Genomic DNA, 72,089 nt, shown 5'->3' with positions numbered 1-72,089 from the left:
TGGAAACCCCATGTACTCTATTTTAAGTATGGATTGCATTACAAGTCCACTATTTTAGTTGAGATTATACCTTTTATTACTCGTCGGCAGCCGTCCGTCTCGAGAGACGATGGTGTAGCTTCTTAAGAGTCTATCTGCACCGCCGAGAATGGCTGTGCAGTCCGACTCGGGAGTGACACGGTATCTGTCTCCTCCCGTGTTGAATCGACATATTGCAATGACGCTGGAGTGTCCTCTCCAGTGAAACTGAAGCTACAGAGCCTGGGCAGGGTGATATGGAGGGTCTGCTGTTGCCCATGAAGCAGACCCCCCCTCTCTTCGCAGCTGAAGGGTCCAAGGGAAAGACGGAGTCAATACAGCTTGGCTTCAGGTGCGCCGCAGGAGTTGCCGGTGTTGACTACAACGTCAAACCGCCTTAGGGACTCTGGCTCCGGATTTTCTGTTGGGGTTTACTCCCTTAGCCTTTCCCCTGAAGAGGTATGCCACAAGGCAGTGGAGGTTTTTTGGAATCAGAGTTTTCCTTCTTTTATTACTAGGGAATGGAAAAACACTTTACTTATCTTTCAATTAGATTCGCAATAAAGAACTTTCTTTTCCCAAAAGTTTTTACATGAATAATATTTTATTATGTTTTTTAAGGTCCTATCTATACTCTGATATTTTGATATCAAGGTTAACTTGAATGCTTTTGTAAAAATATTGCCTTATAAGGTGAATATGAATCCACACTACTAAATAATAAAGCCAAAATAAATTTCTTAATATGAATAGGTTTAATTCATCAATAAGGAAAAAAATTAAACTAACATAAAATACAATGTTTGTAAACATAATTTAAAGCAAAATAAGGTAATGTTTACTCAAATAATGATTTTTAAAATGGATCAACTGAATACTATTGCAAAACATATAGAAAGTTTCTGAAGTTTCCAAGGGAATGTCAAATTATTGATGATTACTAAATTAATTTGTCTCATTTATGCCTGGACTTGAATTGTTCAATTAAGTAATTTGAATGAATGAGCCAGCATCTGTTCAATAGTGAGGTATTGAAGGTTAAACATGATGCTTAGAGGAGTGGCTTTCCTTGACATCATTTCCAATATCTATTGAAAATGTAGCTTTGTTTAAGTACTAGAAGCTGTTTTCTGAAATCAATGGACTAAGTGATGAAACTGTCACAAGATTTAAAGAATACATAATCATATCAAAATTAATTATTCTATTCTAACGACTTTTCCCGATCAACTTCTCCCCCAGTAAGTGCATTTTAGGGTCATGGAAGAAAAATAGTTCACATATGCATATTTGCATTGATTAATTTGACTCATACTACGTGAGGAGAAAAGTTAAGAGAAAATATCATTATAATTTGGGCATACTGGTAATACATAACAATTAGAACAAATGCAACAGCAGAACTAAAACAAAACAATCAATTAAAAGTGTCTAAATAGAGATACATTCTTTGAAAATATTAGTATTCTGGTCTGTAAAACTCTACAAAATCTCCATAAGACACTATTTCTCTCAAATAATTTCACTCTGTTACCTCTCCTCAAAGGGTATTTGCATTTAAGTACTCTCTATAGTTATATAAGAATGTTTTCATCTTGTAATCATCATGAGGGGATATATTGTTGACTCTCTAAAATTGAGTTGTATAGAAAAATAGCTTAATGATTTAGAAGAGTTTTTAATAAAAATTTGGGCAACATAAATTGTCTGTAACGGGTGTAAGGGGAGCTTCCATGACTTACTTATTCTTATTAGATCTCACATATAAGAATGAATAAAATCTCCATAATACTTTCAATATCAACATATTACAAGACAAAAATATTTTTGTTAAATATAAATTATATGACTATATTCTCAACCCTCCATTCCATTTAGAAAACCCAACAGAGATGTAGATTACTATAAATTGCATAATACAATAATTTTTCAATATTGACAAAAAGCAATGTTTGGACAACTCATACTGGTATGAAGTAACCAGAATTGACCCTGATTACAATGGAAAAATGTATAAGCTATTCAATTATACTACCCAATATTAAGTCAACCCATATCACTTATAGAATTTTTCTGGGAAATGACATTTTACAAAATAAGTGAGTGTGATGTTTGCTGACATGGAAGGAGTTAAAAAAGAGGAACAGTATCCTACAGCTGTAGTCAATTCATTCTGAGCTTTACACTTTGGTTTCAGGTAACCTTATTCATGAGATACAATCATCTATTCAAGGGATTTAAGTTTATTTCCTGGGTCGCTACAGGAATAGCTATAATTCAGGGGGAAAATCATCCAACCATGTTTTTTCTAATACATTTGTATGTATTAGGCAAATATATTTAAAAGAAGAAATACACACACATACACGGAGAAAAAAAACAGTACATACTATATAGTGATTAAACTTCCTTCTTGAGTATAATACAATAGTATCATTGAGACAATGCTTTATAAATACAAATTCTTAATTTAAAATGTAAGCATTACACAAACATTTGAGTTTAACACTAATTGCAGTATATGTCCCATGTTATTATTAAGTATTCCTCAGAATCCTTTGTGTTTTTCATTTATTTTATTTTTTTGTTGTTCAATTACAGTTGTCCCAATTTCCCACAATGCTTTATAAATACAAATTCTTAATTTAAAATGTAAGCATTACACAAACATTTGAGTTTAACACTAATTGCAGTATATGTCCCATGTTATTATTAAGTATTCCTCAGAATCCTTTGTGTTTTTCATTTATTTTATTTTTTTGTTGTTCAATTACAGTTGTCCCAATTTCCCCCCATTGCTCTACCTTGTGCTGCCCCCCTGATCCCACAGTCAATCCCCAACCTGTTGTTCATGTCCATGGGTCTTTTATATTTGTTCCTTGACTAGACTCTTCCCCTCTTTCCCCTGTTACATCCTCTCCCCTCTCTCCTCTGGTCACTGTCAGTTTGTTCCTTATTTCAAAATCCTTTGTAGTTCCTATCCACTTGTGCTTGTGAATATGAACTTATTTACTGAAAGTCATTCTTCCTTGAGAATAGTTTATCAGCTTTACAGTTACTGAAAAAGAATAAGTTTCTCTTAGTATACCTGAGATAGTTGGACTCAAAAAGAATCATTTGCATAAGCTAAACTTACATAAGGCTGATGAATTTCCCAGAATATCAACTTCCTGAACTTAAATGAGAAACAGAACTATCAAAAAGACTGGATAATTCACACACTTCATATGGGCTGAGGTAGTAATATCATAGTTTGTTTTCAGTATTCCCCAGGTATAATATATGATACCCTGTTCGTATTCTAAACTGTAATACAGGTCATTTAGTATATTTTCCTAAATTTTTGTTGATAACATATATTTGGGATTTTAATGTCAATTTGGAGATACAATTTAAAAATGAATTACATATAACTAACTAGGCAAATGGATATTAAATTATAAATGTAAAATTTTATTTGCTTCTTTGGAAATGAATATAGATGTGGGTATTAAAATGACTCATGGACATGGACAACGGGGAGGGATATGATTGTGGGAGAAGGGGTGGACTGGATGGGGGGGAGCAATGAGGGAAAAATAGGACAACTGTAATTGAAGAACCAAAAAATAAAAGAAGAAAAAAAAAGACATGTCGTCGTCGTCGGCAGCCGTCCGTCTCGAGAGACGATGGTGTAGCTTCTTCAGAGTCTATCTGCACCGCCAAGAATGGCTGTGCAGTCCGACTCGGGAGTGACATGGTATCTGTCTCCTCCTGTGTTGAATCGACATCTTGCGATGACGCTGAAGCTACAGAGCCTGGGCAGGGTAATATGGAGGGTCTGCTGTTGCCCATGCAGCAGACCCCCCCTCTCTTCGCAGCTGAAGGGTCCAAGGGAAAGACGGAGTCAATACAGCTTGGCTTCAGGTGCACCGCAGGAGTTGCCGGTGTTGACTACAACGTCAAACCGCCTTAGGGACTCCGGCTCCGGATTTTCTGTCGGGGTTTACTCCCTTAGCCTTTCCCCTGAAGAGGTATGCCGCAAGGCAGCGGAGGTTTTTTGGAGTCAGAGTTTTCCTTCTCTGATGTACCCTGACTGGAAGATCGAACCAGCGACACTTAGCTCGCAGGCCGACGCTCAATCCACTGAGCTAAACCAGCCAGGGCAAAAAAAAAAAAAAAAAAAAAAAAAAAAAAAAAAAAAAAAAAAGACATGTAATTGTGTCATTTCTCTGATTACATATCACTTAAAACTATCTTTCAACTTGCACATTTTCTCATAATTTAAAAACACAGCATTCATCAGATTTTTAAAATACAGGTAAGCTGTAGACTAGTCATTAATAAGGTGTTGTACTACATCCACCCATATACACATAAATATTCATTATTCAATAAATACCGAGAACTACCAGGTATTGGACATAATTACTGACATTGAGTTTCAATTTTGAATAAAACAAAATCTGTATTTTCAAGTAGTTTCATTACATTGGAAAAATAAACAACACACACGTAAGTATATAAAATAACTTGGCATATAAATTTTATGTGTCTTTCTCTTTATAAAGAAAATAACGTGGGATAGGGTACTAAAGAAAGACCAAACTGTGAAAGGGGTTATGGTTTTCAAACAGAATAGTCAAGAAAGGTATCTCTACTAAGGTGACATTTAATAGAGTCAAGAAAGTGGACATGTTAGACATACAGCTCTAGAGGAAAGACATGAAAAGAATGGTAATGAATGGTCTTCAATAATAGAAAAACATGTCATTAAAAGTTGTATAATAAGTTATTTGACAATTTTGTTACATAAAAATATAGATATATAAAGTGCCTCTATTTTACCAATAAAAAAGAATGCTATATTAATATTTGAAAAATTCACTCATGATTATTTCCTCAAACTAGATTATGAGAATTAAAATGTGAAATTTCATGTTACTCCAAACAATTTACATGTCCATAATCATTGTCTGACTCTTCATTTCACTGAATTTTAGCCGGTTCTGGTCATTAGTGAATGCTTTTTTTTTTTTTTTTCTGCTTTAAATAGCTGCTAATATGAAAGGAAAAAGATAAAAAATTCTACATTTTTTCTGATTACTAATAATGTTAATCAGTTTATTGTTATCTGTTTTGAAAGTTTCGGAGTTGTCATTTATATAGTAAAAATTATCTTTTATGTTTTTATAATTTACAATTAATTTTTTCTCTGACATAAGTATTAAATATTTGGGTTTTATTCTTCATGTATGATTGTATTTCATTTTTCCTTGGATGTATTCTAAGATAACCTTTTCACATTCTTAAATCAAGTAAGTATTTTCTTATATTTTTCCCTGACTTTAAGATAATTCATGTAGACTAGCATATTTATAATTTTCCTCAGTGGGGACAAGGAGGTTAGTGTTTATTTTCTTAAACATGTCTACTTTTTCTAATACCTGTTTTAGAATTATTCATTTTTTCCTCATTGTTGCACTATGCTTTCCTTCTCATATACTAATTTTCTGTGTATGCTGATTAAGATTTTCTCCTGAACCAATCTCTAGCCAGGCTAGAGATCCTTTCCTTGACCAGGCCCCAACTTTGGCCTATAAGGGCAAATAAAACACTAACATAGTTTCTAATAGCTCAAGCCTGCATCCCTAACATCCTAAACCTCTAGTGGTAGATTGCTATTACCTAATGCCTATAGTGGGACCCAGGGGAAGGAGGTGCGTGTCAGGGGGGAGAGTGAGTGCAACTCCCCTTGCGTCTGTCTGGGAGGCTCAGCGTCATTCTAGCCTGCATATGGGCTTTAGCAAATCATTACGTTTTTTTAGCTCACACTTCCTTTCCTTTGTGTATCTTATATATGCTTCTATATTATCTTTCAATATTAGAGCTTCTGTCAAAATTTCTGATTTTAATATTAATTCCTTTCTATTAGCAATTTTGAGCTTTTTGTCTATAGGTTTAAAGGCGTTTTTCCCTAAATTTTACTAGTTTTCTCTCTATTGTTCAATTTAGTTCATTATTCTCCAGTATTCATGTCCATTTCATATAATTACATATATCTATATTCTTGAGTTATAAGTTTAGAATATTTTCTGCACTGCTGCCTCTGTTTTTTTTTTTTTTATATTATAGTTTAATGCTCTTTGCTCATCTCATCATGTAGCCAGAAATTTTTTTTGTCATTTCTTTATCTTTTTAATTATTTCATTTTCACATCTATTTATTCCAAGGCATTAGCCTTTGTGCATATTTGTGTCCCTTGTGCTTTAGTCTTACTGAGAAATTTTTCTTTTATTTTCAATTTTTTCTTTAGAAATATTATCTCATTTATGAATATGTTAGCCTTACTTTACGTTGATCTTCCATTTTTTATAACTTCTGTAATTTATTTTGGTCTGTTCAGAATATCAGCTCAAAGTATTCATCTACATTGAGGGTAATTTTAACCGTATGCTTACACTTTAAAAAGGATATCATATTAAAACCATGTTTTTAATGTGATTCAATCATGATTCTTTCTTTAGTATACAGTATTCCCTCACTTATCGCGGGTATTACATTCCAGACCCCCCCCGTGAAGTAGGAACCTTACATTTATTCTACACTCTTAAACCTACGTAACTTTAGCAACATACGTATACAGTACCGCAAAATCCTGTGATATAGCAAAAAATCCGCAATAAATAATTAAATATAATATTATTTTTTAAATACCACGATACAGTGAGGCCATGATAAGTGAACCGCGATATAGTGAGGGACTACTGTATTTAACGGTGAACTTAATGTTTCTGAACCTTTAGTGAAAAGGGTAAATCAGAATTGCTTTTCTAGCTTCCTGACTTTAATGCTCCATTTTCCAACGTCATGACAAAGGGGTAAAAATAATGTACACTTGTATTTTCTGAGATGGCATTTTCCGTTGCTGTTACCCTGCTTTCATCTAGACCCTTTGGCTTTGATTCGTTTGTTGCTGACCAGCTCAGTGTGGATTTCTAGACATTCAAAATGACTTCTTACTAGAAAGATACTTTGATTTGTTACTTTTGAGAATTAACAGGGCAGATCTGATTCAGCTACTGGAGACTCCACATCAGACTGTTTACAATTACATGTGTGGTGTGGTTGGCAAAAGCATCTACTAGTTTCCATTACTGTTTTCTAAGTGGCCCATTACAGTTTCCAGTAAACCTCTACTGGATATTTTCAAAATTTCCTGTTTCCAAGTCTATAAGATGCTATGCCTCTCAGTTCCATTTCCTAATTTTGTTACCTAATTTTCTTGTACATATCTATGCTTGTGGTTTTGCTATTGAAAAACATAATCAAATTACTGATTTACCCCCCAAAAAGATAAAAACTGTGTAATATAACAGATCAAACCAGAAAGCCCAATATTTAACAAATACCTTCTAAAAATAAGAAATAAAAATTATTCAAAACCCCACAGATGTTCCTGCATACCAAGTGAAAATATATTATATGGAAATATAATATAAACTTCCAAAGGTATGGAGTTCTGTTTGGTATCCAATTTCTCTGGATCACTACTATATGCTAGAAAAGTGACAATATAATAAGCAACCAAAATCAATCAACAGCAAGGGTCCAATATGTCAATTTCACACATACAAAATCTAAAAATATATCTACATCATAAATTCTTTCTAAGGAAACCATTAAGAAATAAACTTCACAAAAAGGATGGTCTAGACCAATAATTCTGTTAAGCATTAATTCAACTCAGAAAGTTCTTTGTCAAGAGCTATGCCACAGGCTTTGATGAGTTAGTTCAGTTAGGATATAAAATAGATGAGACCTGAGGGTAACTATTCTGGGGTGGGGGAGATTGTTGTATTTGAGTGTATGAAATACATACTAATAATTTGAAATGCATAGAAAACAAGGAATTATGAACTTCTTATATACCAATGAGCTCAGCAATGATAAAATATTTTCATTATTATAAAATGTATTTACCACTTATTTTTAAAAATATTATTATGTAAATATACTAGAGGATGAAGGAAGAAAAGGAACTGTAGTACTGTGGTTGAGCTAATTCATGATCTAACATTATAGGAATACAATAACTGCCCCAAATGGCAGTCGCAGATGAGGTACATAAACACATTTTTAAGAACCACATGATCAACACTAGAGTAAATATCTAGAGGAACAAGATTATGGATGGGTATGGAAGAAAGAAGGAAGTGTTCATTATATGCCTTTTAACATCATTTAACTTTTATATACATATATATTACTTTAATTAAAATAATTGTTTAAAATAAAACCAAATTATGTAAGATAAAGAACTTAAAACTATGGGATAGATATAAAGTAGACTCAAATAGACATAATAACTTATTATAATATGGGAGAAAAAGACTAGGTGATTCTCTGATTATTGATTGATATAATGATGATGATATGAATAGCAACATTACTATGAAAATGACTGTCATCTGTTCATTCTAGGGAAGCCTGTGTTGAGTTAAACTTTGGATGTTATCATTAATTAATAAGCAAATATACTACATAGGTAAAGATATTCATTGTAGTATCCCAGGAACAAGAACAGTAGTGTCAGCTAATATATCTATTAACAGAAATAAAAAGTTTTCAAATGACCAATATTTATATTGATTTATAATATCAAAAACCTTAGATAGTAATAGATATAACACTTTTTAAGATGTTCATGCCTTCTATTTTCTTTTGGTGCTTAAAGAAATCCAAACCTTTAATATTTACTTTGCCAATAAATTTCAATATCTTAACCCAGATTTTTTATTTTTTACTCAAAGGATTTTAGAACTGATTTACTTGTATCTTTTATTAAATCATACCTATAATTACTGTATAAAATTATATTGGTACTCCTTAAACTACGTTGAATGCTTTCTGATTTTCTTGGCATTAGATTTAATATAAATGTTTCAGTTTGATTAGAACCCTATTTGCCTTTGGAAATATCCATATCTTTTTGCTGCTCACAATAATTAAAATTAATAAGATCTTTTCTTTTCATGGTCTTGAGATTTAATATAAAATATGCTGGAGGCTTGGGATGTTCTATGATGGAAACACTCCTTTATTATAATTTTTCCCTTTGAAAAATGAAATATATTTTTAGGAACGGCTCAAACTTTCAATTAATAAACTGTGCAATATAAACCTTATTCAGTACTGATGTCAATCATGGGCTGAAATTTTGAGATCCTTAGGCAAATATTATAGAATAAAATTTTTTACATGTTGATAATTTATATATCAATGTAACACATTAAAATATACTATATAAAATGTAAACTCTTATTTATTTGAATTTTACTGCTTCAATGGATTTTTGGAATTAGAAACCCTCATTAGAAAATATGCAATTTAGGCTACTGAAACATTTCAAACCTAATGCTAATTCTTTAATGTAACTGAAGAGACTTTGGTGTTATGGAAATAACATAATATTGATTTTAGAAAAATTAAGCCCATGCAAGGAAATGCATAACTTAACCAACCACAAAATCTTTACATATTATTATATCAAGTAGTATAAAAAATATGCAGATCTCACCTTGGTGTACCTCTAGCTAGTCATTCCTTATCACTAGAAAACTAAAGAAACACTTATAAATTACATACTGTTTGTCTTCTATCCCAATTCTTATTGCAGACTGTTTTTGTTTATTGTATAGCTATAACGTTTACTCCCCAAACCAACTTTTCCTATTTTTCTATTTAGCTTACTTCAGAATTATCTATGATATATGGGAGAAATTAACAAATCTAGAGTATTAATTTGTTCAAGACTTGTCAATGAGAATAATATTAAAATATTTCTGAAGTTATTGTATCTCTAATTGTTCAGATTTACGATTAGAAAGGCCTTGAATTTCAGAATTTTAAATAGAAAAAATAGTCTTTACCTCATTGTAGAGAAATCTTTTCCTTTCAAAATGTCTGCTGTATGAACTAAACTCATTCAGGCACATTATGTCAATGCTAAAATTAATAAGTGATACTTTCTGAGAGTTTCATAAATATTGAGCAATGGTATTAGCCTTTTCACATCTCACCTTTAACCTCTGAGTTAAGGGCTATTTTTTAACCTATTTTACAGATGGGAAAAATTAGATATAGAGAGATTAAGTGACTGACACACGTCCCTCGGACCCATGTCATTGGCTTTAAAGCCTGCCCAAATGATCGTTATGCCATATGGTACCTCTAAATAAAACCTTACAATTAAGGACATTTTGTATCAGGCTTCCCTAAAGTTTTGGTTGTCACATTTGGAAATGTCATCTCAGTACCATGACCTCTCCTGCTCCATGGGTCCTGTCCTCTGTTCTGCTGCAACCATTTACTAGATGCATACGCTAGAAGTAGCTTTAAACATAACTCCACCATCTTCACTGCAACCACTCCACTCTCCAACCAGCACCTCCTGAGTTTATGTCTCACTCCTGCTAGTATTCTTACTCCAAAAAGTATTTGACCTTCTGGGACTAAAAATATGATCATTTTGCCACCTTTTCATTATTTCTTATCTGATTCATATCACGGCCTCCCTTCCTTCCAAGATGAAATCCCACAGTGCTTGCTAAAGTCCTCCCGCTATGTATGTCCTCAACTCCTTTGGCACTGTCTACCTGGAAAACCTCAAAACATCCTAATTCCCACCCTCCTCCTACTTTGCACCTGAACATTGGATAAGGTGCCAGAACTGAGGTAACAAATCCAAAACCCAACACTAAATAGAAAAACAAACAAACAAACAAACAAAAAACACTTGCAAACATGCCATCTACCCTCACTGTATATTTATAAACACTTCAAATTGTCCTAAGTGCTGCTCAGTAACCATTCTACATTTTCCAAGCCCACTAATTCACATGAATGTTTCACACCTTTTCATCTATGTAAAAACTTCACATCTTTTCACTTTCAACTGTTAGCCTTGTTAACTTTGCAAGTCCATTCTCAAGTACTACCTCTGCCCTTCCATTACACCTGTGCCTTCTCTGTCATTACTGCCCTATAAAGTATATTCACTTTTGCAATAAAACTATCTTTTCCTACATACTGAAAAATCTCTCTACAGAGTCTATATATGCATACTTTTTCTCATCTTAATTCTTTTCTCTGGACTCAACAGTCTTCTAGCAACTACATCATTTTTTCTGCTTTCTTTCCAATTGCTCTCCTGCCACTCTTGCATTAACTATTTGAGTAAGACTTTTAACCCACAACTTCACTGAAACCAGTTCTGTCAAGGTTACCAATGATCTGATCATTATTAAATCTAATTGCCTATTCTCAATCTTTATCTTACTTGGTGAGCAGCAATGAACACAATTGATTACTGATTTTGTTTTCATTTAGCAAAGGGATATTCTACTCTAATTTTATTCCTTCTCCATTAATTATTCCCCTTGCTGCCTTTTGCTCGTTCCTTCTTATCTCCTTGATCTTTAAGTGTTAGAATTCCCTAGGGCTCAAGTTTCAGATCTCTTGTCATTTCTGACTTCACTCAGTTCACTCTGGTAATGATGTCTAGTCGTAGGGCTTTAAAAATCATTTACACACAGATGTCACCCTAATGTAGGTCTCCAGCTGTACCTCTCCTCTACTTTTGTTGCATATATACAAAGTTTTCAATATCTCCATTTGTATATTTAATTGGCCTCTTACATGTAACATACCAAAATCCAAATGCTCATTCTTTTTATCTAAACCTACTCTTTCGGTCTTTTCCTTCTCAGTCTTTTCAGTGGGGTAGGCAAAAAATGTTGACATCTCTCTGGACTGTTTCTACAACCAATCTTTCAAAATAAATCTGCTTTTTAAATATGTCTATAATGTAACATTATTGGACTTCCATTGCTTCTGCAAAATGTGCTCTCACTGCCATTATATCCCCTCCATCTATTCTTAGTACTACAGTTTTTAAATATTTTTTAAATATAAGAAGCATATTAAACTACTCAATATCCTCTAATAAGTTTTCATACAGTCATAATAAAAGATAAATACAGTGAGACATGATGTTCTACATAAACAAGACATTGGCTATTTGTCAGATATTAATTACTACATTCTCTCCTTGGCACACTTCCCTTTTTAAACTTCCTTACAACCAAAGATATGGTTAGATGTTCCTGTCACAGGGACTTTACACTTGCTATTATCTCAGCTTTCTTTTTATATCCATGATCATTTATTGCCTCATCTTTTCTAGGTTTCTACCTAAATGTCAGCAAACTCTTAAAGCCTTTAGTACTACCCATATGCTTCCTTATTTATTTTGTTTTATTTCTTCACAGGATTCATCACCATCTAACATAACATATATTTTAATTTTGATTAGTTCACTTACTATCAGTCAGCCTCATAAGGATGTACACTGTAAAGATGAGAAATTTTGAAAGTTTTTCATTGTTTTATCTCCACCTCTAGAAAAATGCGGTCAAAATATAGAAAGGCTCAATACATAATTAATTAATTAGAACAAAATATGAAACAATACAGTATGATAAGTGCATATTTCACCCATATGACAAACAAACAAACAATGAGTACTAGGGAATCATGCATAGATGATGTAGAATAAAGAGTAACAAAAGATGGGGTGACTTGAATATATTCACCATATCCCTCACTCGTCCCTCCCACACACAACCTTGGTAGCCACTTAAAAAAAAAGAAGGGCAGTGAGAGAGGGTTAAAACAAAAGACACAGACTTTATAACCGAATCTCAGAAGTGACATTATTTTTGCAGTATTATATTTGCTGAATATCCATCATTAGGGGCAAACACCAGCAAGTGGAAATCATTGGGGAGGATTTTGGAGGCTGCCTACCATACCATTAGTAGATCCTTTCTTAGTCTCTGACCCACCTCTTCGGTCAACTGGTACTTAATTGGTTTTAAGCAGGTGCCTTAAAGCATAATATATTGTTTATTACTTAAGTTTTTAAACCCATTGGTTTAAAATAAATAAATTCAATATTCAACATTTAATAGAAAGTGTAATCTCTTGATATTAAGATTTAAAGTAATAATATAAACTGCATATACCTTGGACATTTCTGATCTATAAAAAGTTTCATGGTAGACTGTATTCCTTAGAGATAAATACCTGTCAGTTAACCTATAATTGCATATTTTTTCCCTCAAATCAAGAGAAGGGGTTCAGAATAGTCCTCCCTAATATGTTTCACTTTAGCCTGTGAATTATTTTGAACTGAAGACAACAGAGATCTTACATGCTCATGAAATCTTTTGCCTCTCCCTTGAAGAATTTAATTTAGAGGCCTTGCCCATAATAACAGTTTTCAGTGGTAATAACTTTTTATAACCTAGGGCAGGGTAAGTATCTAATTGCTGAATATTTGTTCTTCTTATCATGGTACCAATGATCTTTCTCTCCTCTGAATCTCCAAGGTAACTAACCTCACTCATCCTTAACTCATAATGTCATATATACCTTATTTCCCGTCTTTGAACTTCTCATGCATGTAGGATCTCTGATTCACATATGTGGGGTTCTCATCTGTATATATTAAATTTGGTTACTTTTTCTTGTTAATCTGTCTCATGTCAATTTGATTATTAGACCAGCCTAATAATTCTAGAAGAACCTAGAAGGGTAGAGGACAGTATCTTCCACCCCACATAAGTTATTTAAGCTGTCTTAAGTTACAAAAGTTGAAGCGATTTCTATGAACCCATTGTTATGAGGTCTGTGACATCTGAATCAGAATTCCTTTTGTTTTAATAGCTCTGTTTTTCCATCATAATTTAAGTATAAAGTCCCTCCATGTAAAGTGTAATTACTTGGGGAAAAAAAACTGAAGAAATTATATAAATTATCCGTAGACACACAACAGATAATTCAGAGAGAGTGTTTTGCGGCAATCTGAATTCTGAGACTAGAGTGATTATTTAAAAATTGAAAGGATTGATACACAGATATCTATAGTAATTCTACTGGTGAATTAAAAATAAAAACTGATGCCTAATTCAGCTGAGTGGTATTCTCACTGCTAATACTATTCTTGGGGAATTATTAATTACTCCCAGGACTCCAAGTAATATTATCTCCTTTTGACTCATCCCTTCTAAGCACAGTGCCCTTGTATTCAGTTTCCTATCAAATATCACTACATGGGAAACTCACAAATCCTTCAAAGGCTAAGCATCAAAAGTTTCAAAATCCTTCAGTAGGTTATTAAACTGTATTTAGAAAACAAAATTCCCTAACTCTTAGAATGACCTAGAAGGCTCTGGCAATCTCTCCATTCACATTTTACCACGGTTGTCATTGTTTCTTTATATAATACGCACACACTGACCTTTGTTTCTGTTTCCCATAGTCACTTAGGTATCTCACAAGGGCAATTATAATTATCTTGAGCAAAGAGTGAACAAATAATTTGTACCTTACATAAAGGCAGATGCTACAGAGTGACTGCCTCATTGTAATGGGAATCTTAATTATATGGTACAACGATTTTCAACCTTTTTTTTTTATCTCATGACACACATAAAAGAATTACTAAAATTATGTGGTATACCAAAGATATATTATAGTTTTTGCTGATCTGGCATTAAAAAAATAGATATAATTTTGATTCATTCCCACCAACCATCTACTGTTGTGCTGGCTGTTGTCACTTTTTAATTTGACAATTTAAGGAAAAAGATATCAGTGCCCCTGACTAAATAGTCAGGTGTTGCATTTTTTTAAAATCCTTGTGGCACAATAATGTGCCATGGCACACCAGTTGAAAGTCATTGATAGAGTATATAGTTATAAATTAAAAGGGGATTGTAAGCACATACATATGAATACAGATACACACATATAGGTATATATACATGTGTGTGTATATATGTACAAGTGTGTGTGTATAAAAAATCAAGCTTAATTAGAGAAAGAAGCTTTCTTGTATCCTAAAAACATCAACTACTATTTGAAGGATATAGAAAAGTGTTTTTCACTTTTTTGAGATAAGTATAGAAAATCCTCTTAAAAATTTTAAGATTTATGATGATTATTTTCCTATGAAAGTTGCATCTGCTAAGGACTTCCGGCCAAGATGGAGGCTTAGACGGACACGCTAGGTCTCCCTCTACAACTAGAGAGGAATACAACTACTTCAAAACAAAGGATAACTAGAAATTCCAGAAAATAAAACTACACGGAAGCCCAACATATGAAGTTATAAACCAGCGGTGCCATTTGGGCAGGTAAGAGTTAAAGAGGGCAGTGCTGTTTGCGGTCGCACCTGAGACAGCGGCGGGGCGGCAAAAAAATCCCGGCTGCGGTCAAGCCCCTGGCGGTGCGCGACCCCAGCGCTGGGGAGAGCGGCCACCGCATCGCCTTGAACAGTGAGGCCCAGGGGGGCGGGAGGACGGATCCCGGTCTCCTAGCTGAATAACTGTGTGAATCCATCTTGGACCCCCGCCCCCAAAGAAAGCACCACAGGGCTGCGAAATAGGTCGTGGACAGGCAGGCGCCAGTCGCTGATTTGTGACGCGTACACAGGCACTGCCCCGGACAGCCGGCCCAAGAAAGCAAAACGCATCTGTCAAAATGAGGCAGACAAATATAGAAGTCCCGGTGGCACAGCTCACCAGGCAACAGATAGAGAACCTGACAGATGAACAGATAAGAAACCTGTCAGAGGCTCAGTTCTGGGCCATTGTTATCAGGTGGCTTACAGAATTCACAAAAGAGCAGGAAAAAGATAAGAAAGAAGCGAAAAACATTCATAACGAAAGGAACAAAACCACATACGAGACAGATGGTGAGGAAAAAAAATCCAGAGTTCATTTCAACAAACTGGAATATGGAGAAGGAACAAGCAGTCAACCAATGCAGAGAGAGGAAATGGGAAGCAACAATGAGAGGATCAGAAACCTCTGGGACAGCTATAAAAGGCCCAACATAAGAATCATTGGTTTGCCAGAGAGTGAGGAAGATGAACTAGAACTTGAAAAATTGAGTGAAAATATAATAAAGGAGAACTTCCCAGACTTGGGGAAGGGAATAGACTTGCAGGTCCAGGAAGCAAGGAGAGTTCCCAAGAGACTGGACCCAGGGAGAACCACTCCAAGACACATTATAATCAAAATGTCAAAAATTAAAGATAAAGAGAGAATCTTAAAAGCAGCAAGAGAGAAGAAAAGAATTATGTACAAAGGGGTCCCAATTAGACTATCAGCTGACTTCTCAAGGGAGACCCTACAGGCAAGAAGGGACTGGCAAGAAATATTCAAAGTAATGAAAATCCAAAACCTACAACCACGAATACTCTATCCAGCGAAATTGTCATTCAGAATAGAAGGACAGAGAAAGTGTTTCCAGGACAAAATAAAACTGAAAGAGTTTATTAGATCCAAACCACTGTTATATGAGAAGTTAAAGGGACTGGTTTAAAAAACAGAAGCTAGGGAGATGAAACAAAGGCAAACGAAACAGGCAACGAGAGTGGAAAAGGAACTGTGGGTACGGGAAGCATATTGGGGGGAGGTCAACAGGGAGGGTGAGTGGGGAGAGGGAGGGAGATGATATAGGAATTGGGGATCATGGTAGGAGGGAATGGAATAGACGGAGAGAGGTTGGGAGGAACTGTATGCACAACTAATGGACATAATCTAAAAGGGGGGGACAACTGGAGGGAGGGGGGCCACCGGGTGGAGGGGAGCAGAGGGAAGGGAAATTGGCACAAATGTAATATTTTAATCAATAAAACACATTAAATCTGAAAAAAAAAAAAAAAGAAAGTTGCATCTGCTAATTGGCATTGGATACTTCACAATCCAGCTGTCACTTAATTATAAAATCCGAAAATATTTTGGGAGGTTTTACTCTGAATTGAAAACTCCACATAAAAATAAATAAAATTGGTATTATCTTTAAATCCTAAAGCCTGCAGTTCCATTTCTTACTCGGTTTCATATACAACAGGGTCTGAAATAAGAATAAAAAGCAGTGTAAGTAACAGATGAACAAGGGGCAAAATAACTTCTTTGAGGGAGAATAATAATCCTAAAGATTGAAGTGAATAAACAAAGTTTATAATGTTTACTTTCCCATATGGTGCTCACTATCTTCACTTAAGCATACGTAACTCTTGAATCTGGCAAGTGAAACAAATGCTAACAAATGCTCTAGTATACTTAAAAATAAACCATATATATTTGTTTATTTCTAAATCAGCTATCACTGGAATAAAAAAAATTATTAAATTCTCAGAGTTTTCGCCCCTGTCACTTAATGAAAGTGTAACTGCACAGAAACTTCATTTGTTTAATATGACTTTTTCTTTAGTTTTAATTTAATCTTTATTGTCTTTTTTCCTATTGTAATTTATGCCCTTAAGTCATCCTTCTCCCAGCAATCACCACACTGTTGTCCATATCCATGAGTTCTTTTTCCTTTTTTGCTCAATCCTTTCTTTCCTTTTGATTCAAACTAGCTTCATCCAGCACCCTGACTCAACTGTCTCCTTCTCTCTTGCATGATGACTCCCTTTATCAGTAAGCCCTCAAGACAGTGAGATTCTGGTCTGCATCACATAATCTTAGGAAAAAGGCTTGGATCTATTGACCACAGAGACAGAGTTTCAATTAAACTAAAGATAACATCTAAGCCTCAGTTGTGTTTCAGAAAAGCAGCGGAACCAGATGAAGCAATTCCAGGGCTGACATCAGGACCAGATGCAATGATCAACTACCCACTACTCTAGCACAGACAATCAATAGAGACCGCAGCCTTCTGTTACCCTAACCCCCTTAGTCAACATGATTAATGACTTTTCTCCTAGATAACCCATCCACTGAAAGCCATCAGGGAGCCAGTTCTTTGAGTCAGTCACCTGTGACTCTGGGTGTAGGCCACTTCCTCAACTTACTTTCTTTGCTGCAAGCTCCTGATCCTGTCTTATTGGCTTTTGATCTGCACAGGCAAATAGACTCCTCTAGTCCAGTAACAAAAGTAGATTTAGATTTTCCTCCATAATAAAACACAGAAATATTGTTAGTAATTTGGAGAAGAATAACATGCACATTGTACCAAAGGTATCTGTTTGAAGTGTCTATAATTGCAAGCCACCTTATGTAACAAAAGCTTTTACATACAAAATGTTAAACTTATAATATTGAAAATTTTAATCATGTCATATATTTCAATATTCATAAAGTTATTACAGAACACAATAGTTTCTCTTTAGTGCTGGTGCGTTAAATGAATTGAAATTGATTTGTTATTACAGAGTAAAATAAACTATATCTTAATATAGATAAATAATTCCCAGATATACCACATATCAGCTGTATTTTTATATTTAGTATTGGCTAAATATTTGAGGGATGGAAAGGTGGTTCTTTACAGCATCATGAGGCAAATAATGTAACCAATTCTGCTTTTTAAATTCTTCTATCTGCTGGTACTTTTACAAACCTCTCACCTCAATGCTTCTCTGCAGACACTCCTCCTCAATCATCATTTTACTGATTTACTCGTGATTTTCCCTTTATCCCTTAAATTTATACACATTTCCTCCTGCTGTATTCTACATTCTATTCTTTTCCTATACAGAACATTTTAGCTAATTCTTTGTTTCACTGCTCCTTGAAAACCATGCCTTATGAGCCTTAGATTCTATAATAAAAAACAATTATCAAAATCAAATGTCTTGCATACTCAAGAGAAATTACAAAAAAATTTATTTTTCTTCCCCAACACTTTCCTCCCTCCCAGAGAACATCAAAATCACTCTTCTTTTCACTGGCTCTACAGCTTTGCCTTTTCTATAATGTTATATAGTTGAGCTCATACATTACTGTAGCCTTATCAGACCAACTCTTTTCATTTAGCAATATGTATTTAACAGTCTTCCATGGCTTGAACTGCTCATTCTGAATGATATTTAATTATAAATGTACCATAGTTTCTCTTTTTTTACCTAATGAAAGACATCTTGGTTGTTTCCCAGTTTTAAGTAATTATACAAAAAGGTATTATAAACATTTGTGTCCAGATTATTGTGTGGAGATAAGTTTTCATCTCAAGTGAGTAAATAAATACCTTGGAGGCCTGTTAATGTGGTGGGAAGGTGTGGTATATGTGGATGGGGGATCATTCTATAATCCCATATTTAAGTGTTCATCTTCTAGTAGGCCTGTGACACTGGTTTATTACTTCACAAGAGCTTCTCAGCCTTTTCCCTCCCTTAGTTGAAGCAGAAAGTCTAGAGAGGGCTGGAGTTCTGTAATTTCCTCTCCCCTAGGTTTAGAAAAGTTGTCCTCTACTTAGTAGGCATCTGTTATGAAGGTCCATAAAAACCTGTTGGGGTCATAGAGGTAAAACCCACAAAACTGAGGGGGGAGGCTTACATTAGGTCCCCAGGAGTTTCTAACCCTCAAGCTGATCACACGCAGCTTCCAGCAGTTGACTGAAGATACTCCATGGGTGTTCTTCACAGGCCACACAACTTCTGCTTAAGGTGAACTGATCCATGTCCTCTGTCTTCAGGTTTCTCTCCAGTTTTCAGGATAATGGCTTACACTGTGACCTCAGTTCTCTGAGGAAATGTTGATTTTCAGTTTGTTCAGCATTTTTTCCATTGCGAATGTGTAAGTGATGACTTACTAGTTCTTTACATGTTGGAGTAAAAATTGAAAATCTTTCAAATGTAGTTTTAATAACAATTTATTTTTCCTTTTCTCTCTGCTCAGAAGAGCATGTGGAGAAGGAAGAGACAGATCAATATGTCTGAAAAATTTATGTCTGAAATGTAGGTCTAGCATAGTATTGGCAGATTAAAAAACAAAAACAAAACCTATGGCCAATTCAGTCTTAATGTTTTCTCAGCCGACTACAGTTTTGGCAGGTTTCTTCCTGACTCTAGGCCTCAGTTCTCCTTTTCTTAGAACATTTTATTTAAATACACATCATCATAAATTATTCCTTTGTTCATTATATATGTAAATCTTTTTTTTAAATCTCTTGCCAGTTTGCAACCCAAGAATGTCTTTTGTAAGGACTTGGGTCTATTCTTTTGGAATATAATCTTAAAGGGAGAGAGCACCCCATCCCCGAGTCTCTATGGGAGGATAGAAGCATTACTTTAGAACTTCCTTGCTATTTAGTTGTACAATTATTTCCTATCACAAAGAGGAAATTTCACTTTTCCTTTAGGTAAATCCAATTAGTAAACACAAATTGTTTATGTTCTTCTTCTCATTTCATTGCTTAAAAATCTTCCTACCCTTTGTTTCAATTAAGTCACAGTCAGACTGAGTTCTGATATCTCTTTGCTATTGCAATCATGCACATATGTGTATATTTGAGTGTGTGTATGCTTATGACCAAGTGGAAAAAGTGGGAGAGAAATAAGTACAGGATAATGATTGACTATCAATAAGACTTGAGAATGTATTTGTATTAAAACTTCCATTTATATAAATGGAGACTATCGCTGTACACACATTGCATAGTAAATATAACAGTACAGTGAAACCCTACATGTCTTTACAGAATCAAGTTTTCCAGGAATAATTCAATACCTAAAAATAAAAGTTAATATTAAACTTCCATGAATAAATTATATAATTACCTATTTATTTCATTATCTAATGTAAAAGGCTTTGGTCATTTACTAAGTTTGAGACTACTGCCTCAATTTCCTCATATATATTAGATTGCACAATAAAGAATTGTTGAATGGGAAAAAAAGGTAAGGTACAATATTGATCAATTTATTTGGGTCAACCTAAATATAGTATAATTAAAATAATGGTCTTTCCTCCTGGCCAAGTAGCTCAGTTGGTTACAGTATTGTCTCTATATGCCAAGGTTGCAGGTTCAATCCCCAGTCAGGGCATGTATGAAAAAAACAACTAATGAATGCATAAATAAGTGGAACAACAAATACATGTTTCTCTTTCTATCCTCAATCTTCCTTTCTCTCTCTCTCCCAAATCAATAAGTAATTTTTTAATGGTCTTTCTTGAAGAGTTATTTTGGCAACCACTTCACAATCTAGCATTTTGTATAAAATGTAATAATAATTATGACAAATTTATCATTAATTGGGCCCCATTTATGTTAGTCATAACTTTATAAACAGAAATCACCTTAAGATAATTCCTACTTTTACCCACTCCAAATCTATCCTCATGTGTGAAAAGAGGAGACTGTCTCCCAGTTAGCATCTAATATTCCAGAGATAAACAGAACAGATGCATGTTCTGCTGAATATAGACATAAATATGCAGTTCAATCATTTGTTCCTTACCTACTCTTGAAACTGTAAATTATGGCCTTTTTAAAATTAGAGTATACACCACATGGGGAAGAGTTAGCTTAAAGTGATGTTTCCTTTAACATAAACTACTGTGCCAAGTGATTACATACTACAACAATTTATTCTTTTAGTACACCAGTTTATTTACTGCATTAAAATATATTGGATTAAATGGGTATTACAGCCACATTTCCCGTGTGGTGAGTCTGGCTTTAAACTGAATGTCACTGCAGTGTACTCTCCCTATCTAAAGAAAGAAAGAATGATGGATGCTGTTAACTTAGTAAGAAATCACACTCTATAAAATGACAAGATTCAGCATGATAAAAAAGTCAATTTCTATCCTCACTTTCCTTTAAAGGAAAAAAGAAATCTTATATATCAAGGAATATAATAATATGATTTTTTTTAACTAAAATGAGTTTCTAAGGCAGCGAACAGCCTCCTGAACCACTTCAGCTTCTTCTTGTGTATGTCATTATGATTGTAAATAACAAAACAAATATATTCACACATATGTCATATATGTTCACAAACATATATATCTCATATACTGACACATATCATATATACAAAAGCATGGATAATTAATCAGCAGAATCTTGATGACTAGTTGCCAATAGATTTAATTACAGATCATTCACTATTTATCCATACACATATATAAAAAACAATATATTCATATATTACTTTGTGCAAGAGTGTTTGTACTTTTCCCCCCAAAATAATCTGATTATGACATTATGCTTCAAGACACATTTAATACAATTCTCCTACTTTAAAAATATTTTGGGTCCATTACTTACGCATCTATATGAAGGGCCCAAAATGTTTTGATTTAAGATGGTAATGTTTTTGTGGTTAATAGCATAATGAAGTAAATTTTAAGGGAAATGAAGAAGTAAAAACGTTATAACAGTCAAAGTAATTTGATCCCTCTTACATTTTTATAGACCTATATAATTTTTGTCACATTAATGTATACAGGCTAAAAATGTCTTATGTGTGAAATTGAAAGATAATCCAAATTCAGTTATTTTCTTAACATCAATAATTTAAATATAACCATCCCAGGTTATTTTTAAAACCATGAACTCTGTCATAAATCAACTGAGGTGTGTGGGGAGCCACTGACTTCATCTTCTACAAGAAGTATCATTGCAGATATATTTATTTCCATCTGAAAATATCTTGATGAGTCCTTTGGATTAATGCCTGGTGCAATCTTTTTAAGGAGGGCTGAACTCAGTAAACATACATATAAGAAACAACGATATGTATTAGAATAATTACCTTTCACCAAGTGGCTATCCTTATATATTTCCATAGTCTTATGCTGCCTGGCCTCAGAGGCCCTCCTTTAGGTCATTTGTTATGTGCTGATGTGTGACTCATTGGCCCTGCAAGGCCCTCTGAATTGTCCAGTTTTCAGATTCTGTGATTCACTTCCAGACTAACCTTTTTGAACTTCCTCAGCTCTTACCCAGCCCACACAGTGGCACACTCGACAGCCTCTCGCTGCTGCAGTGACTGTTTCAACAGGCCACGTCTGTTGGGTCCCCATCAAGATGACCAACACCCAGCTCCTTTTCTGGATGTACATTTGTCCACCACAGGCTCATACTTTCTCGATATGATAATTATAGGGGGTACAGACTTCTCTAATGTTTCTCTTTCTTCATTCCATCCATCACAGGAAGTTCTAGCTGGCCACTACCCTCACCTTTCTCCAGTCATTTTTTGTTGTTGTTATAATACATGACATCCAATTTCAAAGAACAGATGGTGACTTCTCCAAAGAGCTCTCTCACTAATTTTCTCTCTGGTACAGTGAAGTGGTTATACAATTTTTGCCACTCACTCAGCAAAGATCTACCCAGGAAGTAAAATACTAGTTTCCTCTTTGTGAAGATAGCTCCTTCTCCCAACTGATTTTGTTTAAAGTGGGGCAGAAACACCTCTGGAGAGGAGGAATAGGTAGTCATATCCACTAGGCCAACACATCACAGATTCCAGACTTGTCTTTTTTGCACCTGCTTTTCTTAAGTAGGCTGGGAGTAAGTAATCAGAAAGCTGTTATATGGACCTTTTTATTCTTCATTTTTTTTGTACATATTTCATGAATGGGTCTAGCACTTCTCTTTTAAAAAATGGAGATATATACAACACATTATAACAAAGACAAAATTTAAAACCACCATGACATTGCTTGGGTTCTTGTTGTTAATATTTTGTTTAGTTTTTCTTTTCCTCCACAAACACTACACCAGACTTTTTGAATATAATCTTAGGTTTATTTTTAATAACTAAATGTTTTAAAACACTTGATTGACAAAGATTATGTCGTAATTTCTAAAATGCACTTGTCAGTGAAAAATGGTTTTGAAACCTGAGATAGAAAAATCTGAAAGATTAAGCATTTATCTTTTAAATGTTGATATAACAATTCCAAGACTCTGGGGGACTTCCGGCCAAGATGGAGGCTTAGACGGACACGCTAGGTCTCCCTCTACAACTACAGTGGAATACAACTACTTCAAAACAAAGGATAACTAGAAATTCCAGAAAATAAAGCTACACGGAAGCCCAACATATGAAGTTATAAACCAGCGGTGCCATTTGGGCAGGTAAGAGTTAAAGAAGGCAAAGCTGTTTGCGGAGCGGCGGGCGGGGCGGCGAAAAATCCTGGAGGCAATCAAGCCCCTGGCGTGCGCGACTCCAATCAAGCCCCTGGCGTGCCCGACTCCGGCGCTGGGGAGCAGCCGCAGCATCGCCTTGAACAGTGAGGCCCAGGGGGGCGGGAGGACGGATCCCGGTCTCCTAGCTGAATAACTGTGTGAATCCATCTTGGACCCCCGCCCCCACAGAAAGCACCACAGGGCTGCGAAATAGGTCGCGGACGGGCAGGCGCCGGCGGTCGCTGATTTGTGACGCGTACGCAGGCACTGCCCCCTACCCCCGACAGCCGGCCCAGGAAAACAAAACGCATCTGTCAAAATGTGGCAGACAAATATAGAGATCCCGGTGACACAACTCACCAGACAGCAGATAGAGAACCTGACAGATGAACAGATAAGAAACCTGTCAGAGGCTCAGTTCTGGGCCATTGTTATCAGGTGGCTTACAGAATTCACAAAAGAGCAGGAAAAAGATATGAAAGAAGCGAAAAACTTTCATAACGAAAGGAACAAAACCACATACGAGACAAATGGTGAGGAATCCAGAGTCCATTTCAACAAACTGGAATATGGAGAAGGAACAAGCAGTCAACCAATGCAGCGAGAGGAAATGGCAAGCAACAATGAGAGGATCAGAAACCTCTGGGACAGCTATAAAAGGCCCAATATAAGAATCATTGGTTTGCCAGAGAATGAGGAAGATGAACTAGAACTTGAAAAATTGAGTGAAAATATAATAAAGGAGAACTTCCCAGACTTGGGGAAGGGAATAGACTTGCAGGTCCAGGAAGCAAGGAGAGTTCCCAAGAGACTGGACCCAGGGAGAACCACTCCAAGACACATTATAATCAAAATGTCAAAAATTAAAGATAAAGAGAGAATCTTAAAAGCAGCAAGAGAGAAGAAAAGAATTATGTACAAAGGGGTCCCAATTAGACTATCAGCTGACTTCTCAAGGGAAACCCTACAGACAAGAAGGGACTGGCAAGAAATATTCAAAGTAATGAAAATCCAAAACCTACAACCACGAATACTCTATCCAGCGAAATTGTCATTCAGAATAGAAGGACAGAGAAAGTGTTTCCAGGACAAAATAAAACTGAAAGAGTTCATTAGATCCAAACCACTGTTATATGAGAAGTTAAAGGGACTGGTTTAAAAAACAGAAGCTAGGGAGATGAAACAAAGGCAAACGAAACAGGCAATGAGAGTGGAAAGGAACTGTGGGTAAGGGAAACATAGTGGGGGGAGGCCAACAGGGAGGGGGAGTGGGGAGAGGGAGGGAGATGATATAGGAATTGGGGATCATGGTAGGAGGGAATGGAATAGACGGAGAGAGGTTGAGAGGAACTGTAAGCACAACTAATGGACATAATCTAAAAGGGGGGGACAACTGGAGGGAGGGGGCCACCGGGTGGAGGGGAGCAGAGGGAAGGGAAAGTGGCACAAATGTAATATTTTAATCAATAAAACACATTAAGTCTGTAAAAAAAAAAAGACTCTGAAAATATAATCTATTAAGCAATTTTTTATTTGAATGGGATTTATGGTAAATATAGTTTATACCTATTAGATGGCAATGCATATCTATACCCAGAAGCATTTGAATTTACCTTCTTAAAAGTCATATTTACATTGAATCAATAAAAATAAGATTTAGCCCTGGCTGGTGTGGCTCAGTGGATTAAGCATACTCCTGTAAACCAAAAGGTCGCTGGTTCAATTCCCCGTTAGGGCACATACCTGGGTTGTGGGCCAGGTTCCCAGTTGAGGGCACATGAGAGGCAACCACATGTTGATGTTTCTCTCCTTCTCTTTTTCCCTCCCTTCATCTCTCGCTAAAAAGAAATAAATAAAATCTTTAAAAAATAAGATTTGATGTTGGGGTGGTGGGCACAAAATGCAATATACATATGATGTATCATAGAATTAAATACTTGAAACCTATATAATTTTATTGACCAGTCTCACCCTAATAAATTAAAAATTAAAAACCTATAAAATATTAAAAGTATTTAAAAATCAAAAAAAATTAAGGCAGTAGAATGTTATGCCTTGTAATTTTTTTCTACAAATGAAATTATTTTTTAAAGAGAGTGTATAATGAAATGCTCAAATGTTGTCAATGCATTTGGAAAAAGTTTAAATTATTTGTGTTAGTTTGTTCAGGTTGCTATAACAAAAATACTAGACTGAGTGGTTTATAAACAGCAAACACTGTTATGTCATAGTTCTGAAGATTGGGAAGTCCAAGATCAAGGTACCTGTAGACTGTGTCTAATGACAATCCACTTCCTGGTTCATGGCAGAGAGAGGGTGGGATTTCTCTGAGACCTCTTTTACAAGAGACTAGTCCCATTCATAAGGACTCCACCCTCAAGACCTAATCAGCCACCAAGACCTCCACCCTCTTTCTAATACTATCAATTTGAAGGTTAAGATTTCAACATATAAATCTTATTTATGGGGACACAAACAATTCAGTCTATAGCAGGGTGGTTGTTGCATTTCTCAGGTCTACTCTAGTTTTCTTAGTTTTCTCTAAGAAAGAAAAATTGAAAATGAAATATTTAACATACACATACTTGTCAAGTTTTGTAATTTGTGATAGACATATAGTGTTTTTGCAATTTGTGTGTGTGAGAAAAATCACTGGCAAAGACAGTATGTTGTATATATTGGCTATAGATGATTGAATATTGTGCATTATTTAGCTCTTGATACCAAATTTCAGTAAAATGTATGACTTCAATGCACAAAACACAGCTTTTAAAATGTGTTTCTTTTTAAAAGACCTCTTCAAGATCACACTATATATGATAAAAAGCTACATAGCTACCAATGCCATCAAAATGAAGTACAGAAGTCCAAAATTAGAGTAATTTACCATAACTGAAGAAACAGATGTTAAGTAATAAGGTACCCTGCAGCCAATTTATGAATAAAAAATATGATAAAACAAAAGAGATCTTTCTAAAAAAAGAAAAACCTATGTATGTGCATGTGCATGTAAGAGCATTAAAAAAAGTTTAATTGAAATGCAGATTACATAAAAATAATATCTGAAAAACAGTATATTTTGTTAGTATGTTATTAGTAGAAAAACATTTATCATACATTATTAATATTCATTTATAAAAAATTTTTAGGCTGACTATGTCTAAACTGCATTTGAAAATATATACTTTCACAATGGACAGTTTTCCTTCTCTTGAAAAATACTAGAGTTTTAATAATTACTTTGAGTGTTGTCAATTTATATCATTGAATTTGTAACCACAGAATAGATATCTACAATGTACTTAATCATGTATAACAAGAATTGACCCAATTTTAATTAACAATTAACACTTTAGAAAAAGTTGAGTGATTATGGATAATGGTTAGCAACTGTGGCACTATTTTGATTCCTATAGTCCAATCAATGCTAGCACAGTTTTATTACAATCTCTCATTTTATCTCCTGTACCTCTAATGAAAATCAGTAATTATGTCATTCTGGGGCAATTCTAACAGGAAGAGTAAAGACTTGATGATGAGGTTATGCTCCAGAAAGAGCAACTAAACTTGAACAATACAAGGAGTCAGGTAAAATCAAGACTAAGTAAGAATGATGATGAGAATTCAATTCATGGACTAAGAAGAGAGGCAGGGTCAGGATGAATATAAATAACGTGTCAGAAATAAATGCAACATGGAAGAGTCAGACATACATAGGGTAGATAAAAAAGGAAGTTGGAACACTTTAAGTTGAATATCAAAGCAATATCCAGTATGTTTAAGATAGATCATTGATTTAATGCATTGCAATCAATAAAAATTACAAATAACATAAAAGAAAATTAAAAATGATTATGACACAGAATATAAGAAGAGAAATGATTAGAGCTGAAACTTCATAGCAGTTATAAATATTATGCTTTATATATAAATATGCTTTAATATATATGACATATAGATTAAAGACTTTGAAAATCATGCTTAAGAAAATGAAGCTTGATCATAAGAATTGAGAAACTTTCAGAAGTTTGAATTGAAGAAGTTGGAGGAAAACACTTCTATAATATAGATTCTGGTGTAAAAGTGCCTAGGTTGAATCCTTGTTTTATTAGTTACTAGCTGTGTGATTTGGCCCAGACAAATAATTTTCTTTGCCTTAGATTTCTCTTCTGTAAAATATGGATAATAATTGTACCTACTTCATAATGTTATAAAAATTAAAGAAAATTATTTGATATTTGTAAAGGTCTTAAAGCAGAGCCTCTAGCACAGTCAGTGCTAATTGCATTTGGATAAATAAAACAAAGAAAATTATATTGGCTCTTGGAAAATGATGAACAGTTATTGACAAAGCAGCAACTGAAAATTTTTTACAAGAAATGATGATAACTGGATTGCAAAAGTTTCTTGTGTAATTCTTTTTGTCATGCCTGAGTCAAATAATCATCCATTAGGGGTTCCTGTTGTCTAAGATTCCTTTAGTCAAAAGAAAGCCTCTTGTGTTTTATTTTGGGTTTAACATAGTTATTTGAATGTCAGATAACCTCTGATGGATTATGAATCTATCCATATTTCTAGCCATTTACCTGATACTAATCAAAACATCTGATCATAGATGACACTCCATGATGACTCAGCCATCTAACATAAAACAAACATGAGGTGAGCTGGAAAGGGATGCCATACTAGACATGGAGATAAAATTGTCAGAGTTCAGCAATGTGTGTGCACACACGCACACACACCATGTTGTTGCTCCTATTGTTTGCTGAAACACAAGAATAAGTCACAGATAGCTCTACATTTTACACTATATATTTCAGTGTTTTATATATAACTATAATACCAATTCCTGGCAGAAATACAAACAATAGATTAATGGAAAAGAATAAATAGCATAGAAATAAATTCACACCTATATGGCAAACTGAACTTCAACAAGGGTGCCAAGAATAATATAATCAGAAAAAAATAGTCTCTTCAACAAATGCATAATCTCAATTTGTCTGATTGTTTGGTTGTTTTCTCATAATTAGATTTCATTTAAAACTATTCTTAACAATACTGTATAGGTGATATTATTTTATTTCCCATTGCATTATATTGGCAAGTAGCTAATGTCAGTTTGACTCAGGGTGGTGCCTATCTACTTTAAAATGTCATTTCTTTTAAATATTTTTTCTTCTCCAAGTATACATACATTAGCAACTGCAGGGCTGTTTAAAATTGAGGCTCTCTTCTCAACATGTCTAATAAACAGACTTCTTCCCATGAATATGGCCTCTCTCTTTTTTTGGCATTCTTGGTTCAGAATTGTTTCCCACACTAATTTGTGATAACATATATAGCCCAGGAGAGTTCACCATGCCAACCTATGAACACTCCTAATTGATCTAAATAAGAAGATATTAGCTTTATTTCTTAAGAGAACAAAGTTCTGCTTTAGAGAACTAATATTTACTATCAATTTTATTTGCAGATGAATTTATCTCAATCACCCCATTTTGAGCTTAAATGAATTTGGTAGTTCCCTCCCACATATTTTGATGAAAGGTTATAGATACCTACTAAATCTGTCCTCTTTAATTTTCAAGAAGATTTCCAACAGGAGAGAGCAGAAATAACTCTAATTTAACATCAGAAATGACCGAAATCTGGCTCCTTCTGTAACTCCCTGTGTATTAAGGCCCTATTTAATAGTACTCTCAAGCATTGCTTACATGTTAGCTCTTTATGGACACTCTTAGATCCTCACATGGCTCTCTGCCTGATAGCAAAACATTCACTTCCTAGAGCTTTTTGTGGTTATCCTCTACTCTACATAGTGATAGCTTATATATATTGAGTAGAGTGTTCCAGAAACTGTCCTAAGCACTATATATCTATCATTTAATCCTCATACCACCCCATGTCATTATAATTATATTCCTCATCTATACATGAGCAACTCATGGCATAGAGAGGTTTTGAGTATGACCAATGTCAGAGATGATGATTCATATCAAGACTCTGTCTATTGAGAATTTTCCCTTAATTTCTGTGTTCTAGTGTCTCCTGATATGCATCCAGGCTCTATCAAGGGTTGAATAAACAACTCTTAAATCAAAGCAGAACTAACAGCTATATCAATCTCTCTTTGCACCTATATTAAAGAGCTGATCTGACCTTTTTCCTACTGGTTTTTTAAACAGAAGCAAAACCACTAACCACTGCCTCCAAATGCAGTGATTTTTAAAAAAGATTTAACAAAAACAAAAAATAACAGTACACCAGAAATATTCTTTATGAACTAAGCTGCTAGTTAGAATTTATCCACGATTAGCCATTTGACTGTATTAGTTAACTCAAACAATTATTTCTGTTACTGCTACAGAAGGTCTCATACTTGCACCTGACTTCTGGAAGTCTGAACTCTAGTGTGCAAGCAAGGAAGGAAATATGAGTTTTATGCTTTCATGGGAATCCAGAATTCAACTGTCAATCTTAGAACTACCACGAGACACTTGAATCTTTATTTCTTTTTTGTTATTCTCATTTTACTGGGAAAAATATTAATTAAAAATCTTCTGGTTAACTGAAAACTATTATTCAAAATTTTCACTGCTCCTCACACATTTGCTGATCTAACTAAGTGTTACACTGACTCCACTAATCACTGATAGGACCATTGTTAATATATATATATGTGTGTGTGTGTGTGTGTGTGTATTTATATGTATAGGTATTGATATATACTTATACATATATACATGGCATTAAAGGCATATGATATATATACTTATATCTATACATGTATCTTTACATATATACAAGATCTGTCTGGAAAAAGTACAGCCATTTTTAATATAATGACAACGGTTTGCACGACGTTGATGTAACCTGGCAGCCAAGGAGAGTGGACTGGAATGTGCTTGTGTGAACAATGACGACTTTACTGTGCTAGTCAGTGGGGGCAGTAGATGCCATTGAGTGAGCATGTGTACTATGTGGTCAATACATTCAAAGTGGCCATCACATTAAAAATGCCACTGAGTGAGCACGTGTACTGTGTGGCCATCACATTCGAAATGACAGAATGAATCTGCATCAAATTTTGTGTTCAGCTTGAACATTCCTCCACAAAAACTATAGGCAACTGGTGATTGTAAGCTTTATCACAACAACGTGCCCACTCATGCATCACATCTCGTGCAGATTTCTTTGGCAAAACATCAAATCACTCAGGTGACTCAGCCCCCTACAGCCAGATTTGGTGCCCTGGGACTTCTCGCTTTTCCCAAACTAAAATCACCATTGAAAGCAAAGAGATTTCAGACCATCAATGGTATTCAGGAAACTACAACAGGGCAGCTGATGGTATCTGGAAGAACTGTGTGAGGTCCCAAGGTGCCTACTTAGAAGGGTACTGAGGTGTCATTGTCTTATGTACAATGTTTCTTGTACGTTGTATCTTCTTCAATAAATGTCTCTATTTTTCATAATACATGTAGCTCTTTCTACAATTTTTACAAGGATAGCAAGCAAAAGTTAGAGCATCAATGAAGCAATCTTGTTTTAGGTACACATGAGTAAAGAAGGTCTGAAAACAAGATTATGTAATAGACACATTTATCTAAATAAAAATCTTAAAAACGGTCTATAGTATACTTTTAGAAGACAAATGATTATTAGCTTTTACACAGCTTTAAGACTTTGCTTCACCTATCACATATTATTGCTCAATTAAGCTCTATGTTCCATAGAGTCAACCCTTGAACAACATGGGTTTAAACTGCATGGATCCACTTATATAGATTTTTTTCCAAAAATATGTACAGTACTATAAATGTATTTTCTCTTTCTTATGGTTTTCTTTACAACATATTCTTTTCTCTAGCTTACTTTATTGTGAGAATACAGTATATAATACTTATAACACAAAATACATGTTAATCTACTGTTTGAGTAAGGCTCTGGTCAACAGTAAGCTCTTAGTAGTTAAGTTTTGAAGGAGTCAAAGTTATACCTGGATTTTTCAACTGGGCAGGGGGTCAATGCCTCTAACCCCCATGTTATTCAAGGGTCAACTATACTGTCAAAAGAAATTTAAGCACCTTTTCAATTAATACAATGTTTAAGTAATACACCTTGCCATTTGAAAAATTTTAAATAGGTAAAATATTTTTTTAAATTTTAAGTCATATTTGAGAAGGATTGCCAAAAATAGATTGAGGGTAAAAATACACATGATTGAAGTACTATAAATTTGAAGTATTGACAGAGAAGTAATTTAATTAAGCAGTTAAGATAATATGAAAGCATTAAGGTCGAATGTTTATAATTTAGACAGCTTGGACATGAATGAAGATGGCAAGCATGACCTTTTACTAGTATCTAATTTAAAGCTAAAGGCAAAACACTTTGCAGAAGCAGGTACTGATTGACTTTACTATCTATAATATGTTAATGCAATATTTTATTTGAAAAGCTGAAACAAATAAGAAGAAGATGTTTACTTTGTGGAAAATAATATAAAAAGTTGTCTTTCAGTCCTTTTTACCAATAAAGTTAAAAAACTTCTTGTCATCTCATTACATTCCCAAATAACTTGACATTTAACAGCTTGAAATGTAGTCAGCACTAAATAATAAGCAATCATCAAAGAAAAATTAGATCAAATGTTTATTTCATGCTTAAAAAAAAGGTTAATAGCACTAAACCAGTAATCTCATTTACCAAAGAAAATACAGATTGTTGAACACAAAATGTTTACAAGACAATATTTACATTGTATCCAAAATTATTTCTTCCACCTGCTTTATGACTAGCATTCCACTTGACTATGAAGAGTTGATCACTCTTCTCTTTGAAATATTTTCTTTACGTGGTTAGCAGAACATTTAAATTCCTAATTATCCACTTACATTAATACCTTTGTTTCAGCGTTCTTTGAGAGTTTCTCTTTATTTCCTTAACATTGCAATTCTCCAGGGCTCTGCCTCTTGACTTCTATTTCATATTTATAACCACTTACTTAATGAACTCAGTCATATGCCTTTATCTATATGCTACCTTTATGTACATTTTTGCATATTTCAAATTTATATTTCTAATGAGAAATCTCCTCTGTGTTCCAAGCAGATTAATCTGTCCGATTGTAACAGTGGAATATTATAACAGTGGGAAATTGATTTAAATGAATCAAGAAAATTAAAATAATTAGATAATTGTTAGTTGATGAAGAAGTAGGGCTGCTTAACTTTGCTGAAGATAAACCATAAAAACAAAACAAATAATTTCTGTAATCTTTCTTATGTTACTTCTCCTGGAATTTAGTAGCTATTTTTGCATCTTTGTTTAGGTGAGAAATTAATTATTTTAAAAAGCTAATATTTCTTTTACAGTTCTTTTTCTATAAATGATTCCTAAACTATATTCAATATGATATTTTATGTACTATTTTCCACTTTATCAATGCATTGTCATCGTTATACATTGGACACAACTACTAGACCTCTAAGTTGATTTATTATAGAAAACAGGCAGATTTGGAAGAACTATTGATGAGAACTCTTTGATAAGAAGTCTTGAAATCTGTGAGCACTCCAGAGAGGTGAGGTCTGCTACCCCCTTACCTCAAACTCAGAAGGGTGGTTGAAGTGACTTCCCTGAACTCTGCAGTGGAAGACAAAGGCTAGCAAAAACCAATGCGGCCTGCAACAGCCTTAGAGAGATGACTGTATTTCTGACATTCACAAGACAAGACATATCATTATTTCCCATAATCCAGATTAAGCCACACAAGAGAAAAATAAACTGTGTACGTGTAGATTACAGGGTCCCAGAACCTACTAAGGTTCAATTAATTTGTAGAGCAACTCACAGAACTCAGATAAACATTTTACTTACTGTACTACTGATTTATTATAAAAAGATATAATTGAGGAAGAGGTACATAGAACAAGGTACGTGGAAGGAGTACAGAGCTTCCATGCTCTCTGGAAGCACCATTCTCTCTGCATCTCTAAATGTTCACCAACCCAGAAGTTTTCTGAACCCCACCCATTCTTTTGAATTTTTATAGAGGCTTCACTACATAGACATGGCTGATTAAATCATTAGCCATTGGCAATTGATTCAAACTCCAGCCCCTTTCCCCTCCCCAGAAGGCAAGTGGTGGGACTGAAAGTTCCAAAACTCTAGTCACATGATTGGGTCCTGTGGCAACCAGCCCCATCTTGAGGATGCCCTTTAGCAAACTTAGGTGCTTTCCAAAAGTCAACTCATTTACATAAACTCAGGTGTTTAAAGGGGTTTGGTATGAATATCAAGACAACTTTATTGCTCTTATCATTTAAGAAATTCCAACGATTTTAGGAGCTCTGTGCCAGAAGTGGGAACAAAGACCAAATATATATTAAATCACCTTCTCACAGTGTGTATCTACAAAAGGATAAAAGAATTCCATCAGAAAGGAATTGGCATGATAAAAGTTTCCTGAAGACTGGAATGAATTGCATCTGGTTAGGTCAAAAATATCATAGAACAAAGGAGCTTAAAGGGAAAGCTTTGAATGTCCCTAGAAAAAAAATTCCTAAAGAGAGTGAACTTTAATCATCATTTAGTACCAGGAAATGAGAAACTAGCTTCCAGAGGGAAATACTTTCTTGCTCTTGTCCTGTTCTCTTCCATTTCTTTTCCACAAGCCCTTGACAGAAAATGTCTGGTTAGGTTAGAGAATGAGAGAATAAAGGAGGAAAAGGAGAACTACAATGGAGAGAAAAGAGACAAAAATCAAGTATTAGCCCTCATTTGAATAAGCCTTCTATTGACAGCAGGCTTGAGCTAGTTGAGAGGTTTGCCTTTAAAACAAGTTCAGGGTTTGGGCTAATTTGTATGCAATATTCCATTTTTTAACTGAGATGATCATGTTTGTAATTTTTAGAAAAGCCATTATGTTAGTTTGGGTAGTCAAAAATCTGATACCACAATCATAATATATATATATATATATATATATATATATATATATATATATATATATATATATATGTGTGTGTGTGTGTGTGTGTGTGTGTGTGTGTGTGTGTGTGTGTGCGCAGATCCCTATGAAGAAAAAGACTTGGAAGCCAAAGAAGGCTGAGAGAGTTGGAGAGCTTTCAGGCTTTGAAAGCAGGTCTTATGCCTGTCTCCCTGAAGAAGACTGGGTGAAGAGGGCCTCAGAACATCTCTAAAAAAGTTCTTGCTAGGCAGGTGGAACTTTGAGGAGTTCAGGTGGCCCATTAGAAGAGTCCTATACCGTGCACAAATGTCCCTTTGTGGTATCCCTGCTGTGTGAAGCCATCGACTATGAACAGCCTATGGGATTTACTGATGGGTCCAGAAAGGCTGCAGCCGGTGGTCATCAGAACAGTGAGCTTCCTGCCACAGTAAGAGATGGTCACATTTTTATGACCATCGGATTCATATAGCTGCTTGAATTTTCACACAGGGTACAGGAGATGACTCACACTAAACAGATGTTAAAAAAATGATGGGAGGTAGAAAGATGAGGTATTTTTTACTACATTAGGAGACACATATAATTCAAATACCTGTGGCCTAGATACCCAAGGTCCTTTAACATCCTGTGGTCATTGTTTCATTTAACAGAAAAATGAAATAACTCAAGACGCATTTCATATAATAGCTATGTGCTGTTAGTTCTCATGTGCTGTTACCCTCACCTCCCCACTCCCCAGTAAGCAGTAAAGGTCAATTTTCTTGGTTAATTTGGTGACAGTGGGTTTGCTACATGTGTATTCCTGAGTCATTACATCCTATATTCTTCTTTTTGAGTGTCATTTGGCTTTCACTTATGCTTCTTCCTCCCTAGAGTAACTGAGACATGAAAATATGCAATAATCTGCCAGAGATATTTATTCTTCAAAATATGAAAGAATGTCTCTGGGAGTTTTTGTTTAATAAGCCCATGTAACAGCAGAAACTTCCAGTATTTCTAAACTGATGTATTTTAAAAACATGGTCTTGGCTGGATAACGAAACTACTCGTCACAGCACAGCGATGTCTTGCTGGTGGAGAGCACCGTAAAATTACTGGATCTAGCCACAGGTTATAGAACAAAGAAGAAGTAACCAACTTTTTTTTTTTTTTTTTGCCTCGTATTTCCTTTCCTTTGTTTTCCTTTTTGACTGACCTGTTTTCTTCAAGCTTCCATCTGCCTTTTAATATCAGAATGAATCATTGACCTATGAAAAGCTAAAAAGGCTTTGCAATTCCAACTCATTTATTTTCAGGCATAATAATTTGGGTTTTAAGTACCGAATGCCATTTTCTCTAGTTTGAATTACTCTTACTGGAGGTAAAGTCGGAACCTGGTCCAGATGAGGGGAGTGCGGGGTTTCCCGGGAAGTAAAGCAGGGCAGAGGTGGACCTGCAGGATGTGCTGTGCGGCTGGGGGTGTAAGGGGCATAAGGGCGTCCTGACAGAGGAGCAGAGAAAGAACAGGCTGAGGTTGCCGAGCCGAGTCCTGCAGCCCGGCCACCTAGCTCAGAAGCTCTCAGACATCGATACCAGGAGTTCTGGGATTGCCCGGGGTGCCAGAGCCCTCTCTCGCCCAGATGCAGTCCGAGTCAGGTCACCTACCTCACCAATACCAATGGCTGTGGATGCTTACGCATTACCCCCCACCCCCACAACAATCCCACAGTCATACTCACAAAGGTGGCAGTGCCCTAGGGTTGAACAGGGAGTGAACTGCACGTGCTGCAAATTATAGCCTTTCACGAGCTGGAAAATACCTGAATGAGACTTCCGGCGTAGGACCCTGTGGCCTTATCGAATGTTTGCCAGTGTCTAGGGCCGCAGCCGCCCAGGCCCAGACGTGCTCCATCACAATCCTTGGTGCCGGTAGTTACTCTCAGCAGCTTTGAGGTGTCTAAAATTTGTCCCAGGAGACAATTGCTGCCTGCTCCTTGAACCAGAGTATTCCTCTCTCTTTCTGACCAAGCCCATCTGTCCGCACCCTGCCATCTTAGAGATGGATCTTCACCTTCCCCCGCCCCCTCCCCAGGTGTAGGGACGGCGGAGTGGAGGTTAAAACTTCACTTCAAAACCTTTATCAGAGATACAGTTCTCTTGTGGGACGAAAGGCCTCGACCTCCAGAGAGCTCTGATATTACCCTTTCTTCAGCCAAGTCAAACGAGATCTCTTCCCTAGCTAAGGGATTCAGTCTGAAGGTCAAGGCCAAACTGCTGAGGGAGACTTGGGTCTCTGAATGCCAACCCCAGATCAAAGTTTGGGCTTCAGCTTCCCCTCACATGGAAGAGGGGAAGGGAGGTTTTTATGAGCTCTTCGGGGAAGGAGGAAGCAAGCTATCAACCCTTCATCTGGCTCCATAGAACTGGGATAGAGACCAAGAGGATCCCATCTGTAGCCTGTGGTCTTGCTAGCCCTTTCGAGGAGGCTGGGCTGGGGAAGAGGATGAAGAACAGCTGTCTGGCACAGGTATTCTCAGGCCAAATTAGAAATAGGGACCACTTGAGGAGAGTGGGAAGTTGGCATGTCTTGTTTTGTTTTAAGCTTTTTATTTTCCCACTTCTGAAATAAACATGAATATAAATATCTTTCGTGAAACTTCTGTGGAGCTGGGGTAGAGTGAGGGCAGTGGGCATCCTGGCCTCCCAGCATAACTCATCACATCATCAAAGTTTTCACTAAGGAAGAAGTTAGCGGCCAAATTCTCCTTGTATTTCACAAGTGAAGTTAGCCTTGACCACCAGGTTCTCTGGCAAACCCAAAGTCTTCAACTGTCGCTATAGTTTCTCTCTCCTGCGATATAACCTGGATGTAGTTCATCTGCAAGGTCTCCCTGCCAATAGACCCACTTCACCCTCCATATCAGGAATATTGACTAGCTTCCCAGGAGGCTCCTTCAGCATCTGGATGAACTGCTTCTATTGCTTACAAATTTGCTGCAAAAGCTGAAAGTCTCCTGGCCCATAATTAATTGAAAGGATGTGCCAATACATTTCTGCACTCACTGTTTTATTCTGTTGACTTATTTTTCTATCTATGGGCCAACTCTATACTCTCTGGTGTGGGATAACTTTAACTAGCAATAAATAATCCAATGTGAAGAAATCATTGAACTGTATACTTAAATGAATGGTAATAAATTTTATGGTAATTAATTATACCTAAATAAAACCATATTTAAAGCTCAGTTTTCATAATATACCATATTTACTGAATAAAGAAGCAAAACCAAACTATCATACTCATATTATATGCTTAAAGGCATTTGACAAAATTCAATATGGATGAATAATAAAATCCCTCAGTAATTTAAGAATAGAAGGAAACATCTTTAACCTGAAAAATAATATCAACAAAAAACTTACACTTAATTTCATACTTAAAAAAAGACTAAACTGTTTTCTTTATGATTAGAAATAAGTCATGGATATCTAGGTTTATACTTTCTATTTAAGATTTCACAGGAATCTAGCCACCGTGAAGCAAGAAAAAATAAAATGCATTCAAATTTGAAGGAAAAAATTAAAACTGTTTATATTCACAAAATAATTCTTATTTACATAGAGAATACCAAGGAATGTACCTACAAGTTCCTAGAAATTAAAAAAAAATTAAGTTAACAGAATACAAGATCAATATACAAAATTGATTGTATTTCTTCTATTGTTATGGCAGATTCAGCGAGAATAAACCACTCGGAGAGAGTGGGTAAGGAAAGCAAAGGGTTTATTGCCAGTGGCCGGGCCAAGACCAAGTCTCCAAAATGGTTCTGACCCCAAATGGGGTTTAGGGCAGAGTTTATATAGGGTCTTTTCCTTCGGAGAGAAAATGACTCCGGCAGGAAGTGGGGTGGGGCAGCTTCAGGTAGGTGTGTAAGTGACACCTGGCAGCAACAGGGACAAGGTTTATGGGGTTTTTCAGTCGTAGTCGACTGCTCAGCCGGATTCTCTGCAAGACAGACAGCTCTTCAAAAAAGGCTGGATTCCCTGCAAGAGAGAAGTCTCAAAGAGGCAAATACTTAATGCTAGCAGCAGACATTGGCAAATTTTTACAGGCCTTAGGCAATGGGGCCCTTAGGGGATGACTGGAATTCCTTACAAGGAATGGCTGAAGCCCCTACACGATATATTAGCAAGGACCAATTGAAAGCTGAAATAAAAAGTTACCTTTAAATTGCTTCAAAAATTAGACAGCTGGGGCAAAATCTAGCACAATATGTACATAAATAAATGGAGAGGTATGTTATGTTTATGGGTTTGAAAACCCAGTATAATTAAGTAATAATTCTCTCAAATTATTCTATGGATTAAAAAATTTCAATGAAGTCCAAGCAGGACTTTTATACATATCTACAATATGGGTCTAAACTATCTATGGAACACAAACTTGCTGGAACAGCAAAAATAATTTTGAAAAAGAACAAAAATCTAAATATCAATATCTAATTTTAGGTATAACTATATTAAGCTTCAGTCATCAAACTAGTGTAATCTTGTGAAATGATAGACATAGAGATGTATAAAATCAAACAGAATCCAGAAATAGATGCATATAAACACAGTCAACTGGTTTTTACAAAGGTGATTCAATGACAAAAGAATAGCCTTTGCAACAAATTTTGCCATAACAACTGAATAACAGTATACAAATAATTGAGCATTGATTTCTTGCTTTGTAGGGGAGGAAAAAAAAATCTTTCACTCCACCCTTCCTACGTTTTCCAGCTGGGCCCTATAAATGAGACTGGCAAGAGGCAGATTAATGAGAGAAAAACAACAGAAGTTGAATGACATATGCATAGCACTTAAAAGTGGGAGTACCCAGAAGTGAGTAACTAACAGAGTTAGTTAGAATTTGCGTTTATATTTTTGGTTAAACCATAGAAAAAGAGATTTGAGTTTCTGCATAGGGAAGGCAAGTTACAGGAAAGTGACAAGAAAAATACTGATAAACAAAGGTTGTTTAGTAAGATTTATTTTGCTGCTGTAAGTCAGTGCTTTTTCCATTGGTTAAGGGTTAAGAGACTGCCTCTTCCTGGTAGACATTTCTGCAAAAGGAAATTTTCTTTATAAATTCAACTTTCTTTATAAAGGAAGACCTGTGCGCTATTCTCGCTTCTGCTGCTTATCATTGACCCTTAGCTTAAAGTAATCCATATGCCAAAAAGGCACATTTTGGGATGGCATATTCTGGTACCTCTTACCTTATACTTTATATGAAAATTAATTCAAAATTAATAATAGATGTAAATGTAGAACTATAATAATTTAGAAGAAAACTTAAGAAAAAATCTTCATAGCCTTAGATTAAGCCAACTGTTCTTTGCTAAAACATTAAAACACGATTAGTTTTTTAAAAATTAAAAATTTTGCTCTAGATTTTTAACAAAATAAAGAAACAGGCTAAAGACTGAAGAAGATGTTTTCTCCATAGCTATCTATCTGTTAAAATACAATGTGTAAAATATTTGAAAAAATTTAAACGTTGGAATGATAATTCACCACTGACATATACTGATGGCAAATATGCACAGTAAAAGACACTCAACATCATTATTCAAGGGAAAATGCAAAGTATAACCTCAGTGTAATACCACTGCACAATTATTAAACTGGCTAATTTTTTTAATGACAATATTAAGTTTTGAGGGTCTGAGTAAATGTAGCTCTCAAAACTTACTGGAGGAAATACAAATCACATTTTTTTTTAAACAAGTCAATTTTTATTTGAGGTTTTTTTTTTTTTTTTGCATTCAATATTATTTTGTGTTAGTTTCAGGTGTACAGCACAGTGATCAGGCAATCATACACTTCACAGAGTGCCTCCCCGATACTTCCAGTACCACCTGGCACTATATATAGTTATTACAATAGTATTGGCTATATCCCTATGATGTAATTTACATCCCCATTTCTATTTTATATCTCTTATAAACTTAAACATACTCTTACCATATGATCCAGCAACTCCATTCTCATGTATTTACTCAAAGAAATTAAAATTATTGTTAACAAAATAACTTGCATATTTATAGTAGTGTAATTTATAATTGTCAAAACTCAAAAACAGATGTTTTATGGGTGTGTACACTTATACAATGGGTATACTACTCAGCAATAAATAGAAAAAAAGTGCTGTTACATGATGTTGCATGTAACAGTGTAGATGCATCTTACATGCATTATGCTTTCTGAAAGAAGCCAAATCCAAAGGTTACAGACTGTATACTTCCATTTACATAATAATCTGGAAAAACCAAAGCTACCAGGAAAAAAAAATTTAGTGGTGGCAGTAGTTGAGATGGCAGTGGGAGGATTTGATAAAAACAGAATTTTTTGTATGTGTAAGAAATTTTTTCTCTATTTCTATTGTTTTGTGTGACATGACTATATTCATTTCTCAAAATTTACTCAAAGATATATGTATATATTCCAATTCAATATTCATATATGTTATTCAGTGAGCTTTGTATGTGTACATGTATTTATAAATATTATTCTGTGTACTAAAATAAATCTAGATAAAATACCAATTGAACACAGGATGAAATGGATGTCTATTTCCCTTCTCAATGCCTCCATCATACTCCTCATCCCTTTGTCTATTTTTGCTTGTTCTGAAGAATTTCTTTGAAGCTGGCTTGCATTTTATAATACTTTTGAGCTGCATCTTTTACACTGTTTACCTCTCCACTGAGTTTTAATTACAACTATTCTATTTTTCTTAGACATTCTAATTGGTTATTTTCCCTATCTGTTCTGTATTTTCAGATAGAATCTTCTTTGTCATTATGCTATACTGTCTTTTATTTATTAAAATATTTCACATATCTATTTGACATTCTATATAAAAGTAATATGTATTTTATTATTTTTGGTAGACCAATATTCCATTAAATGACATATAGAAAGAGGATCTGACTCTTTCTCTTTTCATGATTCTATATTTTCCTGGGCTTTTTCTTTGGAAATTTGTGGGTATTGTGTTGAGCATTTGTTCCTCCAGAGAATATTACATTTGCTTTTACCAAGCACCTTGGTGAAATAAGAATAGGGACCAATCTAAATTAAATTCTCAGTTTCTTGAGCCAGGTAACTGGTGTAAATAAAATCCCCAGCTATGCTAAGAGGAAGTTTGCAGTTAAAAAGTCTCAGTAGATATTGTTTCTTTGTATCTTCTAAGTTGAGAAAGACAAGTTTTCTTGCCAACTACTTTTCAGGTGGGCATATTGTTCTAGACTTTTTACTGAGTTTCCAAACTTTCAGAGGTCTCAGATTTCTGCAGGAATTTTTATATCAACACTTCATAATTTGCAAAGACCTTAAGTGCCTTCTATCCTCTCTGTAGTTGCGATGTTCCGAGTCTCTGAACTTGAAGAGATTAATCAATGCTCACTAGACAGGCATATTTCCATAGACAATCATCATTACCACTCTAATGCTTTTCCATATTTTCTTGAAGGCCTAACTATCATCTGGAATGTTTTCAGTTTTACATAATCCATGATTTTTTAGGCTTTAAAAATAGAGTGTTTTTAGGTATTCTAGGAAATAAAGCCTGCTATATTGCCATAATGAAAAGTAGTAAAAATATTATTATGTGATTACCTTTATTTAACTCCAAATTAAGGAACCATCTTCATAGTTTATTTGAATTTGATTGGATTATAGTGTAGTAGGAGACCAGAATATGCCACTTCAAATGCTGCCTCCTTAGCATAAGAACTATTTTGAGTTACAGAAGAAGCTCCAAAAGCAGAGTACGTAGAAGTTATCTGTTTGAAAAGGAAATTACCATTTGTAGTAGTGTTTCCCTCTCTGTACCAGGAATAGAAGAACTCTAAATCACAAGAGAATCATACCAATGGAGAAGAGAGAGATTTAATCTGCACAGCAAACCTCACCTTTACTTACAATGCTTTTCCTGATCACCTCCTCATAAGCTTCCTTCCTCACACCCTTATTTATTTTGTTTTTAAGTGAAGACAGCATTTAAGCCTGAAATCTAAGCCCTCTGAGGATTACTCATTTTTACCTGGGTATCTCACATGTATACATGTTAATAAATCTCTGAACGTGCCTTGGGAAAGAGAAGAGGGGAAAGGTGCCAGCTTGCTCCTGGAAGCACAGAGTCCTCTATCCTAAGGGCTTTTAAGGCAGGGAATTGTAAGGGAGGTCCCAAGGGAGGATCACAATAAACTATTACTCAGCTTTCCAGGTGTGTCCTTTTAGGGTTGTGGTCTCCACTGATTGGTCAGTTTAAGAGCAAAGGGTCGTTAGTCAATGCGGCTGGTCCTGAGGCAGCCATTGTGCCACTTTCGGGTTTTGCTCCTTTTCTGGGCCTGGAGCTGAAACACACCTGAGTCCTAGATGTATTTGATGTGGGTCAGTAAAAGAGCTTCACTTGTGATGCCTAAAGATTTTCACCAAACTTCTATTACTACTAACCATTTCTGTGCCTTCATTGTCTGGAATGTGTGGCAGAGTGGCACTAAGGGCTCTATGCTCATCAACAGAAGCTGTCTTAATCCACTCCCTGATACTCTGAAAAAAAGAAGAAAATCAGAATGTGTGATCCTATACTTCCGTTTACTAAGAAAGCAGTCTTTGCAGATTTGTACTTTTTTTGTTTGTTTTGTTGTTATTGTTGACATAATTTGGAAGTAAATAAAAAATGATTATTAAAAAAATACTTCAAGTGTTTTTAAACCAGATAATATTTTTAAGTAAAATGATTCAGTGACTTGAATTTTATCATTCACTCATCTATTTTTTACTAAGTTTCTGGAATATTAACTAGTCCTTCCAATTTAATGTTTTGATTTTTTAAAAATATATTTAAAAATCAAAATCAAACTAGATTACAAGTATCTTTTCTTCCTTTTTTTTTGGTAATATACCACAGCAGCCCTGGCTGATGTGGCTTATTTGGTTGGAGCTTCCTCTTATAAACTGAAAGATCATAGATTCAATTCCATGTCAAGGTATATGCCTAGGTTGCAGGTTCGGTCCCAGGTCAGGATGCATAGGAAAGACAAGCAAACAATTTTCTCTCTCTGATTTCTCTCTTCCTCCCTTCCCTCTCTCTAAAAATCAGTAAGCATGTCCTAGGGCAAGGATTAAAAAAAAATGCGACAGCAATTTAAATAAGTGATACCATGACAAAAGGTACTGAAAGTTTATAAAGGCATTAATTTGAAACACATGAGTACCAAGATTTATTATATTATCTGATATTAACCTAAATTACTATATTTCTAATATTTAAGCCAATCATTTTAAATCACATTTATGGTTAAAAAAAGCTGTCATAAAATAGGAGCATGTGTATATACTGTAATCAAAAAGTCATTTAAACATTTCTATAAATTATGACTTAAAAACATTAAAATATATACTTCAATTATCTCATTTGCTTACAAACTACATCTGGTTGATTTCATTTGCTTTGATTATTTACTCTAATTGGTGATAGTATAGATTATAATCATATTAAACAGATTATTTAAAAATATTATGTGTATACATAGTTACAATTCCTCTAATAAAAGTTGTAAACATATACCTAAATACTTTGTGTGTATAAAAGATTTTAAAATATTATAATAATTTTAAAATACATCTAACTCACCATTGAAAAAATTAATATTCTTCTGAAGCATTTACCATCTAAAGAGCACAAAACTAGGGCTTTGCTAATTTGAATAATACTGGAATATAAACATATTTATTTAAATAAGAATAAAAGAAAGTCCACATAATTATTTTAAGATATACAATAGCTAAGTAATAATTTATAATAGATATGTAATATTTCTGAAGTTCTTGGCTCATTATCCTGTTAAAGAATGAAAGCATAATGGTTGTTGAAAATTTCTTATATCAGTATATTCTAACTTCAAAGATTTCCAACTCTTACAGACTATTGAATGAATTGGTTCATTCATTTGCCCTGGCTGGTTTAGCTCAGTGGATTGAGCGTCGGCCTGCGAGCTAAGTGTCGCTGGTTCGATCTTCCAGTCAGGGTACATCAGAGAAGGAAAACTCTGACTCCAAAAAACCTCCGCTGCCTTGCGGCATACCTCTTCAGGGGAAAGGCTAAGGGAGTAAACCCCGACAGAAAATCCGGAGCCGGAGTCCCTAAGGCGGTTTGACGTTGTAGTCAACACCGGCAACTCCTGCGGCGCACCTGAACCCAAGCTGTATCGACTCCGTCTTTCCCTTGGACCCTTCAGCTGCGAAGAGAGGGGGGGTCTGCTGCATGGGCAACAGCAGACCCTCCATATTACCCTGCCCAGGCTCTGTAGCTTCAGCGTCATCACAAGATGTCGATTCAACACGGGAGGAGACAGATACCATGTCACTCCCGAGTCGGACTGCACAGCCATTCTCGGCAGTGCAGATAGACTCTTAAGAAGCTACACCATCGTCTCTCGAGATGGACGGCTGCCGACGGTTCATTCACTAAATTCTCTTTCAAGTTTACAGAAGTAAACTATATATATATATATATATATATATATATATATATATATGCATACAAAAATACATAAATATATATCATTATATATATATATGTTTCATGTATTTATTTTAATATCCATATTTTCCCTGAATTATCCAACCTTCTTTATTTCATCATAAATAAAATAAAATTCTTTAATGCCATCATTTGTTCTGATAGAAAATTATTGCAACAATCAAACAATTTAGGACATAGCATTTATTTAAATAAATGCAGTGATTAAAATAGTTCATGTGAAGCTGTCTTGAAAAGTCCAGATTCTGTCTTCCACGAAATCACTCTTCTCTGGTCTGGCATGTCTTTTCTTTTGATCCATTGTCCTTATTTTCCTTTAGAGAAAGAATCATCTATGCCTCTAGATATACTTATATTCCTAGATATTAAATTCATTTCATCAGATTAGTATATTTAAGAAGATAATTGAAACAGAATATAAAAGGTAATCATCACATTCTGTACAATATAACTGAAATCTGATTATGGTGTTTAAGTTCTTTGAAATTGGTGTTAGAGAGGGTCAGGTCGTATTTAACTCCATTAACAGTACTTGTCTATTAAAGATACTATAATTATAAATATCACTGCTGATACTTTAAAAATGGTCCTTTCTAGGTGTACCCAAGCAATACAACAATATTCTTGAAACAGCTAACAGAAAATGTTAAAGAGAATTAACTCAAGTAAGCTAATAAGATTAATTTTAATACTAAATAGGCCTTATTCTTTGGGAGAACAATATAGCAAGCACATTTTCTGGCACACACACACACAAAAAGGTATATGTATTCTTACAATAAACTTATATACACAAGCTCCAAGTTTAAAAAATTAATAAAATGAACTGAAATACACAAACATGTATTTGTTTAAGTTGATGATAAATTAAGCAATTAGAATTGCTTAATGAGAGGAGTGACCCTCCCCACTGCAATCTGGGCTCTAACAGGCATGGGAAGCCACTTCACACAATGCCCAAGATGAATGCACGCTAAGTTCCAGAAGGCATTAATTTTATGGATTTCTAATTTAGTATGGGGAGGCATAATAGAATTGTTGAGGAAAGTAATAGTTAAAGCCAGATGGATTGCTAGGAGGCTAATCTGTTCAAAGCCCACTCGTATAAGCTAAAATTGTTTAGAAGGAACTTGGGTTGTTTCTAGAGATATAGATAACTATTTCTTCAGACACTTTAGTAAAAAATCTCAGATACTCCAAATAAGAAAACCTCAGTGTTAATACAAATCTAGGTCTAGTAATTTTGAGGCTGATGCAGGCTAACTTCAAACTGGTTGAGATTCATAACAGAAATAAAGTTTAGGTGGAAAGCACTAGAGAAGGGAAGAAAAGGGATACATTGACGTTTATGTGTATAATTTTATTGTATCGGTTTTAAAATCTCAGTTTCCTCTTTAATTCATTTTTAATCACAACTTTTCATGCTATTATCAATAAAGTAGTTCATCTGATATGTCTTTCCATTAAATAATAAATTGAGGTAAAATATGTTCTTACATTTCTATATAGTTATGTTATTCTTATTTAAAATGATAAATGAGCTGATTATTAAATACTGCCTAGTAATGATTAAAATAACCATTCCAAAGAGAAGGAAAATATAATAAAATAAAAAGCATTTTTAAAAAGAATGTAAGCATGACCCTGGTTGGTGTGGCTCAGTGAATTGAGTGCTGGCCTGTGAACCAAAGTGTTGCTGGTTCAATTCCCAGTCAGGACACATGTTTGGATTGCAGACCAGGTCCTCAGTTAGGGTTGTTCGAGAGACAACCACACATTGATGTTTCTTTCTCTCCCTTTCTCCTTCTCTTTCTCCCTCTTTTTCCCTCTCTAAAAATAAAATAAAATATTAAAAATAAAGAATGTAAGCATGGATAGATTTGATATATGTTTCTTTGATAGAAGCATATACATTTATTTTCTAAAAAGTTGTAATATTACAAATAAACGCGTTATAAATATATCCTTTAATTTTTAAAGTGTATGGACAACTGTCTTTTCATTTTTTAAAATATATTTTCTATTGTTAGCTTTTATTATTATTATTATTATTTAGATTTTATTTATTTATTTTCAGAGTGAGGGGAGGGGAGGGAGAAAGAGAAAGAAACATCAATGTGTGGTGGCCCCCCAAAAATGGGGACCCGGCATGCAACCCAGGCATGTGCCCTTACTGAGAATCAAACCAGCAACACTTGGCTCGCAGGCTGATGCTCAATCCACTGAGCCACAGCAGCCAGGGCTTTTCTTTTCATTTTTATCTGTATATATAATGATATAGGTAAATAAAGACATATTAATAACTTTCTTCATATCCCCTTTCATAGGTATGTGAAAAGCATTATTTTCCTAGTAGGGATTTATTCAAATCACAATTATCTGCCTGAATGAAAGGCAGAAGTAGTGCAGATAGCCTCTACACAAAAGAAATATAAGAACTACATATACTGACTTTTGAATGTGTTGTGGGTCATGTTTACTTTTATAGCATGCTGTTAAGGTTACATTGAAGGGGGTGTGAAAAGAAATTTATGTATCTGAAGCACACACTAAATGATGGAGAGGAAGTATAAAAACAGATACTTGGTTTGTGGTGACAGAAGCCTTCCTGACATTAAATATATGATGTAAATCATGTCCTTACTAGATAATCAATTAGAAAAAATGCCTGATTACTTTACTGAAGTTTTAGTAATTAAGACAAGTGCTTGCAGCCAATTATTTTACCCCTAGTTTAGCTCTAATATAGTTGGATTCTTGTAATATTCTACAACAAAATCTATAGCATTAGAGTACATTTTTCACTTATCACAAAGGCGTGAACATGGTGGATAGTGCTAAATGTTTCAATGTCATTTTGAGACTAATTTTTTACCCCATCAAAATTCCCATTCTTTCATTACAAATGATGTCATCCAGGCATAAATTTAACAAGACCCTCATTTACAAATTTATATTAAGGCCTGTATGATTGAGTCTTAATATGTTCTGAATACTCTTGTGTATTTGCATATACAAGAAGAAATATGGTAATGTGTATATTTTATAAGTAGAACTTTAATCATAAACCAAAAGTTAAGTCAAGGGTTTTAGTCTGTGTGTAATCTTTAAAGCATGATGTAGGTAGAACATAAAGAACGTTTTTACATTGTTTCTTAACTCTGTTATTATATGAAGCTAACTATTCTATCTGTATATAATGCAAGAGTTGAAATCATCTATTTGATTTTTTTGTCTTATTGACTAAAATTATAGTATACTTGCTATTTAGTTTTCTTCCTTTCCTTGCTTTTATTTCCCATACTTCAAATGCTGTTTATGAGAACAACACTATTTCATTATGTAGTTTAAGTAGAGTCTAGCATGAATTTTATCTACTGCACAACTTCTAGCACCTGAAAGAATGCCCATTTGCAACCACTTAATGGTAAAGTAGAATCATTATAAGAAAAACAATCCTAAGGTTTTGCTTCATCCAGAGAGTTCTTGAAATTTTTATTGATCTGATTTCGAACAAGGCTGAGAAGATTGCATTATTTATTTGGCAGTGATGTTAGCATAACAGACAAGCAAGTAGGCTATCCATTTTTAACTTTTATGATGAATTCACATTGGACTTGAATACATTAAACCACTACTAATGTAACATCACCATATGTGTAATAAAATACTACTGAGAGAGGAAGAATATTCACAGCTGATGTATGAAAAATTATGAGAAAAAACTGAATAACTCTCAGAGATTTTTAAACACTATCAGTTTTTTTTAATTTAAATGCCAAGAATGAAATGTGCACACACACATGTGCACACACACAAACACATACAGGTAAATCTTTTTTTAAAGATATCTTCCATGTATTTTGAAGTTCTCTCCCTCTAATTAAAGTCTATAAAATGGCATCCCACCTTTGTATTTGAGAATAGATACTGCTAACAGAAGGATAAAGTGATTTGTTGAGATCAAGCTTCTCATGTGAATAGAACTTCAGGATGCTGGTCAATGCTATCTTTGTAAACAAAATGACTTGTACTCTGGATGTTTTCTTAGCTTAAGCAGAAAAATAGAACTTTTGGAAGAAAAAATAAAGCAAAGGATTCGAGCACTGGTTTCTGGTGCCTGAAATTTAGCAAGGGTAAAAATTCATCTTAAATCATTTATTTTACACAAAAGGAAATAAAACAGAGAGCAAAATGATTTGTCCCGTATTTGCATACGGATGTTCCTATCAGAGTTTGGAAGAGAACCAGTTCTTTGTTCACTGATCTACACTGTGATTAAAACTAAACAAATGAAAGAGGTGCGTAGAATTAGTGATATGAATACTAATGCTACAAAATATTGCTTCCCAGGCACTAGAGCAAATATCATTATTTAATAAAGTAAGAATCCACCTTCACTTTTCCAAATACCCTTTATGTAATACCACTAAGGAGGAGAGGGTATTGACTAGTTCATACCATTTAAATGTTGATACTCATATTGAAAGCAGGACTCAAAACAAAACAAAATAAAAAGAAGCAAATAAAAAAATAAATAAAATAAATGTTGATACTACAAAAACAGAACATTTCTCAGTGCTTTCTCTTTGAAATTGCTATAGACGTCCTGTCAAGATGGCAGAGCAGGTAAACAAGGTACTCACCACCTCCCACAACCACATCAAAGCTACAACTAAACTACAGAATAACCATCATTCAGAACCACGAGATCTCTCTGAATGGAAGTGCTACAACTAGGGTATTAAAAAAGAAACCACTGTGAGACTGGTTGGAGGGGAGGAGATGTGGAAGGGGCTGGTCCCACACTCACATGTGGCTGATAAAAATTGGGAGGGATCTCACATGCAGAGGTGAGGGGTCCCAGCCCCATTTCAGGTCCCCAGTCCAGGCTTCCACTGCCAGGAAGATAATTTTTCATAATTTCTGGCTGTAAAAACCAGTGGGGATTGTGGCTAAGTGAAACACAATCCCACTAAGTTTCTCTTAATGGCATCCCACTAAGTTTCTTTTAATGGTCCCAAGCATGAACTTACTCAGACTCATTCCCTTTGAACTACAGCATTGGGACAGCAGCTTGAAAGGCACCAGAGGCACATAAGGAGGGATTAATTGTTTGGCATCAGGGCGAGGACGGGGTGGGGTGGGGGGGGGGGGACTTTCTCTTAGGCAGAAGTGCTAGTAGACGTCACTTTTCCTTTGATAAGCCCTTTCCCTGCACAGAACCAGCAGGCAGTTGCCATATTTGAGACTCCATCACCTTGGCTCCCACTGTTTACCCCACCCTAGTATTTCCCTGAGGCCCCACTTACCAACTTTCAGGCCCACCCAAGATATTTCCAGTGGCTTTTGCTTCAGATTTTCCTAAAATTTCTCAAATAAGCAGCACCTGGCATCAGCATGTCCTGTATCTCTTGCTAAGTCACCTGAGGGATGAAACTAGAAGCAGCTGATCTTGATTTTCCAGCTTGTCCTTATCTGGATATCTCCAAGCCCAGCACAAGTAGCAGCCATCAGCAGGTTGGTTTGCTTATGCAAAATGGCCCTGGGTAAGAACACAGGCAGTAGCTGACCTTCGGTTCCACTTCCTCAGAGGCCCCCCGAGCCAATGAGCCAATGCACCCCGTGGACAGCTTCAGACCACATCAAAAAATCATCACCCAACCACCTCCATGAGGGATATTATCAAGGGTTAGACTCAGCAGGCATCAGAGCCCTGCTGAAGTAAGTCCTGCTATGTGTGGTGTGTCCCTGCACAACTGATCCTCCATCGCGCCACAGCCAGTCCTTGCAGCTGTTATGCTGTTGGTGGAACTGAATGCTAGAATCTCATAAGCCCAAATTGGCGCAGTAGGTGGCTATTCTTTGTTCATGTGGCTTTTGCTATTATGAAATAATAAAGCACTAATAGTCAAAGTGTAACTTCCAAAGATGTTGATGCACATTTCCTGTCCTTCAAGAATAAGTAAGTAGCAAAGAAAGATCCTTGAAGTGGGATGAAGGAAATTACACTTTCTTTTATGCATGATGAGGCATGTTTCTTTCTTTGATAGGTAGAACCTACCTCAGCAATAGAGGTCTCAAGAGGAAATGACTTCCATTCTCCACACTGACAAGGACTTTGTTTTTATTTGTTCTCCACAGCACTTAGCGCACTGTGGATGTTTAATTAATGAAGACCTCTCTCACTATATTGGGTAATGTTGAATTCTAAAATCCAGGCTTACATTTCAGTGTTCTTACATGGAAATTTAGAGCTTCTTCTCAAGAACAGGGTCAAGTGACAAGTTAGTAATTCCCTTACCTCCAATGTAGGGTCATTAGTTCTTAATAAAAGGTTCTTACATGTAAATCACCTTGTTCAGTGGCTCCTAACCTGATGAGTGTTTCTCATAATTATAAATTATAACCTGACTCATTTATAAAAGCTAACTGCAATATATAGGTAAATTTTATGTATATTAAATATTGAACTCAGTATGTTCGTCACAAGGAAACTCGTGATTTGGCATTTAATATTAGGTAACATTGGAACATTTTCTACATTCAATAGACATCACCAGTTTCATCTTTAAAAAAGGCAAGGAAATGATTATCACTTTACATGTATGTGTGTTTCTAGTATTAAATGAGATTGGTTCTACCAATGGATTCTATGCTAGAGTATTTTTCTTACAATACTGTTGGTCTAAGTTTGTAGAAACTGAATTCTAAGCAGTAAATCATGCTAATCTTGACCTGTAAAAAGGCTCATAGATTTCCATACAGATTAGAAAATTCTCATGTATGACCTAGAACTAGATGCTATTAAATTTTTGTGACCAATGAAGACTCATTATGAAATAGTTATTAATGTCATAGTATAACATATACGAGGTCTGTCTGGTAAGTATCCACCCATGTAATATAAAAAGTAGAGACATTTATTGAAGAAGATACATGATACAAGAAACATTATACATAGAACAGTGATATCTCAGTCCCCTTCAAAGTAGGCACTTTGGGACCTCACACAGTTCTCCCAATCGCCATCAGCTGTCCCATCGTATTTTCCTGAATCTTATTCATAGTCTGAAATCTCTTCCCTTTCAAACGTGATTTTAGTTTTGGAAAAAGCCAGAAGTCACAGGGCACCAAATATGGGCTGTAGGGGGCTGAGTTACTTGGGTGGCTTATGCAGCTGACACGTACAATTGAAACACAAAAGCACAAAGTCTTAGAAATATATATATTCCTATAAAAAAAAGAGAACTCTTACCAAAATATATGAAAATGTTTTAACAAATAATAAGTTTTAATGTTAACATAAGAATCAATTTTAAGTGAAAAATATCATTTTTGGAAAGTATACTTTAGAGGCAGAAGTCAAACACTTTTAAATGTTACTGTCCTTTGGTTCTCCCTTGAGAGCCAAGTTTATGTTTATTTTATGTAACTTGTAATATTTAAAGTATTAAATACAATAGATAATTTATATAAGTTGGTTGAGAAAATAAGATTTTTTTACATACAGCCTTAAAAGCATAAGGTTATCATAGAGTTCATTACAATAATTGGATAGAACCGATTAAGCACTGATTCCCCTCCCCCCCATCTAACAACAATTCAACAAATAACCTGTTTAATTGGGAGCATAGTTATTTAAAGTTATCTTCTTCTTAAGAAAGGAATCACAGTAAATGATTTTCTATAAGAGCTATGTTTTATAAATGATGGTACATATATGTTTTTTTTTAAGAACTGGAGTAAAAATAACGTATTCTATGTAAAGGGTGCGAGAAGGTTAGTTAGAAGCAGGAGGAATCTAGGAACTAGCAAAGAAAACAAGGGACCAAGAAGCAGAAGACTGATCAAAGGCAAAATTAACATCCAACCCCAACCATCACTCCCAGGTAGCAGTTGTATTTGGGAGTAAAGCTATGTTAAGTGAGGCAATTATACAGTTGTATGCTTTGAGATATGTTATGTAAACCCTCTCTTGCCACCTTTGTTGAATATCTAGGTAAGTGCATTGTGTACAATAGTTTTAGGATATTAGTAGTATTTCCATATGATGAGAGGATGCTGACTTGATTCCTATGTAATGATTTTTCTTGGATAACAGCAGAGCTAACATATGAATAAGTCAAATATCTGCTAGATGTAGATGCTAATATTTATTTATTTATTTATTTATTTACTTTCTTGCATATTGAGAAATTGGTATGTGTGTTTATTCATGTAAATACAAATTACACAATACCTATAAGGAAAATAACTAGTGTTAATATGGCACTTTAGAATTGCAAAGTATTTTCACGTATTTAGGTTTCACAATACCACTATGGAGTAAACATTTATATAATTTTATTTCATCAGAGTGTTATGTTTTATATCCTGGATATAGAAAAATCAGAACTGGAATCTGGGTCTCTGAAAAAGAAAATTCTTACATATGACTTAAAATAAAGAGTAGTGTTAAAAAATACATAAGGGTTGATCACTGTATTTCCAGTAGAGAATATTATACTCAGACATCTGTCGTTCTGACCTTTAAAAAGGTACTGGAAATGTCATGTCTGGCCTAAATAGCATATCCTATCCATGCTGAAGTGTTCAACAAAATCTAAGCCTGGGACAAACAAGGACAATCTGTCAAGCCAGCTGTTCTCAACACTTGATAACACACTCTCCTTCAGAAAAAGAAGATTGTTTCTGATACTGTTCTCCACTCAGTGGTGAAAAATGCCACTATGTCAATTCTTCACATATTTCAGAATTCCCACATATCTAGTCTGGCATGACATGTGGGCTCTCCATTCAGCAAGGTGAACACAGTGCTGCTAAGACATTTTTTGCTTATAATGTAAATGGAATTTTAATTTTTTCTGATGGATCAAAGACAAAGGAAAAAAGACTAGGGTAAAATGCCATTAGAATACCATTAGAACTATTTCATATTTTCCTTTTCTCCAATTTCAAGTCACTTATTATTTTTAATATTGTTCTTTTAATTTACACTAAATGTTCAAAATGCCAGCTATGCAGTATGAAGATACTGATTATATTTTGTGTTGATTTAATCTCTATTAAAGCAGATCACTTTTTTTTTGTTAGAGAAAAATATGAAAATAAGAAAAACAATTTGATTATTTGCTCACTGAATAAAAAATTTAGGAAGTAACTACAACAGAAATTCTATTAAAATTGGCTTTGGGAAATATATTTTATCAGATATTAATATAAAATTAGGTTAAAGGGAAGTAAAAGAAAAAGGAATGATGCTAAATGGAGCAACAATGAAGGAAAGAAGAATTAGAATCTGAATCCAGCTGTGAGGAAGTTTGCATTAGTTTTCAGGTAAAGTGAACAAAATAAATGCAATACATCTTTTTATGTTTTATAAAGCTAAAATAAAATTAGAGAATACACAGCACATATTTGTTGAAAAGGAAATAAAAATGCATTAATGAATGACTTTGGCATTGTAATGATAGAGTAGAGATTGATAATTATTTACCCCAAATTTGTTTTCCCCTTCTTCCTCATTATTGAGGTTAGAAATGTTCCCTGTTAAATATTATATTTGCCAGTACACCTTGAATTGAAAATTGACCATCTAACTAAATTTTCATCAAGAGATGTAAGTGGAAATACTATGTACTACTTCTTGGAAGGTCTCTTTGTGTTAAATTTTACAAGGTTTCCCTAAATTAAAACAACAATACCATTATCTCAATAATTTACAATATAACTCACTATAAACAAAGATTCATATCTAGCTCATATTATGTTATATTTATGTTTCAGCTGATGCTAATCCCTACATATGTTTTATTCAGGGAACCCAGTTTGAAGAAAACTTCTCTAATTTGGGACATGCCATTTTCTTGATAGGAAAAACAGAAATTTCAGAAGCAGTTGATTAGAAAGCCTTATGCTTGGTTGTGGCATATGAGACATCTATTTGCATTCTATTGGCCAAAACAGATCACATATACAAGATCACATATACAAACCTAACTCAATGGGTGTGAAATGTACAACACTTGGTATAAATAAAATAGAAAAAATTTATAGCAAATTATATGGTAGTTTATAATTTGTTTTATGAAAAAGATTTAAAAACTGATGTAAAAACTTGAGTAGCTACATATAATTATAGTTTTGAGTACCACATTTCTTTTAGCTTTGAGTTCTGTTACATTTTTCAGTTAATTTGTACATATTTATATTGATATATGCAAAGTATTAGAAGATACACAAAACTTTATTTACAAGATTTTATCCTACCTCACTCTAAGAAAAAGTATCTATGGAGACCATATACTGGGAAAGACCTTTGGACATTTGTGACCTGAATTGTTCTTCATTCCTCTATGCAGAAAATAATATAAAGCTAAATAAAATGGTCCAAAACAACCATTTCAAGAAGACAATAAATTGAGAAGTGTTTATTCCTGCGAAAAAACAAATAGAAAAAGAAAGGTCAATATTTGTGGCCATCTTGGCTAGTAAAATTCAACCCAGGTGAGAACTACAGGTGTATCATCTTGAAGCTGATAGGGAAATACAGCAATTTTACTAAAAGCAATGACAGACTCAGTTGGGTATTGGAAGGGGTGTATATGAAATAAAAGTCTGTAGCTTTGCTGGCCAAAACACAATCAACACAGTTTATAATGAATGGGAAAAACCTGTATTGTTATTAGTCTGAAATTGTTGTCTTGGTGCAGGGTGTTTAGAAGCCCAGCTAGAAATTTAATGCAGACAAGCTGGAAATTAAAGAGCTATGGAAAGGCTGTGATAAGCTTTCTAGATATTCCTCACAGTTTCCAAAGTATTCATGAGTGGGGATGACTGAAGTGTTACCAGTGGAATGTGAAAACCAAGCAAGACTTGAGAACTGCTTGGAACAGTTAATATGTTCTTTAGCCATGCAGAGCAGGGTTGGCAGAGGGTAGAAACCTATGCCTCAAGATAGTTAAGTACAAATTCTGACCACAAAATCACACAGATACAGGGCTGCTTCTCAGTTAAATGGAATGAAACAAGATGAAAAAAATTAGTAGAGCCACTAGCAATGGCACACAGTGGGAGAAAAAATTCTATAGTTTAAGTTCAGATAAGTTACTATAATAAGTAAGCTACATAAGTAAGCAAGTAAATAAATAGAATTGACACTCTCAACAAAATAAAACAGTATTCTGAATTGTCATTATATTATCTAACATGTGGGAATTTCAATTAAAACTTGTAAGATAAGAAAAACAATGACCACAGAAAAAAATGTAAAAAGAAAGAAAGAAAGAAAAATGCAGTCAAAAGAATCAACTTTGAGTGAACCCAGACACAAATATTAGGTTTGGCAGACAAAGAATTCAAAACATACAACAACAAAAAAATACTATCAACAAAACTAGATAGTCTATTGAATGGGAGAGGATAATTATAAATTTTATATATGATAAGGGGTTAATATCCAAAATATATAAGAAACTAACGCAAGACAACCTTTAAAAATATCTGACTAAGAAACGGGCAGACAACATAAATAGTTTTTTCTCCAAAGAGAACATACAGATGGCTAACAGATATATGAAATGATGCTCAACATCACTAATAGTTAAGGAAATGCAAATTTAAACCATAGTGAGATAACACCTCATACCTTTCAGAATGGCTATCATCAGAAACTAAATAATTAACAAGTGCTGTTAAGGATGTGGAGAAGAGGGAACTCTCATGCATTGCTGATGGAACTGTAGATTGGTGAACCCACTATGAAAAACAGAGAGGTTCCTCAAAAAATTAAAGACAAAATTACCATAGGACCCAGAGATACCAGTTCTGGGTATTTATCTGAAGAAACAGAAAACATTAATAACATCCACCCCTATGTTTATTGTAGCATTACTTATAATAGCCAAGTTACGGAAACAACCTAGGTGTCATATTTCTGTGGAGTGAGGTGTTACTTCTCCTTTTTCATTTCTGATTTTATTTATTTGGGTCCTCTGATATTTTTATTAATGAATCTGGTTAAAGCTTTGTCAATTTTTCTTATCTTTTCTAAGTACCAGCTCTTAGTTACATTGATCCTTTATATTGTATTTTTAGACTCTAATTCATTTATTTCTTCTCTGATCTCTATTATTTGCTTCCTTCTTTTTGCTTTGGGTTTTGTTTATTGTTTTTTTCTCAAGACCTTTATGTGTAAAGTTAGACTGATATTTTCTTGTGTCTTGAGGTAGGCCTGTAATGCTATAAATTTTCCTCCTAAGACTGCTTTCTCCATCTCCCATAGTATTTGGGTTGTAGTGTTCTTATTTTCATTTATCTGAAGTTATCTTTTGACTTCTTCCTTAATTTCATTGTTAACCCATTCACTGTGTAGTAACATGTTTTTAACTTCCATGTTTTTGAGTGTTTTCATTTTTTTCTTCTTCTTGTAATTGATTCCTAGTTTCATACTGCTATGGTCAGAGAAGATGCTTGATATGATTTCAATCTTCTTACATTTACTGAGACATGTTTTGTGTCCTAATGTGTGTTCTATCTTAGAAAATGTTCCATTTACACTTGAATAAAATGTATATTCTATTGCTTTGTGGTAAAATGCTCTGAAGATATCAATTAAATCAATCTGACCTAGTGTGTCATTTAAGGCCACAGTTTGCTTGTTGATATTCTGTCTAGAAGATCCATCTGTTGATGTTCCTTCTTTCTATCAGAGGTAATGTTCTATTACTTATAAATGAAATAATGATCCTCTACAAAATGTCATGGATCTTGTGCTGGATTTCAGAGTTTTTTCACCTGAAATCTAGGTTAGTGGAGAGAATGCAGAGCAGCAGAAGCACTGAGTAATGAATAGTGAACATAGTGTGTGTGTGTTTTAAGTCTACAACTCAATAAATTTTCACAAAGTTAATCTGCCAACATGCACAGCATTTAAATTAAAAACAAAACCATTACTTGCACTCTAGAAGATGCATTGGACTTTATTCTAGTCACCACATTCCTAGAAGTGTAACTGCACTAATACGGCATATTATTTTTTGCTGCTTTTAAATTTTATGTAACAGAAATACATTTATGTACCCTTTAAATCTGGCTTTTTCACAGTGCTATGTTTGTGATATTTGTTTGTGTTGATGTGTGTAGCTGCAGTTTGTTCATTCTTATCATAGCACAGGATTGTATTGAACAATATACCACAATTTATGTATCCATATTAAAGTTAATAGACATGGTTTGTTTGTTTGTTTTTGTTGTTGTTTATTTATTTTTATTTTGTTTTAGTTTGGGGCAATTGAAACAGTGCTGGAATAAACATTTCTGTTAAACATTTTTTGGTATACATTTGTATATAATTTTTTTTTATTATAAACTTAGAAGTAGGTCACTGAGTCAACTGCATGAAAATGTTCTTGTTGGTAGATAATGCCACAGGCTTTTTAAAGTGGTTATGTGCAGTCAGGCACATGCCTGGGTTGCCAGCCAGGTTCCCAGCTGGGGAAGCTTGAGAGGCAGCCTCATTGACATTTCTCTCCCTCTCTTTCTCCCTCCTTTCCCCTCTCTCTAAAAATAACTAACTAACTAAATAAATCTTTAAAATAAAACAAAGTGGTTAAGTGAATTTATACACACAGTATATAAAAGTTTCAGTTGTCCCACATATTAAATAACATATAATATCCATCTTTTAAATTTAGTCTTGGAGGTAGAGGAGGTAAATGATTATTAATTGCCATAATGATATACATTTTTGAGATTAAAAATGATTGTTTAACTATGAGTCTCAGTTTCCCTATTCCACTTGTCCTGAATTACTAGCCCATCTCACTCCAACTTCTTTCTGGCACAGGTTACAGTAGTACTTGAGTAAAAACCATATTGATTGCAAAATCAGTATATACATTTCAGAGCATATGCCTTCCTGAAAGTTGGAGGCTCGCTTTTGAACTATTCTTTTTTATCTCTGCCAATGGAACCAATATACAAACAGCATGTCTTTTCTTACAAGAATTTAAATAATCTTTTTTGTGTGTCTCTAACTTTCAGAGATTTTAGAACTATAAGGGAAGATCCCCAAAATATCCAGGTTTTGGCATCTGAAATTATCATCTAGAAGGGGGGGTTTCTTGTAGTACAGGCTTCACTTGCTTGGTGAGTGTGCTAGGAACACATCTGTATTAGTGCACCACCTGCTGTTGTTGTGAGAGGCTGTGTTCAGCTTCAGTAAGTTTTTTGAAAACTCTTTCAACATGTTTGCCCATTTCATGATAGATGACTTATGAGCACACCTGCCCACACCTTGCTGAATGTTGAACAGTTTTTGAGCAAAAATAGCATGACCCTGTGCCCCACCCTCCCTATTCACCCCGTCCACCCTGAGCGACTTTTTTTTTTTTTCTGGGATGAAAAAATCCTCAAAGGAAAATGTTTTGCCAATGTGGAAGATGTGAAACAAAAAATGACAGAAGCAGAAAAAAGCATCAAAATCAACTAGATCAAAACTATTTTGAGCAGTGTTGAAAAAAGTCTCAATAGGCATATTGCATCAAATGGAAAATACTTTGAAGGTTACTGAAGTTCAAACACATAAGAATAAATACACAATTTTTAATAAATAAATCTGGTTTTTTTGGTTCCTCCTCATATATAAAACAACAATAAATGACACTGTGACACAATAAGAAATATATATCTAGTCTTTGTCCTCAGTTGCTGACACAGAGCTTCTAAAACCCTTGAAATGTCTAAAGTGATAAATGTGTCTTTAGTATGCTAATAAGACGACTAGTTACAGGAGGCCCATCTATAGCTTCACAATGGGATCTGAAGACCAGAAAGATCAAAGAATGACTGAAGGTCAGCACTCTCAGCTCTGCTCCCTGACTTCTGGGGAGGAGAGAGGACTGGAAGTTGAAATTAAGTATCAATGGTCAATGATTTAGTCAATTATGCCTATTTAATGAAATCTCCAAAAATACCCATAAACGGCTAGTGTTAGAAAGCTTCTGAGTTGGTGAAGATGAAACCCATACAAACCTTATACTGTTTGCTGCATGACAGCTAATAAGTTGAGTGACAAGATGTCCAGGCAAGGAAGGCAATTTTACTTAGAAAGCCAGCAAGCAGAGAAAATGGTGAGAAGGGGCAAATGCGTGGGGTGTGACACTGACCGCCGACGGCAGACATGCCAGCAGAGGTATGAGGAAGATGGCTCTGTTCTTAATCTTTAGACTTTAATTGATGTAAGACCGTTTACAAAGTGAAACAATACATACTTGCCTTATCTCTGGGAAAGGCAGTTTCTGGTAATAGGCTGCTTTTGTAAAACTCAAGCTTCAAGTAGAAGTTCTCTAATAATTAACATGACCACATGCAACACTAAGAAGAATCTATTAACCTAAAGGCCATGGGTGCGAAGCAGGCATGGAGTCAGAGATGCCAGCATTTCACTCTGTTATACACACATCAAGGTGCTAGCATGATTGTTACCGAATAGGGCAGGATTTAGCCACCTGCTGCCAAAAACAGGTATGTAACAGAGATTGATGGGAGAGGAAAAAGGGCTTTATTAAAAGGCAGCTTAATCTGGGGAAGTAGTGGACTCCCTCACTCCAGGCCAATCTCTTTTGCAAAACACAGAAAGAATCCAGCCGCCCTCAGAACCAGAGCTGGTGTCCAGCAACCCTGTCACATTCTTATCTGTCTTCTGGAGCTCTAGGCTGTTCATGAATGGCTCTCTGGCTTCAGGCTCCTTTCTTAGAATGCACTCTTATGGGGCTGCCACTGGGGTGTATATCCCCAGGGTGTGGCCAGGCACGAGGTACTCAGCCTCCACCAGCCGGCCCCTGATCAGGTGGGCAGGCACAGGAGGGAAAAGCAGTGAGACTCTGCTCACCTTCCATTTAAACCACTGACCCCAAACTTCTATGTGCTCTAGAAGCAAGTAGTAGGGCTTTTTCCTTCTGTCCAAACATTTCATTAGCCTGGCCTATGCCCTGTGTAGGGGCCTCCTCCTGCAGACATGTTAACCTCCATGGCACATGTGTGCTGCCACCTTTTCAGCAGCACATACTCTGAGCAAGTTCCTCCTGCTGTGTTACAAGCTACGTTGGTTGTTTACTATTCTCAGGAGTAGTGAAATATGTCACCAGCCATCTTTGGCTGCAATCCCATAACCTCATGTGCTTCCTGACCCCTTCTTTCTTTGGAGCTTGAGCAGGCTCTCATGCATCACTTTGGGGTCCCTCCCTGCTCCCCAGCAATCTCATCAGATACCCCTGTAATTGGGTGGTGCTCCTCAAGTGAACATGAAAGCTTCATACCCCATTGTCCCCATTCCTCTTCCCCTTGGATATTCCTGAGTTTTATCCTTCATAATAAGCTGGTAATAATAAGCAAAGCACTTTTTTTTTTTTTTTTTTTTTTTAGTTTTGTTAGCCATTCTAGCAAGTTATTAAATCTGAGGAGTGAGTAGTGGGAAACCTTAGTTTTAGAGGTGGTTTGTCAGAAGTTTGGGTCTCCCAGATTCACAATTGCTGTTGAAATGAGAGCAGTCCTGTGGGAATGAGCTCTTAATCTGTGGGGCCTGCACTAATTCTGAGTAGTTAGTATCAGAATTGGATTAAACTCTAGGACACTCAGTTTCCAGAGAGTTGGAGAATTGGTGCAAGAAAATGAAAACATATTTGGCATCAGAAATGTCAGTAAAAGTAGTTCACACACTGAACATAGGATAATAATAGCTCACACACTTAAGGGCAGCTTCTCAGAGAAGACAACTTCCAAGGATGGTGTCAATGGCTGAAATAAGAGAGAGGAAGACAAAGAGGATGGATTAGGATTTTTCAGGCACAGAGAACAGCAGGGGAAAGTATGGAACCTCCAGAGAGAACTGAGCATTTAGAGAATACCCAACTTGCAGTGCTGATGAATTAGATCATCTGTAAGGGAAAATCGGTAAGTGGTGAAGCTGAAGATATAAAACGTCAGTGTTTTGCCCTGGTGGAGCGATCTTTAGAAGGAATACCTCGGTACTTGTTGGCTTCAGAACTCGTCAAACCCGATACTCATCGCATTTCGATGAGAGAAAAAAAAGTTTCAGCACTCGGCACTTCCTAGGGACTCCTTGACTGCACTTGCTAGATGTGTATGAGTCACTGCCCCTCAAGAGAAAATGCTTCATCACTCGCCTGCTCAGTACTTACCGGTTCAGCACTCCTCACGAGTTCCGGAATGATTAATGATGAATACCGAGGTACCGCTGTATTTGTGCGTCACTGGTGCCCATGGTCAGAGCTTTTATGATGATTTGTTGAGGTCAACATTTCAAGCAGTACAAAGAAATCGCATAGACAGCATCATCACTTCTTGATTTAACTGACCCAAATTTCAAGGCTATAGGATAATTCATTCTCAGCTATTTCAGGCGTATATACATATCACTGGCAAATACACACTCGTTATTTATTTATTTATATTTAGGCCTAATCAAAAACACTTTCTTTAACCACAAGTGCGGAACAATATAACAGATTTCTGCTTGGAGTAATTTATGATGGGGCAAGATTTCATGTAGAATCCTAGGTATTATTGCTAGGTTAACTAAGTTGGATGAGAGCTTACATCTGAATAACTTCAGAAGGCCTCCTACTTGAAAATTTTGGAATTTTATAATTTTCTCCTAACTCTTGAGAGTCTTTCAATATATTGAAGCAATTAAAACCATCAGGGGGAAAAAAAAAACTGTGCACCTGTTTCTTGTTTTAAACATTGTTTAAAATTATCAAGAGTCTTCTAATGTATCCATAGTCCAAGAGTGACCATCACACTCATGTTCTAGTATGTTGTAGGAATTTAAAATATAAGGGCATTAGTAGACTCTATTTTTTACCTTCAGAAATACCTACCTTGCTGATTACTTTCATTAAACACAGCCTCAGCACTGTCCATGCTGATCAAGTATCCCATAATCACCACCTTCTCCACATGGATGCAGGTTAATCACATGGTAAAATGAAAGGATATTAGCTCCCTAATCCAAGAATGCTTACAGAACACTGTAATTAACTATGCTCTCAGATTCACAGTATGAATTTTTATATGGGGAATACATTTTTCCCTGTTGATATGAATACATGGTTTAATGGACCAGTGAGACAGAATTAAAGATTACTTTGTGGTATAAATTTTCTAGAGTTCTATAAGTGTTCATGAAAGAAAAACATAGTTTTTCATAATTCATACATGTATAACTTATACTTCTTTAAAATATGAGAATACTTAGCTTCAACTAAGGAGCAGAAATGGGAAATGAAATATTTTTTTTATTTTTACCACAATTCTCAGGTTAAAGGAAGAATATTATTTCAGAATGATTGCTTGAAATATGGCTAGAGAATAGAACCAAACTGATTACATATGTTATATGTACATGACCATTTGTAAATGTACATTATGTGAACAGGCATTAGCCTCTCATTAGTCACAATTAACATTGCACAACACATAGAATTCTGACTTCAACAAGGATATATGGTTTGAGCTAATTATGATTTTAAGAATTTAAAATGTATCTTTGAATTCTCAGAATCTTGAAAACAATTTTAACTCCCAAAATTTAGAAAATGCAAATGCCTGTCATTTGTTGACATTACTAATAAATTACTTAAGAATAAGTCATAATCCCTGATGAGAATTATAAAACACACACCCTGATTCTTGATAATTCTCATCGTTTTTCCAAAAATTTTATTTCATGAAATTTGATTAGCTTTTGATCATTGGCTACATGAAATTATAGCTGTACTTTCTCTTTACTTATCTTTTTAAAAATCAATTGGCAGCTTTTTAATACCAAACTTATGTATTTATTATTACTTGTTTAGCAATGGGAAATTATGAAAGGAAGACATAGTGCTAGATTTAAATAATTAAAGTGCCTGACAAATTAAATCCCAATCCACCCACAGGAAATTTATGTAAAAATTAAATGAATATAACCAATTTTGTTTATATAAATATTAGCCTTTAATTTGGTAATTCAGAACAAAATGCAGTGCATCTTTGATATCTTTTTATCTACTTACCTACTTAGGTATCTGTCTATTCAGAAAGTGACAGAAATATATTAACAGTGTTTTTAGAAGTGATTTTATGCATGGACATATGCATAGAGATACAGATTATATTAACTATACACTGTGAGTCACTACTTCATGTTAACAATAGTTAGGCTATTTCATGGTTCAAACAAGTTAAGGAAATGCCAGAAAATATGGTCATACTCTGTACTACACGAATAAAACATATCTCACTTTTATACTTAATCCCTAAAGCACCTAAAAGTGATTGTTACATGGCATATGGCCAATACACATTTGCTGAATTTTAACTTAATTGATTGGCCAAAATTTGATAGAAATATGGTTTGGAACTATGACAAATTGTCCTTCTTCCTCTCTCAAGACTGAGTATAACTAGTAATCTCGTAGATATAAGAGAAGAATAAATTCTAATATGAATTTGTTTCAATTAAGTATGGCAAAAGTTTATACAGGTGGGACAAAAGTAGGTTTACAGTTGTGAGTACATGAAACACAGTTTAATTCTTATATTACTTATTAATTATTGTATTTTGTCCCACCTTGTTTAATGATTTGTGATTAAAACCAAACAAAGCTTTGAATAAGAATACATTGGATTGCTTTTCTTGAGAATACAATGTGAAGATATTAAAAAGCTTATTCATAATTTTAACAAAGGAATTCATGTTCCTTTCAATACTGGAAACATTTAGAGAGATTTATAAATGATACATTCAAGAGTTCATATCAAGGTGAAAGTTATACTATTAAAAAATGTTTAATTCCTTACCTGTTATAACTCAGCACGAGTTACATACTTGCTTTCTTATTTGATCTCTTATGACAATCCATTGCCAGTAAAAGTCATGAAATTTATTTCCATGGTAAATATATTTAATATTCATGGGTTTATAAATTGATGAGTAATTTTCTCTTAAACCCTCTCCTGTATTGTATAAAAGCACAAGGGTTTCTCAGAAGTTAAGTATGACTCTCATTACATTGGAATTTAGACACTATAACACAATTATATTCACTATATGCAATTAGTTGCCTCATATTTATCTTCTTGATGTTTTAAAATCATTTATAATCTATTTTAGTCATTATTTTACTGCTTTACTCATACTAAATTTAAATGTTTTTAAATTTCTTTTCTATGTTTTTAGGTAATGTAATTTTCAGTTTTTCTTTGAGGTTTTATAATCAACTTGTGGTTTATAATGACAAAATTAGGGCCAAATTTAATACAAGATTATATAATTTGTAAAATGCTTAAGTATTAAAATTTAAGATGTCACATAATCTATCAGATGTATTTGAATAAGGTTTGCCATTTATCTTATTTACATGAGATATGGTGATTGCTATAAACATGTTTGATTCAGAGATATGAAAGTGGTGGCCTTATTATGTGTGAATTATGAATTATTTCCTTTAGCTTTATTATTACAGTAGTCATTTATATGTGCATTTGGAAACAACTACAATATCAATAAAATAAAGTGCTACTGGTTTCTATAGCTGTTTTAATACATACTTTTTGAACTAAGACAAGCATATTGCTTATAATTATTTTAAAATCCAAAGAACATATAATATGTATGACAAAAACCTATATATCTGAAAATTATAATAACCATTTGTGATTTCTGGGATATCATTTTACTTATATATATATATACACATATTCTTATATACACATGTGTATATATGAATAATATACATGTACATATATTACACATACATATAAATATACAGTATACAGGGTACCCTGGCTGGTTTGGCTCAGTGGATTGAGCGTCGGCCTGCGAGCTAAGTGTCGCTGGTTCGATCTTCCAGTCAGGGCACATCAGAGAAGGAAAACTCTGACTCCAAAAAACCTCCGCTGCCTTGCGGCATACCTCTTCAGGGGAAAGGCTAAGGGAGTAAACCCCGACACAAAATCCGGAGCCGGAGTCCCTAAGGCGGTTTGACGTTGTGTAGTCAACACCGGCAACTCCTGCGACGCACCTGAAGCCAAGCTGTATTGACTCCGTCTTTCCCTTGGACCCTTCAGCTGCGAAGAGAGGGGGGGTCTGCTGCATGGGCAACAGCAGACCCTCCATATCACCCTGCCCAGGCTCTGTAGCTTCAGCTTCACTGGAGAGGACACTCCAGCGTCATCGCAAGATGTCGATTCAACACGGGAGGAGACAGATACCGTGTCACTCCCGAGTTGGACTGCACAGCCATTCTCGGCGGTGCAGATAGACTCTTAAGAAGCTACACCATCGTCTCTGGAGACGGACGGCTGCCGACGATACAGGGTAGACAAAAGAAAGTTTACAGTTGTGAGTATGCAAATGTATTTTATCCTTGTATTATTAGTTATAAATTATTATATTTTCTCTATGAACAACTGTAAATCTACTTTTTCCCCACCCTGTAATTTGAAAGTACACTGTGTATGCCATAAATATAAGAAAAGAAATGCTTATGTACATTCTAGCATCAAATACACTACCCAACTTTCCTATCAGTTCTTCACTGAAATTAACTACTAAAATATCATCTTTTACAATACCATCTCAGATTTTTCAATAGGATTTTGTAATTTTCCTACTGGTTTTTAAAATTAGTCTGTTTATATTCAATCTGAAATTTACCTATTCACATAGACAATTTTGATTAAATCTCCTTGAGTCTAATCACTTGTACTTTGAGGATTTAAGTTTGTCTTTGAGCTGCTGGCTCTTGTTTGGAAAGATGGTTTAAGTCTTCAGAAATTTCAAGTTCCTTGTACTTCTGGTTCATCTAACTGAAGATATTGCATAGCATATTGAAAACATTAGTTGTGGAGCTCAATAGAAATAGAAGTATTTGTTGTATATATGATTGTATGTGGTTAAAACTTTGCAATTTTTTTCTAAACCAGGTATTTCATTATATATATTACCACATCCATCCGAGTCAATGAGGCAATAATCATAATGATGATGCAGCTGCCAATGAAGACAGTGCCTACCTGCCATTGGATGCTTAATATGCATCAGCTATTGTGCAAAGTACTTTACATTCATGTATTGACTCTAAAAGTCTATGCACTAGAATATGCCCGGTTTATAGATGAAAGAAATGAAGCTTATAACAGTGACTTCCCTCAAGAGTTCCATGGATTATACAATCAATAAATACATAGTTTTTAACACAGGGCTATCTCTAAAACCTAAGCATTCAACTGCAATGCTAGATTTACCCTAATGTTAACAACATCAGATGGGTGGCCAAGAAGGTTTCTAAAGAAGATGGTAAGACAAATCAGCATTCCATGTTGGTTGTCTTCCCTGCCATGTGCTGGCTGGGTGTACTTTGGGCAGTGCTGCGTTTATCTCCACACCATCGGACTGGCTGCACACAAAAGCATGTCTTTCTTTTTTGAGGGCTGTCTCCCATTATAGCAAACATGGATCACAAGGACCAGCCCACTCCCAAGTGCAGACCTCCAGCAGAGGCCTTCAATGGCTATGAGGGAGCTTCTCATCAGGCTACCTCTCAGGGGGACCCTATGTAGTGCAAAGGTGGGAGCAGAGGGTAAGCAGAGCATTTTTGAAGTTCTTTTCCTCAGCATGCACCCTGTGGACTGGCCCTTTCCTGCCCAAAGGCAGCTACCATTACAGATTCTTTTTCTCACACTAGCTCCCATCCCAGTACTACTGCAGATTCAAAGCAGTAACCCCTTGGTTCTCACTGCAACTCTTCAGAATGATCAAATGTCAGGGCCCCCACTTCTGTTGAAATTTATCATGACAACTATCCAAGCATTCACTTCAGGAGGAGTTTTTATTGATAAGAATGGCAGGAATAGTGAACTGCGAGTTCAGGAATGACAAAAGGTGGGTGCGCTAAAACCCATTCAGACATTAATATTTTTGCCTCTTCATGACACTGGTTTTAAATGTTAGGGACTTCTGCATTCTCTGAAGACATTTGCTTTGAAGTAATCCATGCACAATCCTGATCAGGGGAAGCTTCTGCGCTGAGCCTCAGCACGAGCTGCGTATAAATGATCAGAAGGGCAGCGTGTGTGAATAATTTCCCAGATGGTTAAAAAGCACCCGTTTTCCTTGTGCAGCTAACTTAGTAACAGCTGAACACCATTTCCTTAATAGGCAGAAAAGAACGAACCACACTCCACAAATAAAATCACATGCCCATAAAAAAAGGGGATCCTAACAGAAAATAATGAGCATGATCTAATTTACATGGAGGTGGGTTTGAGCTGAATCACTCAAGTCCCAGAATTAACAGAAGGAAGGTGAAGCTCCTGGCACTCTTTCCTGAGGTCTGAGGAGCACAGATGCTCAGAGCACAAGGAGGCCCCTTGCTGACCTGTGGCTCCCTCTTCCCTCAATGTCCAGAATCCTTCTGAGTCAGCATTTCCTAAGGACCTGTTAAGAGTGATTTTCAGGCACTGGAAGAGTAAAGATAAAAAAAAAAAAAAAAAAAAGCAAAAACCAAAAAACGCAGTCTCTTGTTTTAGGAAACTCATGAGCATATGGCTAGAGAGACATCAAAGAAGCAAAATATCCCCGGTGAGGATTGTCACAGACATTTCCGCATGGAATCAGACATCAGGGGAAAATGACATTGAAGATGGACATTGAAGGTTTTGGCTGGAAGGAACAGTTGTGAAGAAGAGAAGTGTATTCTTCAAAGTTTCAAGCAAACATGTAAAGCCCTGTGATGGCTGGGATGCAGAGAAGAGTCGATGAGGCAACCAGGAATGTGTTTCCCTCTGCAGATTCCCAGCATCCTCTCCGAAGTGACAATCCCTAATCCCAGGGCCGTTTCTCTGCCTGGAGTGTGGAGTCCTCAGTTTTCCATATAATACATTAGCATTAAACTATTTGACAATGCATTGCCAAACAGATCTTTAAAGCAAAAGTTACCTTTCCTGAGGTTGTGCACTTTTCCTGGGGTCAGCCTACAGCTCTGGAAGGCTAATATTTATTTTTTTTCTTCTGAATGTTATATCAGAAAACTTTGGAATTTTACATAGACTATGCTAAGTAAATTTGTAGGTTGAAAAATAGAAAAAAATAGCAAAACAGAACAAAAAAATCACCAACATTGGAAATATTAGAGATAGAAGTTAAATTTGAGAAGCAATTCTCATATCCTAATAGAACAAAGACAAATGAGATTTCACAAAGTAGGAAACATAGAAATTGCCAAATTTCTTCTTGAGGCCAAGAATATATGATCTAGGAAGGGGTCATTAAATTTAGTAATTGGGAGATAATAAATGATTAAAGTCAGTACAGAACAAATTAGAAAGCAGATTTTGGTTGATAGTAGAATGAAAGACATTTGAAGAACATAAGATAGTAAATTTAATCTATTGTTTTTACTTATACTGCACTGTGTCACAATTCTGTAATAACAGTCAAAACATGAATAACAACATTTTTGTGCCATAAATTATATGGAGTTCTTTTATGTATTATTTCACCTTCACAAATACCCTTTATTTTATTTTTAGGTATTATACCCTTTATTTTTTCTATGTAAAAACTAAAAGGGGTTTAGGAACTTACCCAACAATTAACAGTAAGTAGTTCATAGGATATGAATTCATGTACCTCGTCCGAATCCAGTGTCTACCTGCTAATGCTAAACTCAGCCTTCCCCAGTATTCCAAATCTCCTCCACTGAGCTCTGTAATTTAGTAGAAATTTGAATTGTGAAAAGTACTGACTTCACCATATTATTTATCTATACATTTTTTTTGAAAACAGCTCTTTCTTCCATATTTTTTCTAATAAATTAATTTAAGTGGCTTCCCTTGGTACCTATGATACTTACATCCACTGAGTAAAAGGGGTTCCAAGAATAATTTTGAAAATACTGAGTTTGTCTTTATATACTCCACTCCTTTCAAAATAAAAATTTTACTTTCTGTTCTCATAAGCCTTCAGATTACCTATTAGCTGCCTGGAACTTTCTCAGTGCTTTTGCTTGTCTTTCCCAATGCTCTTTGTTGTTCATAGTTTTTTGTAAAAGTGTTTTTGCTGTTATAGTTGTCCCAATATTTTCTCCCTTTACACCCCTTCGCCCAGCCTGCCCCTCACTTCCATAGTCAGTCCCTGCACTATCGTTTATGTCCACGGGTCCTTCATACATGTTCTTTGACTAATCCCTTCAACCTCTTTCAAAGTCCCCACCTTCTGCCTCACCTCCTACTGCTGTCAGTCTATTCCGTGTTTCCATGTCTCTGGTTCTATTTTGCTCATTAGTTTATTTTCTTCCTTAGATTCCTCTTATAAGTGAGATCATATGATATTTGTCTTTTACCAACTGTTGTCGCAAAATGTAGAAATTCCTCGTTTTTTTCTGTTACGTAGTAGATGTACCACATTGTGTAGATGTACCACAATTTTTAATCCACTCATCTACATGTTTTTAATTCTACAATAAAGCATTTTGAATGTCTCTCACTACAAAAAAAGGTCTCAAACTTCTTAAATATTTTGCATTGGCTTGAGATATTTTGATGATCATCTATCATTACTGTTTCAAAATAGAAAGATCTGTTGAGGCGCTAATTCTGATGTAATAATTGGTTTCTTCTCCCTCTATATTTTAATGCGAACAAATTAAAGACATATGGGTACTTGCTAATGATCTTTATTGTGCTTGTCTTTAATTATTCTGATACTTCTTTTGCTAATCTTTCTCCACATAATGATATTGGGATTGTTTACCAATTTATAGCGGCAAATCAAGCGTGTATCTTTACTAATGTTCAGCCTTCCAAACAAGCTAACTATCAATGGTTATATTTGTTCCATAATTATTTTATCATATTTTAAATTATTCTTTTGCATCTCACTGGGCTATCAAGGCAGAGAAGTAAGAGCAATATGGGACTTAATGGATTATGCAAATGGACTTCCACTGTGATGATAGTTTTCTGGAGTGGTCTCTACATATCATGAAGAGATGATTGTCCTTGAACCCCAGAGCTGCAAACACAGGAAGATAACCCTGACAAGCTTTATGAGCTAAAATTCAAAGCTCAACAATTATAAATCAGTTTGCCTTATTCAAGAACTAAGTGAAACATACCTTTCTACAAAGTCCCATAACCAGCATGTAAGGGTGGTATTGACACAATACAAATATCAAGCATTTCTAAGACAGTGGGATGGGATATCTTGGTCATGAAAGCGTACATATTTTACATGAAAGAATTGCAGAAATTACAAAGAAATGTGAATTCTAATATCTAGAAAAAGGCAGAAAGAAGATACTCTTACAAATTATTGAGGGCTGTCAAGAGAATAGCTTGCTCAGAATTACAAGTCCAATATCCTAGAGTTAAAAATACCCAGTTCATTCTAAAGTGCCAGTCCCATAGTTTGGATCTAAAAAAAGAAAAAAACCCCAACACTTCAAAAAATTT

The sequence above is a fragment of the Furipterus horrens genome, unplaced genomic scaffold, assembly GCF_987537825.1.
Source record: "Furipterus horrens unplaced genomic scaffold, mFurHor1.1.pri manual_scaffold_4, whole genome shotgun sequence".
In the NCBI taxonomy this organism is placed as follows: domain Eukaryota; kingdom Metazoa; phylum Chordata; class Mammalia; order Chiroptera; family Furipteridae; genus Furipterus; species Furipterus horrens.
This window is presented reverse-complemented; position numbering follows the sequence as displayed.